Source organism: Zea mays, chromosome 1, assembly GCF_902167145.1.
Source record: "Zea mays cultivar B73 chromosome 1, Zm-B73-REFERENCE-NAM-5.0, whole genome shotgun sequence".
Taxonomy (NCBI): Eukaryota; Viridiplantae; Streptophyta; class Magnoliopsida; order Poales; family Poaceae; genus Zea; species Zea mays.
In genome coordinates, this window is record NC_050096.1 from 129640644 (window position 1) to 129712732 (window position 72089).

The 72089-nt window shown below is 44.6% G+C and overlaps 1 long non-coding RNA gene across 1 annotated transcript; it reads right to left on the bottom strand.

Moving 5' to 3' along the window:
* Positions 1–3305: 3305 nt before the first annotated feature.
* LOC118476046 (uncharacterized) lies at positions 3306–12115 on the bottom strand. The gene is made up of 3 exons (XR_004855319.1): positions 10958–12115; positions 4051–10418; positions 3306–3511 (listed from the first exon to the last, which is right to left on the bottom strand). It is a non-coding gene; the product is annotated as an uncharacterized lncRNA (long non-coding RNA).
* Positions 12116–72089: the final 59974 nt, after the last annotated feature.

A 72089-nucleotide genomic window follows, 5' to 3' on the forward strand; every position in this document is an offset into this window, starting at 1 on the left:
AGACTAGCTGCGCACTATGGAGCGAGAGTTGCATACCGCTCAGTGCGATGACAGGGAGAAAGTCCTGTATGGTCCCCGTCTGTTGAGAGTAGCAGCTCAGTCTTGGTGGGAGTCTTATCTCGCCACCCATGCCAACCCCGACACCATCACCTGGGAAGAGTTCAGAGATAGCTTTCGTCAGTACCATGTTCCTGCAGGTCTGATGACAGTGAAGAAGGAGTTCCTGGCCCTCAAGCAAGGGTCATCGTCTGTCAGTGAGTACCGAGACAGGTTTCTGCAGTTGTCTCGCTATGCTCCTGAAGATGTCAACACCGACGCCAAGAGACAGTATCGTTTCCTGAGAGGCTTGGTTGACCCTCTCCAATATCAGCTGATGAACCATACCTTCCCGACATTCCAGCACCTGATTGACAGAGCAATCATGACAGAGAGGAAGCACAAAGAGATGGAGGATCGCAAGCGCAAGATCAGTGGACCCCAGCCTGGAAGCAGCAATCGTCCTCGTTTCTCATGCAATCAACCTCAGCAGTTCAGGCAGAACCAGCGTCCACCTCAGCAGCAGCAGCAGTTTCAAAGGCAGTATCCTCAGCATCAGCATCAGAATCGCCAGAATAATCAGCCAGGAGGAGGTCAGTTCCAGAGGCAGAATCAGTAGGCACCTCGTCTTTCTGCCCCAGCAAACCAGCAGAACAGTCAGGCAGCACCAGCTCAAGTTGGAAACAGAGCATGTTTCCACTGTGGAGAGCAAGGCCATTGGGTGATGCAATGTCCGAAGAAGGAAGCCCAACAGCAGTCAGGCCCTAATGCCCCAGCAAAGCAGAATGTGTCTCAGCCAGGAGCAGGCAACCGCTCTATGCCACGTTATAACCATGGGAGACTGAACCACTTGGAGGCTGAAGCAGTTCAGGAGACCCCCGGCATGATAATAGGTATGTTTCCAGTCGACTCCCATATTGCAGAAGTGTTATTTGATACTGGAGCAACGCATTCTTCCATTCCTGCATCATGGATAAAAGCACATAATCTCCCAATAACTACCATGTCAACCCCCATTCAAATTTACTCAGCCGGTGGTAGAATTCGAGCCGATAGCAGTTGTTTGAATGTAAGTGTGGAAATAAGGGAGATAGCGTTTCCCGCTAATCTCATAGTAATGGGTACTCAGGGAATAGATGTCATCCTAGGGATGAATTGGCTAGATAAGTATCAGGCAGTTATCAGTTGTGATAAAACGACAATTAAGTTGGTGTCCCCACTAGGAAAGGAAGTGGTGACCGAGTTAGTCCCGCCTGAGCCAAAGAAAGGAAGTTGTTATCAGATGGCTGTCGATAGCAGTGAAGCAGACCCAATTGAGAGTATCAAGGTTGTGTCTGAGTTCCCAGATGTGTTTCCAAAAGACTTACCGGGTATGCCACCAGAGCGGAAAGTTGAGTTTGCTATAGAGCTTCTTCCTGGAACCGCCCCTATCTTTAAGAGAGCTTACAGAGTATCTGGACCAAAGTTGGTTGAGCTTAAGAAGCAGATCGATGAGTTGTCAGAGAAAGGTTACATCCGGCCAAGCACCTCGCCTTGGGCTGCCCCTGTCCTATTTGTGGAGAAGAAAGATGGCACCAGAAGGATGTGTATCAATTATCGAGCTCTGAATGAGGTCACCATCAAGAACAAGTACTCGTTGCCCAGAATAGAAGATCTATTCGACCAGTTAAGAGGAGCCAGCGTGTTCTCCAAGATAGATCTGAGGTCAGGTTATCACCAGCTCAGGATTCGACCTTCAGACATTCCGAAGACGGCATTCATTACCAAGTATGGGTTGTATGAGTTTACTGTAATGTCTTTCGGTCTAACCAATGCACTGGCCTTCTTCATGAACTTGATGAACAGTGTATTTGTGGCAGAACCTCCCAAGTTATTGGGCCCACATGCACCTGTCCTTGTCTCAAAGACCTCAGACGGCTATGCATGTGCACCAGATAACTTAACAGGATCTGTCCGAGTGCCCCAAGGACCCCGGATAAACCACTTACAACCAGAACCGCAAGATTAAGTAATACAAATCACACACATCAACATTTTTGCAGCGGAAATCTTATTATCAAATTTTATAGGTTACAAAAATTTTACATTATTTTATCGGAGTGATTACAAAAGTATAAGTTTGAAATATATGCTAGCTCAAGTGACCATCCTCAATAAGAAGTATAGAAGAAGTACTTAGACTTATAAGAAGGCCGAGCCCACCGGCACTTAACACCATCATCAGCAGCACAAAACTATGACCTGAAAAACAACAGGGGATAAAACCCTGAGTATGGAATTACTCAGCAAGACTTACCCGACTAAAGAAAAGACTCTCAAGGATATGCTGGATTTGGGAATCAAGGAGAGGTTTTAGCAAGAATCAACTTAGATACTTTTGCAGAATTAGCTTACTAAACTGAGTCCTTACTTTCAATATTTTAATGCCAGATTAAATATTAATAGACTTTGTTTGCATCTGGTCTAATTTCACCATCTCATCAATACAACATCATTTTTATTCATGAGGTTCACATCCTGACTTAGGTTGCAGGGCAGCGATCAAGTCTCCACTCTCCAGGGATATAACGGCGATCCGAATCGATTTACTCAGCTGAGGATCTCTAACCACACGACATATGTTTCTCGTAAACCTTGCATGTCTACCATTCCCACGGATCCTCCACTGCATGAACAGGTCCGTGCCACCCGAGAGCACACCACCCCTTTTAGGCGGTCCTTTGCTAGGAGGGTACGTGCCACTCTCGCCATCTCTCCACTCCCAATGCGCGATTGTCTTTTCATGTATGGAATAGTCGGGTTCAAGCTTACCCTGTCCCATTTCCAGGGCATGTGGCTAGTTAAGATAGTCCTTGATCAACAGGCCTACATACGCATCCAATCCTTAACTAACTTGGGCGGAGCATCACCTGTTCCTAGCCCAAGTCCCGATTTAAGTACTTCATCCTTAGGATTGTTTGTGTTACTTAGGATGAAAAGAGCATCAAAGGGAACTTTGCAGTAAGATCCCACCACGCTCTTAATGAAAATATTCTTGCAGGTAGAAGCCATCTTTCCTCAGGATAACCCCTGAGCTAGGCATTAATGCAAAAGACAACCTCTATCCACAAGATCTAAGCAGGGCTAAGCATTTTTGTAAACCATATTTTGATACTTCACCTGAAGTATCTATAAAGGTCTGGATATCAAGGAAGGCAATGCATCAAAGGGTTTCCAAGCAACTCCTATAAACCTAATACACATTTCACTAGACTTAAAGTGTGCAAAAATTATTTAAAAACACAAGGAAGGGGTTGCATGCACCGGGGCTTGCCTGGGATAAACACTACGTTAGTGTTTGTTAGGCGTCGATCACTTGACGACCATCCTTTGTCCCGATACTTGCTTCGTCTGTCCATCTCCAGTTCCATTCATCAGCACCATCTTATGGTCGACTCAGTTATGGTTCTCCGCATCGCGTGGTTAATTCACGTACCTGAATGAAATGCATTATGCACATGAATGCATATAGACCGGAATATTTCAAACCTAAATATTACTACGCGATAGCGAATTAAACACCTAGCGGCGAGGCGTTGTACAATTTTATACCAAAAACACTAGTTATTAATATACGACTACACGTAATAATTACGCTTCTCGAACCTAACGCAAACATCACGAACAACAAACTATACACATGAAATACAATTAGCCTAATCACAACTTATCAATTAATTAATTAAATTCTAAACTTATCCCTTATTTTATAAATTACACTACATCTTTATAAGTGATTAAAATATTTCATCAGCACACATGTCTACTAAAATTCTACTCGGGACACTAATTCAACTAATTGACCGGAATAGCGAAATAACTCGCTATAACTGAACCTGGCTCAATAATCACAAAAACTGCGAAGTCGACTAGAGGTTCGTGACTTACACAATTTATCGAGCACCCTAATGAGCCTCACACTAACACATTAACTTATTCAACGATCGGACTATACTGAATAATTTATCGGCTTACCGTTTCCACAGCTGACATGAATCCATGAGATCGGTAGCGATTTTTCCGATTCAGGCAATTTGTCGAGCGCTTGGGGAATACCGCGCTGCTAGTTTCGTCTTCATCCAATCCTTGGGATTCCTCGATGACGCACGGAATGACGACAATCTTCGATTGAAGTCTTGGACCGAGTACTTGATAAGCGATGCACAGGGACCTCGCTTATTTTTGTCTAAAGTCCGGGATTCGTGGTCAACGAGATCGAGCAGAGAAGAATGAGGTTCGCTGGGCTCGACGATGATACGAGAGAGTGACATATATGGAGCTGTAGGTCTGGCGAGGTGACGCAAGGCATCATAGCTGCTGCTTCGACATGAATTACTTGCTGCCGAGCATGACGGAAGCCGGGGAGCTGCCGACGGTCGGCCCGAGAACGACGACGGAGCAGCGGACGGACGAGCAGGAAAACATTAGAGAAAGGGATCACGCCGGTCAATAGAAAAGCGCGCGGCGAGCATCAGGGAAACGAACGAGCGGCTGCCATGGGAGGGACTCCGAGCGAGGGAAAAACTGCGCGCGGGTAAGGAGGCCTCGGCACAGCGGCCATGGCCGGACAGAGAGGGGATGGGACGGCGCGCAGACTAGGCGAGTAGAGAAGAGTGGCTGAGCTGGGTGAGCTCAGACCGGCGAGCAGAACAGAGGGCAGGGCGCGGCAGCCTGGAAGAAATAACACAGTCCGAGCGCCGGCCATGGAGAGACCTCGGCAGGACGCTCTCCCATGGGAGATACAGGGAGATGGGAACTCGAGTTGTAGGGAGCTCCGGTCGGGCTAGGGATTGGGCGAGCTGCACAGCCGGGAGCTCCATGGGTGGGAGAAGGAGCGCTCGGCTGGCCGGACTGGAAAAGAGAAGAACAGGGGCGCCATGGCTGGATGCGAGAAAGAGCAGAGAGAGTGCTCAGCTGGGAGAATGACGACGGTAAAAGTCCTAGCAGCAGATAAGAAGAGACGGCAGGAATTTCAACAGAAGAACAGCGGTGGAATTTTCTTTTGCTTTCCAGAATACAGCGACGCGGCATATCAGATGGAAGAGAGAAAGCGGTGGAGAGATAAGGCGAGGGAAGGGAGATGTACGCATGGGATTTTTGAAGAAGAGCCTGCACGCTAGATAAGGCTGAGCGGCCAGCAACTTCAACAAAAATCAGAGCGATGAAATATCAGAGTGGAGGATAGGAACGCAGAGAAGATTTTCCTTCCGTGCGTGGATGAGAACGAAGACTAGAAAAATCTGCGTAGCGTACGTGAGGAGATAAGGAGAGAGAGCACTGTGAGAAGATTTTTCTTCTCGGATTTTGAAACAGGAAACAGAAATGGCCAGCAATATTCCGAACATCACGAAAATTTCGGAAGAGCCCGGATAGATAAAAATAAAAACGATGTCGAACTCGCGATCGACGAAACCGACGCGATATTAAAATCGCGATCAGCGAAGATAATTAAAATTTAGCGTCTGTTCACCCACTGATATTACGTGCTTAAATCCATACTCGTTGTCGAGCGGAATATACACACCTGGGGTGTTACAGTCCTCCCCCCTTAAAAGAATCTCGTCCCGAGATTCGGAGCGAAAGACTTTTAAGGGTAGAGAAGCATGTACCCCATATCCATATCAGCGATAAGCATAAGACAGTCCTGAACGAAGACAAGTGTCTCAGAATGTTGTTTCTCTAGTGGACATAACATGTATTGACTTAAGCCAATTTAAAAATGTCCATTAGTAGAGACAGTATCTACCAGAAGAACACATAGGGTTCCAGGTGTGCAGTTTGCTTTTTCTGATGACATTGTACTATCTGAGTCTGTTGAGCAAGCGGTGGATATGCGACTTTACCTAAACAGAATCAGATGCAACCTCTTGAGTAAAACACATAGAAAGAGGTTTACCAACAAGTGGTCACGGTAAGCTCGTAGCACACAAGACGAGTGTGGATGTTGAATACTGTCGCGGTTAACATGTGGCTAACCTGAGAATTCAAGTCCACGAAAGAGGGTATAGATTCAAGAGAATCACCAGCGGAGGGGTTTGTAGATACAGACTTTACAGTCAGTCCATTTTATCCAGCACTAGGCATGGCTCGACATGATCACACACGCTGGAAAAGCATGCGTGAGGCGGCCGAGGCATGACTAGAGCGATGATTAGGTGGTTATTAGTCGATTTAACTTGATTTTTGTAAGAACTTTCTTAGGATGGGTTGAACCAAAGTGGGTTTAGACAACTCGATAAATCGATCCCTAAACTCAACCTTTGATCACATTTCAGTTACAAGTTAATAAAACCAACTCGTTGAACTACTTTTGACATTGAGCAACTACTCTCAGTACCATCGGTAAGACAACAGTCAAGAGTTTACATTTGCTAAAAAGAGGTCATGCACTTGGGTAGAAATCCATTTGGCCATGGGGTTCATCCGTTTCTTCATGCGAGATGAATTATCCACTTGGTCAGGGAATACGTGGATTAAATAAAAGAGCGAATGAACAAACTCCTGCATCTCAGCAGTAGGGAAAGCCAATCTCCATTTTGAGAGCTAATCAGTTGTCTTCTAACACTAAAAAGCTTCAAGGATTCGCCTTTACACAAAGGATGCAAAGGGAACTTGGATGTGTAGTCACTACCAAGATCAAAAGAAAAGAGACCACACCTGAAAGTGGTATGCCCTTTTGATCCAACAGAGATGATAGATGTTGCTTGATTATTTCGATAAACAACACAAAAATCGTTTCAAGGAAGGGATCTACGGAAGATAACATATTAGGGTAGTTCCATAATGGATCATGACCAGAGACCTTGATACCAGCATCCGATGAGTAGCACAATCCTGTGTGCGCATTCACAGGAGGCTCTCAGTTTTGCTGCGGCACCATAAGTCATTAATCATGACAGCATTACTGAACTGGTACCAACATAGAATCCCATGTAGCAAAAACAGATTGTGCCAAGATAACCCATTGATATAGTCTCATAATGGATCACAACTACTAACCATGATACCAGCGCGTGCCGAGCAGCACAACCGTGTGTCGATCGTCCACAGGAGGCCCTCGGTTTCGTCATGGCACCATCAGTTTTTAGCCATAACACCATTATCAGACATAACCAATAAGAAATCTCACGCGACACAAATGAATTGAGTAAGGGTGACAATATACACAAGAGACTCTACCTGTCAAAATGGTTACAAGTAGAGAGCCAAATAGATCATGGCCCGATGAAATGAACAAGGCATGGCCATAACCTAAACTTGTTGCTGAATGAGTACGATGGGAGACTGTTAATTCAGTCCCAAGTAGATTTCTATGCCCATCAGAGAGATTACAAGGTCAAGGATTAATATCTGACTAGATGCGAAGGGAAAACAATCATAAGATGAAGTTGGTATGCCTTCGATAGATTGAGGAAACCAAAGGCATCAAGTTCAAGAAAAAGATTGGGTATTCCTTTCCTAGGTTAGGTTGATAAAGCAACATGGCGATCCTTAAGAACAGGCAAACTAGATAAGGGACATCAGCTTGTGCCAATCGAACAAGGGCATGGTCTAAGATGGAATTATGACAACTAAAACATCACAAATTAAATAGCAAGAACATGGACTCGAGATCCTAGCTTTAAGCCCATGCACACCTTGCGTTGGATAAAGGAATTATCCAAACATCCATTTACATGAGTTTGGTCATGGGGAAATAACAGAAAATTCAACTTTGGGTCATGGTTCACCTACTAAGAACATGGCCTAGGTTTAGTTTTAGGCAAACAAGTGTCTAACCTTCTATCGACACATTAAGCACAAGAGCACACATATAGCATCTAAACATTATACCTAAGGAACGAAGAACAACTATTTTATTGAAGTTCATAATTCAACATTACACCAGATTATCTACAATCACTGGTTTCTGGAATAAGGATGAGAGAAGCATTTTGGATGTATAGGTAACAAACATGATGCAACAATTAGGATGCATGCTCGTCCTATACGTCCTCACGAATTTGTGCCAATCTAATGTGGCAGTAGCGTTCTATCTCGGTGGCATACTTACGACTCTCACGGTATTTTGCTAGTCGTCAGCTACACATACATTTTCGAGGTTAGTGTACCTGCAGAAAATTCCATCACAGCCCAATTTCCCAATGATGCAGTTCACACAAGGCAATTTATCACAGTTTATACTCCATATATTGCTATATGGAGGCCAGCTCATCATGAAGCACCGAGCCACGCATAGGCGTCGTTGCCACACTTTAACCATAGGGCAACTCATTATGGTAACTCACCTTCTTACCTGAGCGTAGGTGCGTCGTTGCAAGTACATTACATTTCTTAGTATTCCCATGTCTGTATACCCATACACCTCCATGGGGTACTGAATTCCCAAAAAAATAATTACTCCATATCGCAGCCTTCATATATACATATGTGGAACATGTATATAATCAAGCGCTTTTTACGCTCTTCCCTAGACCGACGTTTGTTCGGTCATGCTCTCACATCTCACCTTACCTTAAGCGTCGATCCATTCAAAACTGAATGGCCTCAAAAATAACAATACACATATATGCAGTACCCACCCGGTTGTGGGTTAGTGGTTTTGAACTAAGCCACATGATAGTCCTTAATTTAGGGCTTAATAGAGGATGTCGCTAGCATTATAGTTTTTCAAAACTATTTTTCAAAGCCAAACAATGTGTTTAGTTGAAAATAGGTTTTATAAAACCAAAACTTTGTTTTTTTAAAATACGTATGTGACCGTATTATACTTAATCCTGCTCTGATACCAGCTGTGGCAGAACCTCCCAAGTTATTGGGCCCACATGCACCTGTCCTTGTCTCAAAGACCTCAGACGGCTATGCATGTGCACCAGATAACTTAACAGGATCTGTCCGAGTGCCCCAAGGACCCCGGATAAACCACTTGCAACCAGAACCACAAGATTAAGTAATACAAATCACACACATCAACATTTTTGCAGCGGAAATCTTATTACCAAATTTTACAGGTTACAAAAAATTTACATTATTTTATCGGAGTGATTACAAAAGTATAAGCTTGAAATATATGCTAGCTCAAGTGACCATCCTCAATAAGAAGTATAGAAGAAGTACTTAGACTTATAGAAGGCCGAGCCCACCGGCACTTAACACCATCATCAGCAGCACAAAACTATGACCTGAAAAACAACAGGGGATAAAACCCTGAGTATGGAATAACTCAGCAAGACTTACCCGACTAAAGAAAAGACTCTCAAGGATATGCTGGATTTGGGAATCAAGGAGAGGTTTTAGCAAGAATCAACTTAGATACTTTTGCAGAATTAGCTAACTAAAGTGAGTCCTTACTTTCAATATTTTAATGCCAGATTAAATATTAATAGACTATGTTTGCATCTGGTCTAATTTCACCATCTCATCAATAAAACTTCATTTTTATTCATGAGGTTCACATCCTGACTTAGGTTGCAGGGCAGCGATCAAGTCTCCACTCTCCGGGGATATAACGGCGATCCGAATCGATTTACTCAGCTGAGGATCTCTAACCACACGACATATGTTTCTCGTAAACCTTGCATGTCTACCATTCCCACGGATCCTCCACTGCATGAACAGGTCCGCGCCACCCGAGAGCACACCACCCCTTTTAGGCGGTCCTTTGCTAGGAGGGTACGTGCCACTCTCGCCATCTCTCCACTCCCAGTGCACGATTGTCTTTTCATGTATGGAATAGCCGGGTTCAAGCTTACCCTGTCCCATTTCCAGGGCATGTGGCTAGTTAAGATAGTCCTTGATCAACAGGCCTTCCATCCTTAGGATTGTTTGTGTTCCTTAGGATGAAAAGAGCATCAAAGGGAACTTTGCAGTAAGATCCCACCACGCTCTTAATGAAAATATTCTTTCAGGTAGAAGCCATCTTTCCTCAAGATAACCCCTGAGCTAGGCATTAATGCAAAAGGCAACCTCTATCCACAAGATCTAAGCAGGGCTAAGCATTTTTGTAAATCATATTTTGATACTTCACCAGAAGTATCTATAAAGGTATGGATATCAAGGAAGGCAATGCATCAAAGGGTTTCCAAGCAACTCCTATAAACCTAATGCACATTTCACTAGACTTAAAGTGTGCAAAAATTATTTAAAAACACAAGGAAGGGGTTGCATGCACCGGGGCTTGCCTGGGATAAACACTACGTTAGTGTTTGTTAGGCGTCGATCACTTGACGACCATCCTTTGTCCCGATACTTGTTTCGTCTGTCCATCTCCAGTTCCGTTCATCAGCACCATCTTATGGTCGACTCAGTTATGGTTCTCCGCATCGTGTGGTTAATTCACGTACCTGAATGAAATGCATTATGCACATGAATGCATATAGACCGGAATATTTCAAACCTAAATATTACTACGCGATAGCGAATTAAACACCTAGCAGCGAGGCGTTGTACAATTTTATACCAAAAACACTAGTTATTAATATACGACTACGAGTAATAATTACGCTTCTCGAACCTAACGCAAACATCACGAACAACAAACTATACACATGAAATACAATTAGCCTAATCACAACTTATCAATTAATTAATTAAATTCTAAACTTATCCCTTATTTTATAAATTACACTACATCTTTATAAGTGATTAAAATATTTCATCAGCACACATGTCTATTAAAATTCTACTCGAGACACTAATTCAACTAATTGACCGGAATAGCGAAATAACTCGCTATAACTGAACCTGGCTCAATAATAACAAAAACTGCGAAGTCGACCAGAGGTTCGTGACTTACGCAATTTATCGAGCACCTTAATGAGCCTCACACTAACACATTAACTTATTCAACGATCGGATTATACTGAATAATTTATCGGCTTACCGTTTCCACAGCTGACATGAATCCATGAGATCAGTAGCGATTTTTCCGATTCAGGCAATTTGTCGAGCGCTTGGGGAATACCGCGCTGCTAGCTTCGTCTTCATCCGATCCTTGGGATTCCTCGATGACGCACGGAATGACGACGATCTTCGATTGAAGTCTTCGACCGAGTACTTGATAAGAGATGCACAGGGACCTCACTTATTTTTGTCTAAAGTCCGAGATTCGTGGTCGACGAGATCGAGCAGAGAAGAACGAGGTTCGCCGGGCTCGACAACGATACGGGAGAGTGACATATATGGAGCTGTAGGTCTGGCGAGCTGACGTAAGGGATCGTAGCTGCTGCTTCGACATGAATTACTTGCTGCCGAGCATGACGGAAGCCGGGGAGCTGCCGACGGTCGGCCCGAGAACGACGATGGAGCAGCGGACGGACGAGCAGGAAAACATTAGAGAAAGGGATCACGCCGGTCAACAGAGAAGCGCGCGGCGAGCATCAGGGAAACAGACAAGCGACTGCCATGGGAGGGACTCCGAGCGGGGGGAAAAACTGCGCGCGGGGAAGGAGGCCTCGGCACAGCGGCCATGGCCGGATAGAGAGGGGATGGGACGGCGCGCAGACTAGGCGAGTAGAGAAGAGTGGCTGAGCTAGGCGAGCTCGGACCGGCGAGGAGAACAGAGGGTAGGGCGCGGCAGCCTGGAAGAAATAACACAGTCCGAGCGCCGGCCATGGAGAGACCTCGGCAGGACGCTCTCCCATGGGAGATACAGGGAGATGGGAACTCGAGTTGTAGGGAGCTCCGGTCGGGCTAGGGATTGGGCGAGCTGCACGGCCGGGAGCTCCATGGGTGGGAGAAGGAGCGCTCAGCTGGCCGGACTGGAAAAGAGAAGAACAGGGGCGCCATGGCTGGATGCGAGAAAGAGCAGAGAGAGAGCTCAGCTGGGAGAATGACGACGGTAAAAATCCTAGCAGCAGATAAGAAGAGACGGCAGGAATTTCAACACAAGAACAGCGGTGGGATTTTCTTTTGCTTTCCAGAATACAGCGACGCGGCATATCAGATGGAAGAGAGAAAGCGGTGGAGAGATAAGGCGAGGGAAGGGAGATGTACGTATGGGATTTTTGAAGAAGAGCCTGCGCGCTAGATAAGGCTGAGCGGCCAGCAACTTCAACAAAAATCAGAGCGATGAAATATCAGAGTGGAGGATAGGAACGCAGAGAAGATTTTCCTTCCGTGTGTGGATGAGAACGAAGACTTTAAAAATCTGCGTAGCGTACGTGAGAAGATAAGGAGAGAGAGCACTGTGAGAAGATTTTTCTTCTCGGATTTTGAAACAGGAAACAGAAATGGCCAGCAATATTCTGAACATCACGAAAATTTCGGAAGAGTCCGGATAGATAAAAATAAAAACGATGTCGAACTCGCGATCGACGAAACCGACGCGATATTAAAATCGTGATCGGCGAAGATAATTAAAATTTAGCGTTTGTTCACCCACTGATATTACGTGCTTTAATCCATACTCGTTGTCGAGCGGAATATACACACCTGGGGTGTTACAGTATTCATGGACTATCTTGATAAGTTTGTGGTGGTATTTATTGATGATATTCTGATTTATTCTCAAAGCGAAGAAGAACATGCAGATCATTTGAGGATGGTATTGCCGAGATTGCGAGAGCACCAGTTGTATGCAAAGTTGAGCAAGTGCGAGTTCTGGATCAGTGAAGTTCTGTTCCTAGGTCATATAATCAACAAAGAAGTATTGGCTGTGGATCCGAAGAAAGTAGCAGACATTCTAAACTGGAAAGCGCCAACAGATGCTCGAGTAATCAAGAGCTTCATTGGAATGGCCGGATATTATCGGCGATTCATTGAAGGGTTCTCAAAGATTGTGAAACCAATGACAGCTTTGCTAGGCAACAAAGTTGAGTTCAAGTGGACACAGAAATGTCAAGAGGCCTTTGAAGCGCTGAAAGAGAAGTTGACTACAACGCCTGTCTTAGTCTTCCCTGATGTGCATAAACCCTTCTCGGTGTATTGCGATGCTTGTTACACTGGTTTGGGATGCGTGTTGATGCAAGAGGAAAGAGTTGTGGCTTACTCGTCCCGACAGTTGAAGGTTCATGAGCAGAATTACCCAATCCATGACCTAGAGTTGGCAGTAGTGGTTCACGCATTGAAGACATGGAGGCACTATTTGTATGGACAGAAATGTGATGTTTACACAGACCACAAGAGTCTGAAGTACATATTCACTCAGTCAGAGCTGAATATGAGGCAAAGAAGATGGTTAGAGTTGATCAAAGACTATGAGTTGGAGATTCATTAACATCCAGGCAAAGCGAACGTAGTGGCAGATGCTTTGAGCAGGAAGAGTCAAGTCAATCTGATGGTCGCTCGTCCGATGCCTTATGAGTTGGCCAAAGAGTTTGACAGGTTGAGTCTCGGATTTCTGAATAATTCGCGAGGAGTCACCATTGAGTTGGAACCTACCCTGGAGCGGGAAATCAAAGAAGCGCAGAAGAATGATGAGAAGATTAGTGAGATCCGGCGACTGATTCTGGAAGGCAAAGGCAAATATTTTTGGGAAGACGCGGAAGGTGTGATATGGTTCAAAGACCGCTTGTGTGTTCCCAATGTCCAGTCTATTCGAGAATTGATTCTCAAGGAAGCTCATGAGGTAGCCTATTCGATTCACCCTGGTAGTGAGAAGATGTATCAGGATCTGAAGAAGAAATTCTGGTGGTATGGAATGAAGAGAGAAATCGCAGAGCATGTGGCTATGTGTGATAGTTGTCGAAGGATCAAGGCAGAGCACCAGAGACCCGCTGGATTGTTGCAACCGTTGCAAATTCCTCAGTGGAAATGGGATGAAATCGGTATAGACTTCATAGTCGGATTGCCTCGCACTCGAGCCGGCTACGATTCCATTTGGGTAGTGGTGGACCGCTTGACCAAGTTAGCCCACTTCATACCTGTCAAGACCAACTACAACAGTGCAGTATTGGCAGAATTGTACATGTCTCGGATCGTTTGTCTTCATGGTGTGCCAAAGAAGATAGTGTCAGACAGAGGAACGCCGTTCACCTCTCATTTCTGGCAGCAGTTGCATGAAGCTTTTGGCACACATCTAAATTTCAGTTTAGCTTATCATCCGCAGATAGATGGTCAGACCGAAAGAACCAATCAAATTCTTGAAGATATGTTTAGAGCCTGTGCGTTGCAAGATAAGTCCCGATGGGACAAGAAGTTTCCTTATGCAGAGTTCTCCTATAACAACAGTTACCAGGCCAGCTTGAAGATGTCACCATTTCAGGCGCTCTATGGAAGGAGTTGTAGAACTCAGTTGCAATGGGATCAGCCTGGAGAAAGCAAGTGTTTGGGCCAGACGTTTTGCTTGAAGCTGAAGAGAACATCAAGATGGTCCGAGAGAATCTGAAGATAGCGCAATCAAGGCAGCGAAGCTATGCAGACACAAGAAGAAGAGAGCTGAGTTTCGAGGTTGGAGACTTTGTCTATCTGAAAGTGTCACCGATCAGAGGAGTCAGACGATTCGGAGTCAAAGGCAAGCTAGCACCCTGCTACATCGATCTGTATCAAATTCTCGCAAAGCGTGGAGAAGTGGCCTATCAGCTCAGTTTGCCAGAAGGCTTGTCCGCAATGCATGATGTCTTCCATGTGTCTCAGTTGAAGAAGTGTTTGCGTGTGCCACAAGAGCAGTTGCCAGTGGAAGGTCTGAAGGTCCAGGAGGACTTGACCTACACAGAGAAACCATCGCAGATCCTTGAGATGGCAGACAGAGTCACCCGAAGGAAGACTATCAGAATGTGCAAAGTCAGATGGAGTCATCACTCTAAGGAAGAAGCAACTTGGGAGCGCGAAGATGATCTGATGGCTAAATATCCTGAGCTCTTTGCTAGCCAACCCTGAATCTCGAGGGCGAGATTCTTTTAAGGGGGATAGGTTTGTAACACCCTGAATTTGAGGGTAGAATTTTTTCTTCTTTTCTCTCACCAAATTCGGGCGTTACTCTCTTTTCTCTTCCCGTTCCGCTCCCTCTTTCCAATTTCAAACCAGTATAGTGACAGGTGTCCGTGTCGTGTATGAACAAAACCTAAGTGTCATGGGTGTTGCATCATGCCGAAGCACATTTCTTTGTCTGATGTTGCGTGTTCGTCTCGTTCCGTCTCGGTTTTCGGTTCGCGATTGGAGTTTGTTTGATAGTCGTGCGTGTCGTGGGTTTCGATCCGCGAAGTGGCCCAGCCCAACCCAGCCCAACCCAGCCCGGCCCGCGCGCCCCCGGCGCCCCACACCCCCCATGCACCCCTCCTCCTCTCCCTCTCTCATTTGGAATTCCCGCGCAACAACCTCTCTCTCCCATCTCTCTCTCTACCTCCCGTGGTGCCCTAGGTTTTGGAGACGGTGATCGCCAGAGTTGGATCCCGAGGTGAGCTCCCCTCCCCTCCCTTCTCCTCTCTCTCTCTCCCTCTCCCTCCTCTTCTCTCCCCCTACGCGCGCCCTCTCTTCTTCCCCTGCGCCCCCCTCCCCTACGCGCGTGGCGCGGCGGCCCCGCTCTCCCCTGCTCGCGCGGCGGCGCGGCCCCCACCCTCCCCTGCCCGCGCGGCGCGGCCCCCGTCCTCCCATGCTCGTGCGGCGGTGCGGCCCCGCCCCCTCCCCTGTCCGCGCGGCGCGGCGGCCCTGCCCTCCCCTGCCGGCACGGCGGCGCGACCCCCGGCGTGGCCCTCGGCCCCTATGCGCGGCCCTCAGCCCCGGCGCGACTCGCGTAGCCTCGTTTACCCCCCCCCTAACGTGTTCCCGCGTGCGCAAACCCACGCGCACGGTGATTATTTTTGGTTGTAGCTAATTTCAAACTCCGTTAGTTAGCGTGCTGCGTCGCGCGCTTCGTCGCGCGACGAATTTGTTTAATTTCAGATCCTATTAATGTGCTGTGTCGCGCGCTTCGTCGCGCGACGATTCAATTCAAGTTCGTATTTATCAATGTGTTACGTCGCGCGCTTCGTCGCGCGACGATTCAATTTAAATTTGTGTTTATTAATGTGCTGCGTCGCGCGACGATTCTTTTAGTTTATATTCATTAAAGTGTTGTGTCGCGCGCTTCGTCGCGCGACGATCTATTTTAATTTTAGGTTGTTTAAGGTGCGATGTCGCACGTCCAGACGCGCGACGTTCCACTTTAAACTCAGCCATGTTGGCGTATGTCGTCGTGCGCTTCGTCGCGCGATGCTTAACGTCTCTTTAAAATTAGTGCAAGTGTCTCGTTGTGCGCTCTGTCGCGCGGCGAGTCATTCACTTCTCAATTCAATCTAAATGTCGTGTTGTACGTCTCGACGTGCGACCGCTCCCTTTCATTCACCTTCAATTGTTTACAATAATTAAATGTGGAGCTCGACTTTACTTTATGCTGAACGTAGTGTCCAAATTAACTCACTTCCATTGAGCGAGTAATTTAATTCATAATCTTGTAACGTGATCGTTTCTCGACTGTCTTTTTCTCTTTCTCTCTTAGCCTTAATTGCGAACCCGCGTGGAACGTCTGTTTATTTACTGCATTCTATTGTATGGTGTATTGTTCTTTTGTATTAAATGTGTGGATGTATGTATGTTTGCGCTCGCATAGAGAACGATCTGGTTGAGGAGCCCGAAGAACTCGCAGGAGAAGCCCCTGAGCAGCAGTCGGTTGGTGGAGGCAAGTGTCCCTTGACCTATCTTTGTCCTATACATACTTTAATTCACTCCCCGCATTTCACAGTTATACCTAAGGATTGACTAGCTTTTGTTATCCATGTCCTCGTTTACCTATCTGGGTTGGATTATTATTGCTTAGTTTTATGCTATTGCTCAACTCTAATCAATGAACATGATGAGATTTATTTATGATACACTATTTTCCCTCTTATTCATGAATATATACTTGTGGCATTCAAGGGGGCTCGAGCGGTTTCTCGAGTGCCTCTCCGTAAGGACCTGTTTGTTGGATAACCGCCCGGGAAAACAGTGCAACCATGAGGGTGGAATGGGGTGCCCTTAGCTGAATAATTAGAGGATCCGGGGTGTAGTTCGCTTAGCCGTTGTGCCGTCAATGGGGCTCAGTGTATGCGGCTCGCTCTGCCAAGCTTGGGTTCGCCCCTTGGGGAGGAGTGCAGTGCATTTAGGAAATCTAACGGGTGGCTACAGCCCCGGGGAATCTTTGTAAAGGCTACGTAGTGATGCCCTGCTGGACCACCTAGGTAGTGGTCAATGGGGAGTAGCTCTCTCCGGGCAGAAAGGGAATCACGGCTTGTGGGTAAAGTGCACAACCTCTACAGAGTGTTTGAAAACTGATATATCAGCCGTGCTTGCGGTTATGAGCGGCCATGGGAGCTCCAGTGATTAGTGGTACTTGATCAGATATGTTCGGTTTGCAGGTGGCAATGAGATTGATGGTTCTTGGTTTTAACTCTGGTAATGGTAAGTGGTACTCTTTCCGTTTGGAAAGGAGTACGTTTGGGTTAATAACGTGGGTTAATTCTAATACTTGGCTTTCTCTACTAGTAATAATAATCTGACCAACTAAAAGCAACTGCTTGACTTACCCCCACATAAAGCTAGTCCACTACAGCCAAACAAGATACTTGCTGAGTATGTTGATGTGTACTCACCCTTGCTCTACACACCAAACCCCCCCCATCCCTAGGTTGTCAGCATTGCAACCACTGCTCAGGAGAAGACGAAGCCGTGGAAGGAGACTTCTAGGAGTTCCAAGACTACGACGAGTTCTAGGCGTGGGTTAGCGGCAACCCCCAGTCGGCTGCCTGTGAAGGCCGCGTTTATCTACGTTTCTTTTCCGCACTTTGATTTATTGTAAAGACTATGTGGATGTCTCAGACATATGATGTAATCGACTATTTCCCTTTTTAATACTATTTGAGCACTGTGTGATGATGTCCATGTTATGTAACTGCTGTGTAAGTGAATTGCTGATCCTGGCACGTACATGGTTCACATTCGGTTTGCCTTCTAAAACCGGGTGTGACAGTCGTGCTCTGCATCCCCTTAGGGACGACTTTCGAGCTTCTCCCTGTTTTTTCCATTTTCCCTGCACTCGATGGTGCATGCTCAATTTTTACATTTACATATTTGGGGGATTTTGCTCTCGTAGAGCTGGATAAGAAAAAGAGAAATTACATGCTATGGCCCCATTAAAAACCTTTCTCCCCCTTTGGAAAGGAAAATGGTGCCATAGAATAAATAAAAAGATTACATCAAGCTAGACATAATTTCGCCAAAGCTCATCCACATTCCAAGATCTAGGAATGTCGTTGCCATCCATATCCTTCAATCTGTAAGAACCGGGTCTTGATGAAGATACTACCAGAAAACGTCCTTCCCATTTCAGCTGTAGCTTGCCTACTGTATCTGGATTGGCCACTCTCCGAAGTACCAAATGCCCTGGCTTAATGTTCTTTAGCCGAACTTTTCTGTCATGCCATTTTATTGTTTCGACTTGGTATTTATTGATATTCTCCACGGCCTGAAGCCTGATCCCTTCTATAGCATCTTTTGCCACAGAATAATCAGCTTCGTCCTCTGCCGAAGCCACTGTTCTTATTGATCCTGTCTTAGCTTCTTCTGGAGTTATTGCTTCGTCACCAAACAATAGTTTGAATGGTGTAAAACCTGTTGACCTTGATATTTTTGTGTTATGGCTCCACACCACTTTGATCAATTCATCTAGCCACTTTCCTCTGGGCTGATTGAAGATTAACTTCATTATTCCCGTCATTATAATGCCATTAGCTCTTTTAACAAGTCCATTTGACTCCGGATGTCTGACCGATGCAAAATGAATCTTCATGCCAATTTGTTCACAGAATTCCTTGAAAGCTTCAGCATCGAACTGTGTTCCGTTGTCTACAGTAATAGCCTTCGGCACTCCAAAGCGACAAACAATGTTTTGCCAGAAGAATTTCTGGACGGTGACCGAAGTTATTGTGGCTAAAGGCTTTGCCTCAATCCACTTGGAAAAATACTCTACCGCTACCACAACATATTTTAGATTTCCTTGTGCTGGTGGAAGTGGGCCTAGCAAATCGAGGCCCCACCTTTGCAACGGTCAAGTGAGCTGTATTAACTGAGTGAGAGATGAAGGTTGCTTCTGGTCTCTTGCACATTTTTGACAACCTTCACATTTTTGGACTAATTCTGCTGCATCCGAAGCTGCCTTCAGCCAATAAAATCCTTGTCGAAAAACTTTTCCCATCAAGGGCCTAGATCCAATGTGAGATCCACACAGACCTGCATGTATTTCTTTCATTAATTCCATACCTTCGGTTCTTGATAAACACTTGAGGAGTGGTGAACAAACTCCATGTTTATACAATTCCCCTTCTATTATCACATATGGTCTTGTTCTTGCCTCCATTCTCTTGTTATAAGCTTCGTCACTTGAAAGACAATTGCCTTGGAGGAAAGATATTATTTCAGTTCTCCAGTCTTCACTGTATACCGGAGAAATAGTAAGCACTGCTCTTTCCATGAGCTCAACTGAAGGTGATTTTATTGTTTCAAAAAATACTTCCGAAGGTAGGGGGAGCCCCTGAGCCACCGATTTAGCTAGCAAGTCTGCATGCTCATTTTCACCTCTTGGAATATTCTTGACGGAAAAACCTTCGAAGGAAGCTTCCAACTTTCGAACTGCATCCAAATATTTTTCAAGCTTCGGATCTCGTGCCTTGCTACTTTTATCCACGTGGCCAGCAATAACTTGAGAATCAGTCTTTAGGATGGACCTTCTTATTCCCATTGCCCTTAGTTTCCAAAGCCCGAATAGAAGTGCTTCGTACTCAGCAATATTATTTGTGCAACTGAAATCCAGTTTGACTGCATAACATGTTTTGACTTTTGAAGGTGCCACTAGGACCGCAGCTGCTCCTGCACCAAAGGCTCCCCAAGAACCATCACAAAAAACTGTCCAAGCTTCGACATCTTTGCTTATCCCTTCTTCGTGAGCCCCTGGCGTCCAATCAGCGATGAAATCTGCTAGCACTTGGGATTGAATTGAAGACCTGTGCACGTAGTCAATAGTGAATTCATTAAGCTCCGTGGCCCATTTTCCAATCCTTCCAGTAGCTTCTCTATTCCTCATGATATCCTTCAGGGGCTGTGATGAAGGAACAATTATGTGATATGCTTGAAAATAATGCCGAAGCTTCCTGGATGCCATTAACACAACATACAACACCTTCTCCAATTCTGTATAGTTTTTCCTTGATAAACTCAAAACTTCAGAGACAAAGTATACTGGGACTTGCTTTTTAGCTTGTCCTTTAAGCTTCTCTTGTACAAGTGCCGCACTCACTGCAGAGTGCGAAGCTGCCACATACAATAGCAATGGAGCCCCTAGCACGGGTGGAGTTAATGTTGTTAAATCGATCAGGTATTGCTTCAGCTCTTCGAAAGCTTTCTGTTGAGTTGGGCCCCATTGAAAAACTTCAGCTGACTTTAGTACTTCAAAGAATGGTAAATTTCTTTCTGCTGATGTAGATATAAATTGATTCAAAGATGCCAGTCTTCCTGTTAGCCATTGGGCCCCCTTCTTTGTGCTTGGCGGCTCCATTCGAAGGATAGCTTCGATCTTGCTTGGGTTGGCTTCGATCCCCTTCGTTGAAACTAGACAGCCAAGGAACTTGCCCTAATTCACTTCGAAGACACATTTTTCTGGATTTAATTTCAGGCTAGCTTGCCTAAAATTAGCAAATGTTTCCTGCAAATCAGTAATGTGGTTTTCTTGCTTCATGCTTTTCAGTATGATGTCATCAACATATGTTAGTACATTTCTGCCTATCTGAGAATGAAGAACCTTGGCTGTCATCCTGCTGAAGCTTCCTCCATCATTCTTGAGCCCCTCAGGCATCCGAAGATAACAATATGTACCACTGGGGGTTATGAAGCTGGTCTTTGGCTCATCTTCCTTGTTCATCTAGATTTGGTGGTAGCCTGAATAACAATCTAGTAGACTCATGAGCTCTGACGAAGCTGCTGCATCTACTAGAGAATCTATTCTTGGTAATGGGAACTCATCCTTTGGACAAGCCTTGTTCAGGTCAGTAAAATCAATGCACATTCTCCATTTACCATTGGCCTTCTTCACCATAACAGTGTTGGCTAGCCATTCTCGGTATTTTACTTCTCTGATGACACCAACACTGAGAAGTCTTTTTACTTCATTCCGAGCACCTTCGGCTTTATCGTCAGACATTTTCCGAAGCTTTTGTTTCCTAGGTCTGAAGGATGGATCGACATTGAGTGAATGTTCAATGACGTCCCTGTTGACACCACAGAGATCGTTGGCTGACCATGCAAAAACATCTTTGTTGTTGAATAAAAACCTTATCAAGGTTTTCTCCTGCTCTTCAGATAATTGGGACCCCAGCAATACCTTCTGCTCTGCTATGTCTTCACATAGAAGCATGGGCTTCGGCTGATCAGCCGAAGCAGCCTTCTCTCTTCTGTACTTATACTGTTCACAAGCTTCGGCTCCATCTATATTGTGGATTGCTTTTGAGTCTATCCAATTTCCTTCAGCCTTTCTCGCAGCTTCCTGACTTCCATGAATAGCAATAGACCCTTGATCCGAAGGTATCTGCATGCATAGATATGCTGGATGAAGAATTGCTTCGAATGCGTTGAGTGTTCCTCGACCAATGATTGCATTGTAGGGGTATTCCATGTCAACAATATCAAACACAACCTGTTCAGTTCCTGTATTGTGGACAAATCCGAAGGTCACTAGCATTGTGATCTTGCCAAGTGCTACAATCTGCCTTCCTCCGAAACCACAAAGAGGGTGTGTAGCATCATGGATTTTATCCTCTGGCTCTTGCATCTGTTTGAAGGCCTTAGCAAATATGATATCCACTGCACTGCTTATATCAACCAGAACATTGTGGACTAGAAATCCCTTGATGACACAAGATATGACCATAGCATCATTGTGAGGATAATCCTTGAGCCGAAGGTCCTCTTGGGAGAAGGTAATTGGGATGTGAGACCATTTTGATTTGATGAAGGGTCCCTGCACCCCAACATGTTGTACCCTTCTCTGGGCCTCCTTCTTCTGCTTCTTGTTGGCCGGCTCTGAGCATGAACCGCCTGTTATTGGGAGCACCAGCTTCATAGTCGAAGCAGCTTCAGCTTGATTGTTTAACGAAGCCATCAGCTCAAAAAGTGGAAGTGAGTTCACCGGAGGTGGGCGCCAATGTTGGGGACTTGTTCTCAAATGCTAAAAGTCAAGAACAAGGCAACACAAAATATTAAATGTTAATGCCCTTCGTCCTTCGAAGGATTATTCCCCTCAGGATATAACGATCTTCGGACGAAGGTCATGAATGAAGGTCATGAAGGGCATGCGTTCATGATGAGGGTTATAAGATAATGAAAGATAAACTATATGAAATATGAAGATTGAAAGATAATATAATCAAGCACATAAAATTATTTATATATTTCATCATATAAACTTGAATATTAAGATATAATATTTAATTACATTTATACCTTCGGCTTGACAGAAGGTAAGAATCCAAGCGTCGCGTGCAAGCGATTACAAGATGGCCTGAACAGTACGGGTGTACTGTTCATCTATTTATAGGCACAAGACGCAGCCTGTGAGAAATTACATTCATGCCCTTTACAAATGCTTACAATCATAATACAAGCTATCACGGGTCGATTGGTCATTTCATCTTTAAGTCGGTGCACTCCTTCGTCTTGAGACATGTCACTATGCCGAAGCTTTATGGATGACAGCTTCGGCACTACTTTTGAGAGGATCTGCCGAAGGTGTTTCTTCTTACAGGATCTTCGGCGATGAAGCATACCCCCAACATAAAGCCTTACTCAAAATCAAGCCCTGAAAAACGACAAATGAGCATGAAATGAGGGTAAGAAAAACCATTAGAAATGTTACATTATAGAACGACAAACCAAAACATACACCCCTTCAGGCTGTTGTATGCAAGACTGTCCGCAAGCTGATCCTTCAACATCGCAGATAAGCCGAGTTCAAGCTTCGGATAGCCTATATTGTCCGCCATTTCCCAGCAGACATTTATCTCTTTATTGTCTGGCAGGTAATAAAGGAAATCATCTTCGTCATTGCCACCATACACCAAAGACCCTTGGGGGTACTTCAGATCCTTGGCATAATGTTGCGCTTCGGCAACTTGCTCTCTAATAGTTGCTTTCCTGAAGTATGCCGAATAATAAAATTCAAATCATCCCTGGAAGGTGCTTCGAGAGTAGGTGCCGAGGGTTTCTCAGGAAGGCTATCCTTTAAAAAACCTTCCGCTGTCGTTTCCGAAGTTCCAGCTTCGGCAGGAGCTTCTGCAGGTCCAGTTTCAGTAGTAGTCTGAGCCATGCTGGCGGCGTCATTTTTTCTAGAACTTTAGCCTCCGTTCTAAGTGCTTTGGCAGAAGAAGGAGTTGATGTTTTCATAGACTCCATAACAACATCTAGCACACTGGCCATTCTCCTTTTCCTCGGAGTAGCTGCGGGGATGTTTGATGGCTTTGGCAGTTCCATTGCACATGGTGGACTCGGTGCCTTCAACTGTTCTGTCGTTTTCTCTAGTTCTGGCTCTTCAGTCACATTTCTCCTAGCTTCGACTGGCACAAAGCTACTTGGCTCTATGATAGGAGCGGTCCCCTCAATTAATTTTGGCACGATGGCTGTTTCAATACGCCTTGGTCGGCGCGTTAAAACTTTAACCTTTTTTGACCTCGATGCACTATAAGTCGCCGAGGTAGCAGCTTTCCTCTTCTTCCCTTGCTTTCGTGAAGGATAACAGTAGTCCGGGTACACAAACCCGATAACATCAAACACCCTATTTAATCTCTTTTTGCCCTGAGCTCCTAAGGCAATTGTCATGGCTTCATCTTTGGCCTTTGAATATGCCCCAACCAGCTTGCCACTAGTCGCCTCTATGGCATCTAGCCAGTCATCATTTGGTTCATCAAACTGGCTCCTGTATTGAAAGGTATACTTCAGATACACAAAACCATTTTGGTTGGAGCCAGCGGCAGTCTCCTTTAGCATTTCCCATCCATGAGCAAGTGGCCACACTCTGTAAGCAATATGCTCTTGCACCAAGTCTCTTGTGCCAATGTATGTACACAGTGTATTAAAAGTTGTCTGGCATGTTTGCACGTCGTTTCCAACTGCAATGGTCGACCTCCTGATGCTAAAACGAGACCATATAGGCCGCAGAATGACCCCTTTTATATCTTCCCTCTCACTCAGATCAACCTTCACATAAAACCATTCTTGCATCCAGGAGCCTAGCCACTTTTTCCGAAATGTCGGCACAGGATAGCTGGCCTCGGTGTGGTGCACGAAGTTGTAGCAGCCAAAATTGTTGTGATATTGCTCTTTCCCAGTTGCCTTCGTCTATGTTGGGGACTTGTTCTCAAATGCTAAGAGTTAAGAACAAGGCAACATAAAAAGTGTTAAATATTAAAGTCCTTCGTCCTTCAAGACATTATGTCCCTTCGGATATAATGAGTTCTGGACGAAGGTTATGAAGGAAAAAACCTTCGTAAGCTCGATAGATAATAAAGAAGAATTCACATACGAAATACGAAGAATAATTTTAATACTATTGTCAATTTATTTTTTATTTGCATTATCATGTTCAAAATAATAAATTATAAATGTACCTTCGAATTGACAGAAAGTAAAGGTACAGGCGTGATGCGAAAAGCGAATGCCAAGTCAGCGTGAACAGTACGGGAGTACTGTTCATCTATTTATAGGCAAGGGACGCAGCCCGTGTAGAATTACATTAATGCCCTTTACATTTATCAATAACTCTATAGTAATTCTTTGGGGTCTAATTTGCCTTTTCATCTTTAAGTCGGTTCCCCTTTTCTGCTGTCATGCCGAAGCTTTTCTGCGCATAGCTTCGTGATCATTTTATCCTTCGTCATAATCGCCTTCCGTCTCACTCAAGCTTCGTCCTGACCGTACTCTTGTATACTCATAACCCGATTCTGAAGATACATGTTCACATATTTCACTTGGAAAACATTGTCAAATCATGTTTTTGAGGACCTTCGGAAGTCGAAGGCCCCCAACAGTAGCCTCTCGCAATATTAATTTGCTAGAATGATAAATTCGTATTGTGACATGGACAAAGGCCTTATGCCGAAGGTCCGAAAAAACACCTTCCCTTTGCTAGAATAGCAACAGTCATTGACAAGCGGGACCCCCCAGTTTTCAACGCACTAGGTGTATAAATAAGAGCTTACCACGAGTTTATTTGGCACGCTTTCTTGCCAACTGCTCTTGCTCACTCGACTTTTAGCCTGTGCGCAACAACACTTGCTTGGCTTTTTAAATTTTTAAGCTTCAGATTTGAGAGCACTTTCTCAGCGTTTGCGAAGATGTCTGAAGATAAGAAAGCTATTGCTGAATCGAAGCTGAGCCTTTCTGAGGAGATGCATCTCGGGTTTCTTCAATCAATATCTAAGACCAATACAGAGAAGATCACTAGGGAGATTTTAGAGGGTTTATCTGAAGACACTAGTGACAGTGACAGCTATGATGTAGAAAGTGGGGGTGAAGACTCCGAAGATCGATCGTGGCGATCAAGTCACACAGTCTTCGGAAAGTCGAGCATTAAACAAAGTCATGTTGATAACATGGGGGGAAGGTATTTTCGAGACATGTCTACAGTGAGGGCAGATGACGGGGAGAAGACTGTGCCTACTCCCGAAGAGAATGAAGTCATAATCTTCCGAAGCTTCTTAAAGGCTGGACTGATGTTTCCCTTGAGCAGTTTTGTCGTGGAAGTATTGAAGATATTTGAAATCTACCTTCATCAACTTACTCCCGAAGCAATCATAAGAATGGCATCTTTGCCTGGGCCGTGAGGAGCCAAGGTTTAGAACCAAATGCAAAAAGTTTCTACAACATACATGAGCTATTGTATGAGACAAAACCCTGGGGTAAAGAGCAGTATCACAACAACTTTGGCTGCTACAGCTTCGGCGCCCGATCTGGGTCAAGTTGTCCCGTGCCAACCTTTCGGAAGAGATGGCCCGACGACTAGATGACGGAATGGTTTTATGTGAAGAATGACCTGAAAACACGGGAAGATATTAGAGATATCATTATGCGCCCTATCTGGCAATGCTTCGGCCTTCGGAGGCCGAAGGTGGAAATGAATGAAGCAGCCGAAGAATGCCAGAGAGCCTTCGTTGTGGTTTGCTCTTTTATTGGGACAAGGGATTTGGTCCAAGAACACATTGCTTTCAGAGTATGGCCACTTGTAGAAAAGTGGGAAATGCCGAAGGAGACCGTTAGAGAAACTAACGAAGGTGGATTAGTTAGGCTAAAATACACATTCCAATGTGGAGATAAATTCGTTGAGCCAGATGACGACTGGCTAAAAAGCATTGAGGCCATAAGTGATGAATTGCTTGGATTATACTCGAAGGCCGAAGATACTACATTATCAGCGGCCTTCGGAGGCCGAAACAAATAGAGACTCGACCGAGTATTTGATGCAATTGGGTTTGTCTACCCCGACTACCGTTATCCAACGCGGGGTCAAAAAAGAAAGAATACATCTTCTGCGAAGGAAGTTGCTTCAGCCGCTCCTAGCGAGACGACGCCGAAGAGGAAAAGGGTAAAGGTTCTCACACACTGGCCACATTATATTGAACCGGCCACAGTGCCTGAGTTTGCCGGTGAGACCTCTTCGGCCACCGAAGCTAAAGAACCAACTTCCCTGCCGAATATTGAAGGGCCGGCCGAAGTGCCGGTGACAGAAAAAATAGAAGAACTGAGGGCTGAAGAACCAAAGACATCGGAAGTTCTAAGTCCTTCAGCAAAAATTGAGGCAGCTACAAGCCAAAAGGGTCCAGCAGTGACCCCCAAAAGAAAAAGGATGGTTAATGTGCTGGATGTTTTGGAGACAATAAAGTCTTCAAGCACAACTCCGAAGAAAATTGTTGAATCTTCTGAAGTGCATATTGAAGCATTTGATGCCGAAGTCTCAAAACATCAATCTGAGTCTGAAGCTGGGCCTTCAGAGCCCACCAAGGTGAAATCCTTGGAAGCCGAAGAAACAGAAACATCAGAACAAATTTTGGCTGAAGAAACTGGTACTGCCGCCCCCGAAGCATCTTCCGAAGCCTTCGATTATATTTTACGTCATGCTTCGGGGAAAAATTTGATTGAAAAAGAAAAGCAAGAGGCCTAGTTTTACGCTAAAAAGCTAAAATATCCAAAGGGGGCGTTGATATTCAACGGCAGTGGAGAAGAAGACTTTTTGTATTGTCTCCCTGACAGCAAGGAGATTTCTGTCTGCCGGGAGATGAGCAAGAGCTTCGGATTCCCAATACTAGAAAACGGGCTCTCGGTGTTATCAAAAGACGATCTAGCCGATAGCTTGGCGTATAATAGCTTAAAGGTGCGAAAATAAGGTTTTTTGTTATTATTTCTTGGAATCAAATTTTTTCATTTGTTTAAACTTATTGAAACCAAACTTTTTTGCAGGGTCTTATACTTAGCAATGCCCTCAGGGCCCAAAAAGATGCCGAAGACGAAGGGTGCGTTATGGCCCTGAGCAACCTTCGTTCCGAAGTAATTGAACTAAGGAACGAAGGTCTCGAAAAAGATAAAATATTGCATTCATTGATAAATAGAATAAAAGAAGACGAAGCTACTTTTAAAGTTCAAGCTGAGGCTCAGAGGCGTGAAATTGAAGATCTCCGAAAACAACTAGCCAGAGCTAAAGAGGAACGCACACTTGAAGAAACAAAACGAGAAATCAGTGAACAATGGGCCAACCATTTGGAAAAAAAGCGTTGAAGAGCTTCGTGCATCTAAGAAAAGATGCTATGAAAAATCTATAGAATGTGTTAAAAAGTAAAAACCAGCTTCGCCAGCGTTGGCGCATTTTCAAGTGAAGAGAACTTCACAAGGGGTGACCCCGAAGGCCCAATCGAATGGATCAGCCACAAAGCTGAGGCCTTTGAAGAAATTTTGAATAGCCGCGGAGACATATGTGCCTTTTTTGGGTGCCAGGGGGATTGCTACCATTTTGGAGAGGAAAGACTGTGAGCATGTGAAATTCTTGGCACAATCCGAAGCCGCCTTATCCTCCGAAGATATAAAAGACCCCTTGGCCGAAGCAAGCCTGGTCGGTGGAAAATTTTTCACCGACATCTGGGACAATGGTGGTCGGGAAATGGCCCAAGAAATTATTAGAAAAAGTGAGAAAGGCATTCATGACGCTAGGAAAGTAGCAGAGGCTACTGAAAAAAGTGCGGATCCCGAAGAGCAATTAGGTACTGACTAGTGGTTTTCGGCTCTTTGTTGTATTTCTTAATTTCAGACTTGCTTATGTTTTGTAATAAAGCCGTACTTTCTCCTCCCTCAGAGCCTACCGAGCCATCGGCGGACCCCCCCGCGAAGGGGGACGACGAAATTAGAAAAATGGCCGAAGCCATCATGGATAAAGTTGTTGATCAGCTACTAAATGAAGCTGCAGAAATAGTTCTAAGGGAAGATTAAATGTTATTGTAAAAACATTTAGAATGTAACATTTGTTGAGAAACATGTGTAATATTTTGTAACTTTGAATGTAATATATTAGCTGTTTATGGTTTTATTTTTTACGATGCATGAAACTTCTTATACATACCATTTTTGAGCCTTCGGCGAAAAAACACCTTCCCTTCTTTTCATGCTTCGTAAACAATATCCGTGTTCTCATAAGATCAGTAACCAATCCTCGTAAAATCAATAACCAATAGATCTTTCCATTTCAGAATTTAACGAAGGTATAACTCTTCAATAGCTATTTTTTGTGCCTTGTCACTATTTCTTCGAAACAATCTTCGAATATCAATACTAAAACCCCCTTCTTGCGTTGTTGATGCAATATGATGTATGATGTTATGCTATGCAAATGATGTAATGATTTGATGTTATGCAATATGATATTTGCCGAAGGTCGACATTTTTTCATTGCAAGCCTCCCTTAGGAGCTTGTTCGCCTTTTACTTCATTGGAATCAGCGTTTATTTTTCGCTGTAAGCCTCCCTTAGGAGCTTCTTCGCCTTTTACTTTCAGCGGAATCAGCGTTTATTTTTTGCTGTAAGCTCTGCATTCCCTTCGGAACGACTTTTGAGCAAAAAACTTACACTACGCTCCCTTAGGAATGACTTTTTGCTGCTTCGACGAAATTACGCTGCGTTCCTTAGAATAAAATTTTCGATAATTCGAAGGTCCTCCTTGCCACCATAAATTCTTATGCTTCGGCAACTTAAGCCTATGGAGAAGATATATTTTCATTATGGTAAAAAGCTAAACTGTTACAAGAGATTAAAAACAACGGAAAAGTACTTAAGCCTCCTATAAGTGTTCCTTATTAAAAATAAAATAATACTAAATGCGAAAAACTGCTGTCGGGGTAGGATATTTGTCAGTAAATATGCTTCGACTCTGGCACAGTGCTATTGACTGTGCGAGCTTCGGACTCTTCTCTGAAGTCCCGTTGGAGGTGAGTGTGCTGACTCCCTTCTGGCTGCTGGCCGCGTTGCGTTGGTGGTGGAGGTGGAGGCTGTTGCCAAGATGCTTGGGGTTGGCTTGCCGAAGCAACAGAAGCTACAGGGTGGTTGCCTACATATTCTGGAATGTAAGGCGAATGGTATGAAGCAGTATGCATGACTCGCTTCGGCTGACTCTGTTGTGCTGCAGCCTCTGCTATCTCCTTTTGCTTCTGGATGCTAACATGGCACATCCTGGTGGTATGGCCCTTGTCCTCACCATAGAATAGACAATAAATTTTCCTTGGCTGATCCCCAAATCTTCCTCCGAAGCCCCTGGCGCCTCTGCCCCTTGGAGCTGGCGGCCGGAAAGAGCTTTGTTGCTGCCCCGAAGCTTGCGAGGAGTATTGTGGCCTTTGCTGTTGACTCCCTCTATCATCACTCTGAGTAGAATTGTGAATTGACCTAACGTGCCTCGGATGAAATCTTCCTCCGAAGCCCCTAGTCATTTCAGAGAACCTGTATGCTTCCTCCCTTCTTTGGCGGAAGTCATTGTCAGCTCTAATATACTCGTTCATCTTCTGGAGCAGCTTCTCCAAAGTTTGAGGAGGTTTCCTGGCAAAGTATTGAGCTGAAGGTCCCGGCCGAAGCCCCTTAATCATGGCCTCAATGACAATTTCATTGGGCACTTTTGGTGCCTGTGCCCTTAGACGCAGGAACCTTCGGACATACGCCTGAAGGTATTCTTCGTGGTCCTGGGTGCACTGAAATAAAGCTTGAGCAGTGACCGGCTTTGTTTGAAACCCTTGGAAGCTGGTTATCAGCATGTCCTTCAGCTTTTGCCATGAGGTGATTGTTCCTGGCCGAAGAGAGGAGTACCAGGTTTGCGCAACACTCTTGACAGCCATGACGAAAGACTTTGCCATGACTGCAGTATTGCCACAATACGAAGATATGGTTGCTTCATAACTCATCAAGAATTGCTTCGGGTCTGAATGACCGTCATACATGGGGAGCTAAGGTGGCTTGTAAGACAGGGGCCAAGGTGTAGCCTGCAGTTCTGTTGACAGAGGAGAAATATCATCAAAAGCAAAATTTCCATGATGGAAATCTTCATACCAGTCTTCCTCGTTGTAGAAGCCCTCCTGATGAAGCTCTCTATGCGGAGGCCTTCGATTCTGGTCATCTTGAGCGTGATGACGAACTTCTTCAGAGGCCTCGTCTATCTGCCTTTGCAGGTCAGCTAGACGAGCCATCTTTTCCTTCTTCCGTTGGACCTGTTGATGGAGCATCTCCAAGTTTTGGATTTCTTGATCCAAGTCGTCTTCCGGAGGCGTTGGACAGGTGGCCTTCCTCTTCTGGCTTCGGGCCTCCCTAAGAGAAAGGACATCCTGATTGGGGTCCAGCGGCTGCAGAGTGGCAGCCCCTGTTGCTAAAGCTTTCTTCGGCGGCATGACGAAGGTGATGCTTGCCAAAGGTGTTCAAAACTCAAAAAATGGAAGTGAGTTCACCGGAGGTGGGCGTCAATGTTGGGACTTGTTCTCAAATGCTAAGAGTTAAGAACAAGGCAACATAAAAAGTGTTAAATATTAAAGTCCTTCGTCCTTCAAGACATTATGTCCCTTCGGATATAATGAGTTCCGGACGAAGGTTATGAAGAAAAAACCTTCGTAAGCTCGATAGATAATAAATAAGAATTCACATACGAAATACGAATAATAATTTTAATATTATTGTCAATTTATTTTTTATTTGCATTATCATGTTCAAAATAACAAATTATAAATGTACCTTCGAATTGACGGAAAGTAAAGGTACAGGCGTGATGCGAAAAGCGAATGCCAAGTCAGCGTGAACAGTACGGGAGTACTGTTCATCTATTTATAGGCAAGGGACGCAGCCCATGTAGAATTACATTAATGCCCTTTACATTTATCAATAACTCTATAGTAATTCTTCGCGGTCTAATTTGCCTTTTCATCTTTAAGTCGGTTCCCCTTTTCTGCTGTCATGCCGAAGCTTTTCTGCGCATAGCTTCGTGATCATCTTATCCTTCGTCATAATCGCCTTCCGTCTCACTCAAGCTTCGTCCTGACCGTACTCTTGTATACTCATAACCCGATTCTGAAGATACCTGTTCACATATTTCACATGGAAAACATTGTCAAATCATGTTTTTGAGGACCTTCGGAAGCCGAAGGCCCCCAACAGTCTGATATAATAGCTCGTGCATATTGCAGAAGCACCTGGCATCTGGCTATAATCCTTGACTCCTCATGGCTCATATGAAAACCCCTACTTTGACAATAGCTTCGGGGGTAAGTTGGTCAAGATAAATTTCAAAAGTTTTCAGAACTTTGACCAACATTTTGTCCCACTACAGGAATCCAGTTAATCCCCGTCGGCTGCAAATCGACGGGAATAACCTCTAAACCGACGGGAATTACTAATTCCCGTCGGTTTATGGCTAATTCGCATCGGTCTTAAGCCGATGGCCATCACATGTCGGGGATACCATAATTCCCATCGGCGGCTGACGGGAATAAGTAATCCCCGTCGGCCGCGTATAGACCGGCGAGAGTTATTACTAATTGCCGTCGGCTAGGCCACCGACGGGAGTTATTATTAAGTGTCGTCGGCCAGGCCAACCGACCGGAGTTATTGTTAATCCCCGTCGGCCCTACATAGCCGACGGTAGTTACTAATTAATCCCCGTCGTCCCTACCTAGCCGACGGGAGTTACTGGGCCGACGGGAATTAATTGTTAATTCTCGTCGGTTCGACCATAGGCGACGGGAATTAACTGGGCCGACGAGAATTACCCTATACTGCTACAAAACCAGCACTAAATTAGCTCACTATTTCTCCACAATTGCACACATAACATATATATCACACAGAACAGACACATTACAAACACATGCATTCATAATCAATTCACGCATTAAAAACATAAAATCCTCCAACATAGTTTACACAAACATTTCAAATAGAAAGTACAACATAAGTTCAAGTGTTTAGTTCGTGAAAAGCATAGAGTCAACAAGTTAAGAAACATAGCGTGCACAAGTTCAAGTGTTTAGAGATAACCACCACTTGGGTGGTTAGAGCTTTGACCGCTGCCGCCACCACCACCAGGAGGAGGGAACGCGAAGAGGGAGTTAACAAATCCAGTCCCTGCTGTGGGATTAGACCCACTACCACCCGCTTCGGGCATAACCTATGCAAGTTAACAAATATCAACACGTTAAATGCAAATATCAAAAAGTATACAAGTGTATAAATTCATCGAGAGTTATCAAACGTACCCTATCTCTAGGTGCAGGTATATGTGTCGGAGGGGTGTTGAACTGTGGTGGCGGAGCTGTTGTGGATGCAAACTGGCTCCATTGTGGTGGCGGTGGAATATTTGGTGTCATGCCCTGTTGTTGCATTAACTGTTAAACATATGTGTTACTATTGAAGATGTTGTATTGAAATATAATAATTTAGAGTTTGGATTATGTGTACTCACTTGATACATCGCTTGGTTATGTGCATTGAAAGCCTCCATAAATTCGCGTTGTTGTTTCATCTCTTCACGCATCCTCATAATCTCCAACTCCTGCTCGTTCGATCGACGAGAGCATGAGCTACGGGAAGACGAACCCGTCCTCTGTGTTCTCACCGACGACGAGTCAATGAATCCATCGAAGAGTGCGTATCTATAAGTGATTCAAAAATTGTGATTACTGCATAATCAATTTAGTGTCAACCATATAATTTCACAAGTTAGAGCTTACCGTCCATGCGCTTTGCCACCACCACTTGCGTACACCACCGAGGGATCCACCGGTTCATGGCGCCAGCCAAAGTCAATGCCATGGCGACGAACCATCTCCTCCCCATATGCCGCCTATACATCATTCAAAACCTTACAAATGCAGGAATTTGTATACTTTGAACGTTTGTACTTTTGGGCCAAAACTCACCAGCCGATCTGTGGATGTCTGGCTGCCGAAGTCCGGCTTTCATGAAGCTTCTGAAAATCACCACTTCGTCAGCTTCGAGAAGAGGAACATTATTCTCCCCTCCGGCTCTCATGATTGAAATATCACGAAAGTATCTCCCTCTCATTGCTTCGATCTGCCCTTGTTTAATAGTTGATTTTCCGAAGACAACATGGCTCGGTCTCCATGGCCGATCTTCGGCATCTTCATTTCCACTTTCTATATCGAAGCTCTCACTATCGCTAGAGTTTTCAGATATTCTAGCTAACATCTCATTGGCGATCTTCTCCATGTTGGTTTTTCCATAGTTTCGTAAAATCCGGCCAGTGCCGGGTCAATGATCTTCTTCTCATCAGCCATTTGAACAATGGTTGCTAGAATGCCGAAGCTCAAAATCCAATCAAACTCGACGAAGCAAGGAAGGTTAAAATGGAAAACACAATGCAAGCAACTCAAATAGCACGAAAAATACTCACAACAAAGGCTTCTATTTATATGCTCAGAGCCCCATAGATTGGTGGGTACCGCAAGTCAGTGTGATTCGCTATTCTAGCGAAGGGAAGGTGTTTTTTCGGACCTTCGGCTAAAGGCCTTCGTTCACGTCGCATTCTAAATTTGTTACAAAGAAATAAATTAATACTGCGAGGGGCTACTGTTGGGGGCCTTCTTCCACCGAAGGTCCTCAAAAACGTGACTGACCATATGTTTTCAGTATGATATGGATTATTACAGGGGGGCTTTGGCTTCGGGATGAAGGGTTTCTCTTATAACATGGTAAAGATGTAGCCCAAAGGTGATAAGAATGGACGACGAAGCTATAGCTGAAGAGTGTCGGTTTTGATGTGATGACGTAGATCAAGTATGATGATGACTGAAAAGGGACAATGACTATTAGTCCTTAATATTCTGTGTTATGATAATAGATGAATGTAAGGGACATGGATGTAATTTTACCCGGGCTACGTCCCGTGCTTATAAATAGATGAACATGAATACCATACTATTCACGGTGGATGGTGTGGCAGAACCTCCCATGTTATTGGGCCCACATGCACCTGCCCTTGTCTCATAGACCTGAGACGGTTATGCATGTGCACCAGATAACTTAACAGGATACGTCCGAGTGCCCCAACGACCCCGGATAAACCACTTACAACTAGGACCGCAGGATTAAGTAAACACAAATCACACACCAACAATTTGCAGCGGAAATCTTATTACCAAATTTTACAAGTTACATCAAGTTTACATTGTACATGATCGGAGTAATTGCATTATGTTTTGAATGTATAAACATTTATATGTTTAAAATATATGCTAGCTTAAGTGAACATCCTCAACAAGAAGTATAGAAGAAGTACTTAGACTTATAAGAAGGTCGTGCCCACTGACGCTTAACACCAATCACAATCAAAGTGATTCGTAACCTGTAGCAACAATGGGAATAAAACCCTAAGTACGCAAGTACTCAGCAAGACTTACCCGACTAAAGAAAAGACTCTCAAGGGTATGCTGGTTTTAAAAGGATCCAAGGTAAGGCTTATCAAGAATCAAGGAATCTGTTTGCAGAAAAGCTTACTATGAGTGGATCCTTAAAAATCCATTTTTATTTGTCAGGTTAAGTAAAGTTACCTGCATCTAGATTTCTTTCTATCCTAGTTCAAGCCCTTGGCCTACACTAGCCTTCTTTTTATCAACCCTTCAGTTCACTGGATAGCTACGTGTAAGTCAGTGACCAAGTCTTCATGTCCGAGAAGTAACGGCGATCTGAATCGATTAATACCCAGCTGGGGATCTCCAATCACACGACATATGTAGCACTTAACCCTTGCATATGTCAACTCGCCACTAGGTTTCTTAAGACCAGACTGGGTTCACACCAACCGAGAGCACAGATACACCACCGTCCAGCCTCTTGCCACAGAGGGTACATGCTACTCTCGCCATCTCTCCACTCCCATTGTGTGTTGGCCTTTCTGGTATTAGTCTACCCGAGGCAAAGCTTACCCATGATGAGGCATGTGACTAGTTAAAAGGTCCTCGATCATCAGGCCTACATCGACACGGTCCTTAATCGACTCAGACGGAGGCACTACACTAAGACTTCCTTCTCGTGCAAGCCACCCGCCCGGTCTCAACTTTATTATTTAAAATCCAAAGTTTGGTACCTGGCAGAGGTACATCTTTTCAGATGTTGAACCCATCAAGGCCTTTGACGGATTCACCATCTGTAACACCCCAGGTGTTACCAAGGCCCTGACTCCCTACTTGCACTCATGACATGTTATCTCATGTGGTTAAGTGGAGGAGAAGGAGCACTTAAAACTTTGGGAATAATGTGTTAGCTAAGGAATGTCCATGACCAAAAGCATTACCCAAGCATTTATGCAATTATCACCTTGGGCAAGAGAAGATTAAACCCTAGACACTTCTTGAGCCCTTAACTCCCAAAACCCTGGTTTAAGGGAAAAGTTAAGCAAATGTGCAAATCATGAGTTAACCCTTAACCAAAGTAAGTACACATTAAAAATCTATAAAATGCAGAGGGGAAACATCACAAAAAGGCCCCTTAAAGACCCCAAATCCATTCTTTGAGTAGAGAGCACACTAGAGCTCTCTAATCTTCTCTAAGTCAAAAATAAACCCTAATCTAAAGATCAGGCGTGTTCACTTAGTAAATGGCGCCAAAACCACTTGGTCTGAATATAAAAAAGGAGCCAAACTACCTAAGGAACCCAAGGGAAAAATTTGAACCCGAGCCAAATTCGTTTGACATGATTTGACACCACTTTTGTCTCGGGGTGAACAGTGAGACAACCTAGATTTGGCGTCCGCATATCTCCCTAGCCAGGGCATATCTACCATTGGAACTCACATACAAGAGATAGCCATAGGTGTCAGGAAGAGGTCTGCACAGGATTTTTGCCAAGATTCGCATGTTTGCGATGTCAGCAAGCGTTTGAACAAGGGCAGAAACACACCTCCACGTGTTCGACGCGCCCTGACCTCGACAGAGCACGCCCGGCGCCCGACCCCTCGCGCCCCGTGCCGCGCCAAGCCAAGCCTATGCCACTGCCCGCGCCCGCGCCTATAAAGCCAGCCAAGGCTTCAACCGTACGCCCCCTCTCGCTCTCGACCTCGCCGGAGCGCAAGATCACCGGCGTTTGCCCGGCACACAGCTTGCCAGCGGTAGCCCGAGCACCCACCACCGTAGACCGGCCAACCGAGCCATTCCCAGCCTCGTCCGACCCTCGAGAGAGACTCTACGTGCCTCGGTGAAGCTCCCAGAGCGAGGAATCGAGCTCTGCCTCGCCGGAGACACCGGATCAAGGTCACCGGACTTCACCCGACCACCAGCAAGCGTAGAACGAGCTCCATGGTGAGTTTTTCTTCGATTCATTGCATGGGTAGACTCCTTAGCGCCCCGTGAAGCTCCTCGTGCCCTTGGATTGAACTATATCGCCGTGGATAGGCTGGAGCACACGCCGCAGACGAGCTCGCCCGCCTGCGCACGTGGACCGGTGAGAGCACCTAGAGGGGGCGTGAATAGCTGATCCTGTAAACTTTAAAACTTAACACCACAAACTTGATTAAGAGTTAGAATAATGAAATCAAGTGAATAAAGAGGAGAGCTCTTGTGAAGCACAATAGACACAATAAGGACAAGCACAAGAGACACGAGGATTTATCCCGTGGTTCGGCCAAGTACAAAACTTGCCTACTCCACGTTGTGGCGTCCCAACGGACGAGAGTTGCACTCAACTCCTCTCAAGTGATCCAATGATCAACTTGAATACCATGGTGTTCTTCTTTTCTTTACTCTTTCCCGTTTGCGAGGAATCTCCACAACTTGGAGTCTCTCGCCCTTACAATAAGAATCACAATGAAGCACTAGAGTAAGGGAGGAAAGCAACACACTCAAATCCACAGCAAATACGCACACACAAGATCAAGACTTGAGCTCAAAAGAGTATCACAAGGTTCTCACTAGAACGTAGCTCAAATCACTAAGAATGTCGAACAAGTGCGCAAGAATGAAGTGTGAGTGATCAACAATGCTCAAGGAATGCTTGGTGTCCTCCTCCATGCGCCTAGGGGTCCCTTTTATAGCCCCAAGGCAGCTAGGAGCCGTTAAGAGCATTTCAAGAAGGCAATTCTTGCCTTCTGTCGCCTGACGCACCGGATAGTCCGGTGCACCACCGGACACTGTCTGGTGCGGATCTCTTTCCTTATTTGGCGAAGCCAACCGTTGCAGATTCCTAGCCGTTGGCGCACCGGACACTGTCCGGTGCACACCGGACAGTCTGGTGCCCCTTCTGACCGTTGGCTCTTGCCACACGTCGCGTGCGGATTATGCGGCCGATCGTTGGCCCGGCCGACTGTTGGCTTACCGGACCGTCCGGTGCACACCGGACAGTCCGGTGAATTTTAGCCGTACGCCGCCGACGAATTCCCGAGAGCGGCCTTTTCACCAGAGCCAGCCTGGCGCACCGGACACTATCCGGTGCACCCAGACCGAGCTGTCTTAGGCTTAACAAAGCCATCCCTTTTCCAACTTGATTTTTCCTGTTTCCAGCACTTAGACACAATACATTAGTTCTTAAAACAATGTACCAAGTCTAGAAACATACCTTTAGACTTGATTTGCACTTTATCCATCATTTGGCATAGTTTATCACTTAGGCACTTGTGTTGGACACTTAATCACCAAAATACTTAGAAATGGCCCAAGGGCACATTTCCCTTTCAATCTCCCCCTTTTTGGTGATTTATGCCAACACAATAAAAAGTAACTAAATAAAGTGCAACATCAATGCAAATGAAAACTCAAATTTGTTTTGATTCAAATTTGGCATATTTGGATCATTCTTTGCCACCACTTGGTTTTGTTTTTTGCAAATTAACCTCAATTCCCTATCTCTAAGTCAAACACACTTGTTGAGACATAAAGAGAGTTGTTCCAAGAAGAATTGATCAAAGATTTCAAAAACTCCCCCTATTTCCCATAATCAACCATTCTCCCCACAAGAGACGAATGTTTTGACAATAAGAGACAAACAAGAGTATTTAGACAAACAAAAACTCTAACTCTACTTTTTCAAAATTCTCAAGTGGTAGCTGATCCATTTCTTGCTTTGGCCTTATTTTCTCCCTCTTTGGCATCAAGCACCAGAACGGGATCAATTTTGGCCCTTTAACCCCATTGCCTCACCAAAATCTTCAACTAAGAGTAAAAAGGCAATAGGAGTACAAAGATGAACTTAGAGTTAGTTACTCTTTCATCGGAGTGCAGTGGAAGTCTTGCATGGTCCAAGTCCACCTTTTCCCTTTCAAACCTCCTTTGAGACTAAATTAAGCAAACTCAAGCACACAGTTAGTCTCAAAGGGTCAAGTTGTAGCACATCTCCCCCTAAATATGTGCATCACTTGCAAATGGACTTGTGAGGTCCGGGGAGTGCTTGTACAACTTGAGCACCATAAATAAACAACGAAATGCATTAAGGAACATGATCAAGGCATAAAACACATGTATGCTATAAATCAATCCAGGTTCCGCGAATCTAAGACATTTAGCTCACTACGCAGCTTGCAAAAGGTCGACTCATCTAGAGGCTAGGTAAAGATATCGGCTAGCTGGTTCTCGGTGCTAACATGAAATACTTCGATATCTCCCTTTTGCTGGTGATCTCTCAAAAAGTGATGCCGGATGTCAATGTGCTTTGTGCGGCTGTGTTCAACAGGATTATCTGCCATGCGGATAGCACTCTCATTATCACATAGGAGTGGGACTTTGCTCAGATTGTAGCCAAAGTCCCTGAGGGTTTGCCTCATCCAAAGTAGTTGCGCGCAACACTGTCCTGCGGCAACATACTCGACCTCAGCGGTGGATAGGGCAACGAAAGTTTGTTTCTTAGAGCTCCACGACACCAGGGACCTTCCTAAGAATTGGCACATCCCCGATGTACTCTTCCTATCGACCTTACATCCAGCATAGTCGGAGTCTGAATATCCAATCAAGTCAAAGGTAGACCCCTTTGGATACCAGATCCCGAAGCAAGGCGTAGCGACTAAATATCTAAGAATTCGCTTCACATCCACTAAGTGACACTCCCTTGGATCAGATTGAAATCTAGCACACATGCATACGCTAAGCATAATATCCGGTCTACTAGCACATAAATAAAGTAAGGACCCTATCATAGACCGGTATGCCTTTTGATCAACGGACTTACCTCCTTTGTTGAGGTCGGTGTGTCCGTCGGTTCCCATTGGAGTCTTTGCGGGCTTGGCGTCCTTGATCCCAAACCGCTTGATCAAGTCTTGCGTGTACTTCGTTTGGGAGATGAAGGTCCCATCCTTGAGTTGTTTCACTTGGAACCCAAGGAAGTAGCTTAACTCGCCCATCATCGACATCTCAAACTTTTGAGTCATCACCCTGCTAAACTCTTCACAAGACTTTTGGTTAGTAGAACCAAATATTATGTCATCGACATAAATTTGGCACACAAAAAGATCACCATCACAAGTCTTAGTAAAAAGAGTTGGATCGGCTTTCCCAACCTTGAAAGCATTAGCAATTAAAAAGTCTCTAAGGCATTCATACCATGCTCTTGGGGCTTGCTTAAGTCCATAGAGCGCCTTAGAGAGCTTACACACGTCGTCGGGGTGCCGTTCATCCTCGAAGCCAGGGGGTTGCTCCACGTACACCTCCTCCTTGATTGGCCCGTTGAGGAAAGCTCTCTTCACATCCATTTGGAACAACCTGAAAGAATGGTGAGTAGCATAGGCTAACAATATGCGAATTGACTCTAGCCTAGCCACAGGAGCAAAAGTCTCCTCAAAGTCCAAACATGCGACTTGGGCATAACCTTTTGCCACAAGTCGTGCCTTGTTCCTTGTCACCACCCCGTGCTCGTCTTGTTTGTTGCGGAACACCCACTTGGTTCCCACAACATTTTGCTTGGGACGAGGCACCAGTGTCCAAACTTCATTTCTCTTGAAGTTGTTGAGCTCCTCTTGCATGGCTAACACCCAGTCCGGATCTAGCAAGGCCTCTTCTACCCTGAAAGGCTCAATAGAAGAGACAAAGGAGTAATGCTCACAAAAATTAACTAATCTAGAACGAGTAGTTACTCCCTTGCTTATGTCACCCAATATTTGGTCGACGGGATGATTCCTTTGAACCGTCGCTCGAACTTGGGTTGGAGGTGCCGATTGTGCTTCTTCCTCTATCACATGAACATCTTGTGCTCCCCCTTGATCACACTCCTCTTGCTGAACCTGTTCATCTTCTTGAGTTGGGGGATGCACCGTTGTTGAGGAAGAAGGTTGATCTTGCTCCTTTTGTTTCAGTGGCCTCACATCTCCAATCGCCATGGTGCGCATTGCGGCCGTTGGAACGTCTTCTTCATCTACATCATCAAGATCAACAACTTTCTCTCTTGGAGAGCCATTAGTCTCATCAAATACAACGTCGCTAGAGACTTCAACCAAACCCGATGATTTGTTGAAGACCCTATACGCCTTTTTATTTGAGTCATAACCTAACAAAAACCCTTCTACGGCTTTGGGAGCAAACCTAGAATTTCTACCTTTCTTCACTAGAATGTAGCATTTACTCCCAAATACACGAAAGTACGATACATTGGGTTTGTTACCGGTTAGAAGCTCATACGAAGTCTTCTTGAGGAGGCGATGAAGGTAGACTCGGTTTATGGCATGGCAAGCCGTGCTCACGGCTTTCGTCCAAAACTGTTCGGGCGTCTTGAATTCACCAAGCATCGTCCTCGCCATGTCTAGTAGCATCCTGTTCTTCCTCTCTACCACGCCATTTTGATGTGGTGTGTAGGGAGCGAAGAACTCGTGCTTGATTCCTTCCTCCTCAAGATACTCCTCCACTTGAAGGTTCTTGAACTCGAACCCATTGTCGCTCCTTATCTTCTTCACCTTGAGCTCAAACTCGTTTTGGGCTCTCCTTAGGAAGCGCTTGAGGGTCCCTTGGGTTTCAGATTTATCCTGCAAAAAGAATACCCAAGTGAAGCGGGAAAAATCATCAACTATAACAAGACCATACTTACTTCCTCCTATGCTTAGATAGGCGACGGGTCTGAAGAGATCCATATGAAGTAACTCCAGGGGTCTTGATGTTGTCATCACATTTTTGGCATGATGAGAGCTTCCCACCTGTTTACCTGCTTGACAAGCTGCACAAGGTCTATCTTTTTCGAAAGTTACATTAGTTAGACCTATCACGTGTTCTCCCTTTAGAAGCTTGTGAAGGTTCTTCATCCCCACATGTGCTAAACGGCGATGCCACAGCCAGCCCATGCTAGTCTTAGCAATTAAGCATGCGTCTAGACCGGCCTCCTCTTTTGCAAAATCAACTAAATAAAGTTTGCCGTCTAGTACACCCTTAAAAGCTAATGAACCATCACTTCTTCTAAAGACAGACACATCTACATTTGTGAATAAACAGTTATATCCCATATTACAAAGTTGACTCACATACAACAAGTTATATCCAAGCGACTCAACTAAGAACACATTAGAAATAGAGTGCTCGGATGAAATAGCAATTTTTCCTAACCCTTTCACCTTGCCTTGGTTCCCATCACCGAATATGATTGAATCTTGGGGATCCTTGTTCTTGACGTAGAAAGAGAACATCCTCTTTTCCCCCGTCATGTGGTTTGTGCATCCGCTGTCGATAATCCAGCTTGAGCCCCCGGATGCATAAACCTGCAAGGCAAATTTAGGCTTGGGTCTTAGGTACCCAACTCATGTTGGGTCCTACAAGGTTAGTACAAATAGCCTTAGGGACCCAAATGCAAGTTTTATCTCCCTTGCATTTTGCCCCTAATTTTCTAGCAACCACCTTCTTATCCTTTCTACAAATAGCAAAGGAAGCATTTAAAGCATGATAAATTGTAGAAGGTTCATTACTTATTTTCCTAGGTACATGAGCATTTCTCTTAGGCACATGATGAATGACATTTTTCCTAGCCAAACTTCTATCATTCATCATAGAAGAACTTGAAGCAAACATTGCATTTGAATCATAAGCATGTGAAACAATATCATTGCAACTTCTATCATGATGAACATTCCTAGAATATCTCCTATCATGGTATAAGAAAGCATGGTTCTTTTGCACACTATTTGCCATAGGGGCCTTCCCTTTCTCCTTGATGGAGATGGGAGCCTTATGACTTGTCAAATTCTTGGCTTCCCTTTTGAAGCCAAGCCCATCCTTAATTGAGGGGTGTCTACCAACCGTGTAGGCATCCCTTGCAAATTTTAGTTTGCCAAATTCACTCTTGCTGTCTTAAGTTGGGCATTAAGACTAGCCACTTCGTCATTCAATTTAGAAATTGAAACTAGGTGTTCCCTACAAGCATTAACATTAAAATCTTTACACCTAGTGCAAACTACAACATGTTCTACACAAGATGTTGATTTATTTGCTATTTCTAACTTAGCACTCAAATCATCTTTTATGCTCTTTAAGCTAGAAATAGAGTCATGACATGTAGACAATTCACAAGAAAGCATTTCATTCCTTTAAATTTCTAAAGCAAGGGATTTTTGTGCCTCTACAAACTTATCATGTTCTTCATATAAAAGATCCTCTTGCTTTTCTAATAACCTATTCTTATCATTCAATGCATCAATTAATTCATTTATCTTATCAACCTTAGTTTTATCTAGGCCCTTGAATAAACATGAATAGTCTATTTCATCATCACTAGATTCCTCATCACTTGAGGAAGCGTAAGTACTAGTATCACGAGTGCTTACCTTCTTTTCCCTTGCCATGAGGCAGGTGTGATGCTCATTGGGGAAGAGGGTCGACTTGTTGAAGGCGGTGGCGGCGAGTCCTTCGTTGTCGGAGTCAGACGACGAACAATCCGAGTCCCACTCCTTTCCAAGGTGTGCCTCGCCCTTAGCCTTCTTGTAAGCCTTCTTCTTTTCCCTCTTGTTCCCTTGTTCCTGGTCACTATCATTATCGGGACAATTAGCGATAAAGTGACCAATCTTACCACATTTGAAGCATGAGCGCTTCCCCTTCGTTTTGGTCTTGTTGGGATGCTCCTTGCGACCCCTTAGCGCCGTCTTGAAACGCTTGATGATGAGGGCCATCTCTTCCTCATTGAGCCCTGCCGCCTCAACTTGTGCCACCTTGCTAGGTAGCGCCTCCTTGCTCCTCGTTGCTTTGAGAGCCACGGTTTGAGGCTTATGGATTGGGCCATTCAACGCATCATCAACGTATCTAGCCTCCTTGATCATCATCCGCCCGCTTACGAACTTTCCAAGTATCTCCTCGGGCGTCATCTTGGTGTACCTAGGATTCTCACGAATGTTGTTCAAAAGATGTGGATCAAGGACAGTAAAAGACCTTAGCATTAGGCGGACGACGTCGTGGTCCGTCCATCGCGTGCTTCCATAGCTCCTTATTTTGTTGACGAGGGTCTTGAGCCGGTTGTACGTTTGGGTTGGCTCCTCGCCCCTTATCATTGCGAATCTCCCAAGTTCGCCCTCCACCAACTCCATCTTGGTGAGCATGGTGACGTCGTTCCCCTCATGCGAGATCTTGAGGGTGTCCCAGATCTGCTTGGCGTTGTCCAAGCCGCTCACCTTATGGTATTCATCCCTGCACAATGATGCTAGAAGAACAGTAGTAGCTTGTGCATTTTTGTGAATTTGCTCATTGATAAACATAGGACTATCAGTACTATCAAATTGCATTCCACTCTCTACTATCTCCCATATGCTTGGATGGAGAGAGAACAAGTGACTACGCATTTTGTGACTCCAAAATCCGTAGTCCTCTCCATCAAAGTGAGGAGGTTTACCAAGTGTAATGGAGAGTAAATGAGCATTTGTACTTTGCGGAATACGAGAATAATCAAAGGAAAAGTTTGAATTAACCGTCTTCTTTTTCTCGTAGTCGTTGTCGTCATCCTTTTGGGAAGAGGAAGATTCGTCGCTATCGTAGTAGACTATCTCCTTGATGCGCCTTGTTTTCTTCTTCCTCCCGTCTTTTCTTTTGTGGCCGGAGCCTGAGTCGGTAGGCTTGTCATCCTTTGGATCATTGACGAAGGACTCCTTCTCCTTATCATTGACCACCATCCCCTTGCCCCTAGGATCCATCTCTTCGGGCGATTAGTCCCTTTCTTGAAGAGAACCTGGCTCTGATACCAATTGAGAGCACCTAGAGGGGGGTGAATAGGTGATCCTGTAAACTTTAAAACATAACACCACAAACTTGATTAAGAGTTAGAATAATGAAATCAAGTGAGTAGAGAGGAGAGCTCTTGTGAAGCACAATAGACACAATAAGGACAAGCACAAGAGACACGAGGATTTAGCCCGTGGTTCGGCCAAGTACAAAACTTGCCTACTCCACGTTGTGGCGTCCCAACGGACGAGAGTTGCACTCAACTCCTCTCAAGTGATCAAATGATCAACTTGAATACCACAATGTTCTTCTTTTCTTTACTCTTTCCAGTTTGTGAGGAATCTCCACAACTTGGAGTCTCTCGCCCTTACAATAAGAATCACAATGAAGCACTAGAGTAAGGGAGGAAAGCAACACACTCAAATCCACAGCAAATACGCACACACAAGATCAAGACTTGAGCTCAAAAGAGTATCACAAGGTTCTCACTAGAACAGAGCTCAAATCACTAAGAATGTTGAACAAGTGCGCAAGAATGAAGTGTGAGTGATCAACAATGCTCAAGGAATGCTTGGTGTCCTCCTCCATGCGCCTAGGGGTCCCTTTTATAGCCCCAAGGCAGCTAGGAGCCGTTAAGAGCATTTCAAGAAGGCAATTCTTGCCTTCTGTCGCCTGGCGCACCGGATAGTCCGGTGCACCACCGGACACTGTCCGGTGCGGATCTCTTTCCTTATTTGGCGAAGCCGACCGTTGCAGATTCCTAGCCGTTGGCGCACCGGACACTGTCCGGTGCACACCGGACAGTCCGGTGCCCCTTCTGACCGTTGGCTCTTGCCACGCGTCGCGCGCGGATTATGCGGCCGACCGTTGACCCGGCCGACTGTTGGCTCACCGGACAGTCCGGTGCACACCAAACAGTCCGATGAATTTTAGCCGTACGCCGCAGACGAATTCCCGAGAGTGGCCTTTTCACCAGAGCCAGCCTGGCGCACCGGACACTGTCCGGTGCACCACCGGACAGTCCGGTGCACCCAGACCGAGCTGTCTTAGGCTTAACAAAGCCATCTCTTTTCCAACTTGATTTTTCCTGTTTCCAGCACTTAGACACAATACATTAGTTCTTAAAACAATGTACCAAGTCTAGAAACATACCTTTAGACTTGATTTGCACTTTATCCATCATTTGGCATAGTTTATCACTTAGGCACTTATGTTGGACACTTAATCACCAAAATACTTAGAAATGGCCCAAGGGCACATTTCCCTTTCAACCGGCTGATTCCAGCCATCACCGTCGTCGAGCCGTACCTCGTCGTGACCGCAAGGACTTCCCGAAGCCAATCCCGCCCTTCGCCGGACCTCCCTCGCTGCTGATAAGCCGCGCCGCTCTATTTACTTCCGCGGGTACTGTTCAAAAGGGGGGAGGGACCTCGGGGAAGAAGGAAAGGAAGTCAGGGGGGTTTTGAATGGTCAGAGACTCAGATGAATAGTTGCGCAGGGGTATAAGTTAAAGGATTGTTTTAGGAAAAGCCCAGGGTCCTCGGTGTAAACTGGTTTTCTAGAAAACCTTTTAAACATTTCCCATTTAAATACAAACAGAGCTTGTAAAATTCATAACTTCAGTTTTATTCAACCAAATTTAGTCAAACCAATTTTGCCAGGTTCTAAATAATGTGAACTACTTAGGAAAAATACAAAACCCCCTAAGTGTTGCAGAAGAATTTAAAGTTTTGAATTAAATAGTGTTCGGGCCAAAAGCTAATTAAAAGAGGAAAAAATAGTTACACTGTTAGATTGGGGTTAAAAAAAATCAGAGAAGTACTTGACCACTCCCTAATCTGTTTAAAAATAGTACACCCCTCAGTATACCAAATTAAGGAAGGGTTTACCATTTAAAATCATTTTAGCCCAAGGTTAAAGAAAATCGAAAAGGTAGTTTAAAATAAGAACCAGGGGGCAACCACATTTTTGCTAGCTCACTTGTTTAGGATAGTTCACTGGAAAATTTTGTTAAGACCCTTGGTTAGTACAAAAGAAATGCATTACCTTTTATTTCATGAAAACAGTGAAAACTTAGAAAAACCTTAGAAAAATAATCCTGAGGAGAAACCACCCCGAACCTTAGGATAACTAATAATATGTGATTATGAATCTAGGAAAAATATAACTTTTGTTGTTTGACATTTTTCAAATGACAAGTTAGTTATAAGTACCTTTTTGGCATTAAACTTTAGAAAATCACAACTAAATATCCAGTAAGCCTTTTTCTGTGATTTTTAACACAAAGACCTATTATTCCCTAAAAATCTTGGTAAAAATAAATGTTGAACCAGAAACCCAACAAAAACTAGAGCTATGGTGTAAAGTGTCCTTTTACCCTTACTTTGGTAAATTTTGCACAAGTAGTATCTGAATTAATTTCAACGTCAAACTTCTAGAATAACTCACAATGGTAAATGTTTACCCACTGTAATCTTTATAACATTTTTGGAAAATGTTAACTGACCATGATAGTTCAAAAATGCTTAAATAGAAGCACAATGGAAAGAAAGAGGGAATTTTGGGAGAAATAGATAATGTACAACCAAACCTTCCAAGAGGCTCATGGAGCATAAGAATATAATTAAAAAAGTGTAACTTCATTCAAAATCTCAAAGATGAAAGTACAAAACCCTTAAGTATACCCAAAAGAAACCCTAGAGTACCACTAAACTTGGTACTATTTTACTATGCATAGCCTTTACAAATTATCATGTCATTAATATGCATGTATCTTATTCATTGCATTCGATAGACTGTAATCTCGCTGACGGGGAGTACATCCTCGTTCCGGAGCAAGGAGTTGCTCAGGAGGTAGTCCAGGAACCAGCACCAGAGCCTGCCATCGAGGATCTGCCTGCCCCAGCTTTGGAAGGCAAGCCCCGGTTTTATGCATAACTGAAAGGGAATTAGGCTTACACCTATTGCCTAATTGATTTTGGTGGTTGAATTGCCCATCACAAATAATTAGACTAACTAGTTTGCTCTAGTCTATAAGTTCTACAGGTGCCAAAGGGCGCTCCGCTATAATTCACCGGACTGTCCGGTGTGCCAGCGGAGCAACGGCTACTTTGCGCGCAACGGTCGACTGCAACGCATTTAATGCGCGCCTGCGCGCGCAGAGGTCAGAGGACGTGCGGTTGGTGCACCGGACAGTCTACAGGACCTGTCCGGTGCACCACCGGACAGCCCAGAGGCCCCACAAGTCAGAGCTCCAACGGTCGAACCCCAACGGTCTGCTGACGTGGCTGGCGCACTGGACAGTGTCCGGTGGCGCACCTGACTATCCGGTGCGCCATGCGACAGCACACTTCCAACGGCCATTTTTGGTGGTTGGGGCTATAAATACCCCAACCACCCCACATTCAATGGCATCCAAGTTTCCACACTTCTACACCTTACAAGAGCTATAGCATTCAATACAAGACACACCAAAGAGATCAAATCCTCTCCCAACTCCACACAAAAGCTTTAGTTATTAGAGAGAGTGATTTGTTGTGTTCATTTGAGCTCTTGCGCTTGGATTGCTTCTTTTCTTTCTCATTCTTCTTGTGACCAACTCAATTGTAACCAAGGCAAGAGACACCAAGTGTGTGGTGGTCCTTGCGGGAACTTTGTGTTCCGTTTGATTGAGAAGAGAAGCTCACTCGGTCTAGGTGACCGCTTGAGAGAGGGAAAGGGTTGAAAGAGACCCGATCTTTGTGACCACCTCAACAGGGAGTAGGTTTGCAAGAACCGAACCTCGGTAAAACAAATCATCGTGTCTCGCTCTTTATTTGCTCACGATTTGTTTTGCGCCCTCTCTCTCGGACTCGTTTATATTTCTAACGCTAACCCGGCTTGTAGTTGTGCTTAAGTTTATAAATTTCAGATTCGCCCTATTCACCCCCCCTCTAGGCGACTTTCAATTGGTATCAGAGCCCGGTGCTTCATTAGAGCTTAACCGCTCGAAGTGATGTCGGGAGCATCCGCCAAGAGGGATCTTGGGACCAGCGACAAGTCCGCAAGCTCGGGAAGAACACACTCAAGGGAGTCCGCCCACAAGCACAAGGAGGAATCCTCTTCCTCTATCAATTCCCATCGGATGGGTGACAAGAAGAAGAAGATGAGAAAGGTGGTCAACTACGAGACCGACTCTTCGTCACCCTCCACCTCCGGCTCGGAATCGGCCTCCACTACTTCAAAGCGCCATGAGCGCAAGAAGTATAGTAAGATCCCCCTTCGCTATCCTCGCATTTCTAGACGCACTCCATTACTCTCTGTTCCATTAGGCAAACCACCTATGTTTGAAGGTGAAGATTATTCAATGTGGAGTGATAAAATGAGGCATCACCTAACCTCACTCCACAAAAGCATATGGGATATTGTTGAGTATGGAGTGCAGGTACCTAAGAAGGGAGATAAGGATTACGATGAGGAGGAGGTCGAACAAATCCAACACTTCAACTCCCAAGCCACAACTATACTCCTCGCCTCTCTAAGTCGAGAGGAGTATAATAAGGTGCAAGGGTTGAAGAGCGCAAAGGAGATTTGGGACGTGCTAAAGACCGCGCACGAAGGAGACGAGGTGACCAAAATCACCAAGCGGGAAACGATCGAGGGGGAGCTCGGTCGCTTCCGACTTCGCCAAGGGGAGGAGCCACAAGACATGTACAACCGGCTCAAAACCTTGGTGAACCAAGTGCGCAACCTCGGAAGCAAAAAATGGGATGACCACGAGATGGTTAAGGTTATTCTTAGATCACTTGTTTTCCTTAACCCTACTCAAGTTCAATTAATTCGTGGTAATCCTAGATATACACTAACTGGTCGCATTCAAGGTGACGGAAGAGAAGAAGGAGGAATCTACATCAAGTAGAACACCCATCGACGCCTCCAAGCTCGACAATGAGGAAATGGTGCTCATGATCAAGAGTTTTCGCCAAATCCTCAAGCAAAGGCGGGGGAAGGATTACAAATCCTGCTCCAAGAAACTGTGCTACAAATGTGGTAAGCCCGGTCATTTTATTGCAAAATGTCCATTATCTAGTGATAGTGACAGGGGCGACGACAAGAAGGGGAGAAGAAAGGAGAAGAAGAGGTACTATAAGAAGAAGGGCGGCAATGCCCATGTTTGCCGGGAATGGGACTCCGACGAGAGCTCCACCGACTCCTCCTCCGACGAGGACGCCGCAAACATCGTCGTCACCAAGGGTCTTATCTTCCCCAATGTTGGCCACAAGTGCCTCATGGCAAAGGACGGAAAAAAGAAGAAGATGAAATCTAAATCCTCCACTAAATATGCATTCTCTAGTGATGAAGATAATGCTAGTGATGAGGAGGATAACTTGCGCATCCTTTTGCCAACCTAAACATGCAACAAAAGGAAAAACTAAATGAATTAATTAGTGCTATTCATGAGAAGGATGAACTCTTGGACACCCAAGAGGACTTTGTAATTAAGGAAAATAAGAAGCATGTTAAGGTTAAAAATGCTTACGCTCTAGAAGTAGAGAAAAGTGAAAAACTATCTAATGAGCTAAGCACTTGCCATGATGTCATTACCAACCTTAGAAATGAGAATGCTAATTTAATTGCTAAGGTTGATTCAAATGTTTGTGATGTTTCAATTCCCAATCTTAGAAATGATAATGTTAATTTGCTTGCTAAGATTGAAGAATTGAATATCTCTCTTACTAACCTTAGGATTGAAAATGAAAAACTGCTTGCTAAGGCCAAAGAATTAGATGTTTGCAATGTTACTATTTCTAACCTTAGAAGTGAAAATGGTATATTACATGCTAAGGTTGTAGAACTAAAATCTTGCAAACCCTCTACATCTACCGTTGAGCATACTTCCATTTGTACTAGATGTAGAGACATTAATGTTGATGCTATCCATGATCATCTAGCTTTAATTAAGAAACAAAATGATCACATAGCTCAACTTAATGCTAAGATTAATAAGCATGACTTAGAAAATGAAAAATTTAAATTTGCTAGAAGCATGCTCTATAGTGGGAGACGCCCTGGCATCAAGGATGACATTGGCTTCCAAAAGGGGGACAATGTCAAACTTAATGCCCCTCCTAAAAGATTGTCTAACTTTGTAAAGGGCAAGGCTCCCATGCCTCAGGATAACGAGGGTTACATTTTGTACCCTGTCGGTTATCCCGAGAGCAAAATTAGGAGAATTCACTCTAGGAAGTCTCACTCTGGCCCTAATCATGCTTTTATGTATAAGAGTGAGACATCTAGTTCTAGGCAATCAACCCATGCAAAATTGCCTAAAAAGAAAACTCCTATTGCATCAAATGATTCTAACATTTCATTTAAGACTTTTGATGCATCATATGTTTTAACTAACAAATCCGGCAAGGTAGTTGCCAAGTGTGTTGGGGGCAAACACAAGGGATCAAAGACTTGTGTTTGGGTACCCAAAGTTCTTGTATCTAATGTCAAAGGACCCAAAACCATTTGGGTACCTAAAATCAAGAACTAAACTTGTTTTGTAGGTTTATGCATCCGGGGGCTCAAGTTGGATCATCGATAGCGGGTACACAAACCACATGACAGGGGAGAAGAAGATGTTCTCCTCCTATGAGAAAAACCAAGATCCCCAACGACCTATCACATTCGGGGATGGAAACCAAGGTTTGGTCAAAGGATTGGGTAAAATTGCTATATCTCCTGACCATTTCATTTCCAATGTTTTTCTTGTAGATTCTTTAGATTACAATTTGCTTTCCGTTTCTCAATTATGCAAAATGGGCTACAACTGTCTTTTCACGGATATAGGTGTTACTGTCTTAGAAGAAGTGATGATTCAGTAGCATTTAAGGGAGTGTTAGAGGGTCAGCTATACTTAGTAGATTTTGATAGAGCTGAACTCGACACTTACTTAATTGCTAAGACTAACATGGGCTGGCTCTGGCATCGCCAACTAGCACATGTTGGAATGAAGAATCTTCACAAGCTTCTAAAGGGAGAACACATTTTGGGACTAACAAATGTTCATTTTGAGAAAGACAGGATTTGTAGCGCATGTCAGGCAGGGAAGCAAGTTGGTGTTCATCATCCACACAAGAACATCATGACGACTGACAGGCCACTCGAGCTCCTACACATGGACCTATTCGGCCCGATAGCTTACATAAGCATCGGCGGGAGCAAGTACTGTCTAGTTATTGTGGATGATTATTCTCGCTTCACTTGGGTGTTCTTTTTGCAGGAAAAATCTCATACCCAAGAAACCTTAAAAGGATTCTTGAGACGGGCTCAAAATGAGTTCGGCTTGAGGATCAAGAAAATTAGAAGCGACAACGGGACGGAGTTCAAGAACTCACAAATTGAAGGCTTCCTTGAGGAGGAGGGCATCAAGCATGAGTTCTCTTCTCCCTACACGCCACAACAAAATGGTGTAGTGGAGAGGAAGAATCGAACTCTATTGGACATGGCAAGAACCATGCTTGATGAGTACAAGACTTCGGATCGGTTTTGGGCTGAGGCGGTCAACACCGCCTACTACACCATCAACCGGTTGTATGTACATCGAATCCTCAAGAAGACATCGTATGAATTCCTAACCGGTAAAAAGCCCAATATTTCATATTTTAGAGTCTTTGGTAGCAAATGCTTTATACTTATTAAAAGAGGTAGAAAATCTAAATTTGCTCCTAAGACTGTAGAAGGGTTTTTACTAGGATATGATTCAAACACAAGGGCATATAGAGTCTTTAACAAGTCCTCATGGCTAGTTGAAGTTTCTTGTGACGTTGTGTTTGATGAGACTAACGGCTCTCAAGTAGAGCAAGTTGATCTTGATGAGATAGGTGATGAAGAGGCTCTGTGCATCGCACTAAGGAACATGTCCATTGGGGATGTGTGTCCTAAGGAATCCGAAGAGCCACCACATGCACAAGATCAACCATCCTCCTCCACGCAAGCATCTCCACCAACTCAAAATGAGGATGAGGCTCAAGTTGATGAAGAAGAAGATCAAAAAGATAAGCCACCTCAAGATGACGGCAATGATCAAGGGGGAGATGCAAATGATCAAGAAAAGGAGGATGAAGAACCAAGACCGCCACACCCAAGAGTCCACCAAGCAATCCAACGAGATCACCCCGTCGACACCATCCTCGGCGACATTCATAAGGGGGTAACCACTAGATCTCGTGTTGCACATTTTTGTGAGCATTACTCTTTTGTTTCCTCTATTGATCCACACAAGGTAGAGGAAGCACTACAAGATTCAGATTGGGTGGTGGCGATGCAAGAGGAGCTCAACAACTTCACTAGGAATGAGGTATGGCATTTAGTTCCACGTCCTAATCAAAATGTTGTAGGAACCAAGTGGGTCTTCCGCAACAAGCAAGATGACCATGGTGTGGTGACAAGGAACAAAGCCCGACTTGTGGCCAAGGGGTATTCACAAGTCGAAGGTTTGGATTTCGGTGAAACCTATGCACCCGTAGCTAGGCTTGAGTCAATTCGTATATTACTTGCCTATGCTACTTACCATGGCTTTAAGCTTTACCAAATGGACGTGAAAAGTGCCTTCCTCAATGGACCAATCAAGGAAGAGGTCTATGTTGAGCAACCTCCCGGCTTTGAAGATAGTGAGTACCCTAACCATGTTTATAAACTCTCTAAGGCGCTTTATGGGCTCAAGCAAGATCTAAGAGCATGGTATGAATGCCTTAGAGATTTCCTTATCACTAATGGTTTCAAAGTCGGAAAAGCCGATCCTACTTTATTTACTAAAACTCTTGACAATGATTTGTTTGTATGCCAAATCTATGTTGATGATATTATATTTGGCTCTACTAACGAATCTACATGTGAAGAATTTAGTAGGATCATGACACAGAAATTCGAGATGTCGATGATGGGGGAGTTGAAGTACTTCTTGGGATTTCAAGTGAAGCAACTCCAAGAGGGCACCTTCATTAGCCAAACGAAGTACATTCAAGACATTCTAAACAAGTTTGGGATGAAGGATGCCAAACCCATCAAGACACCCATGGGAACCAATGGGCATCTCGACCTCGACACGGAAGGTAAATCCGTCGATCAAAAGGTATACCAGTCCATGATAGGTTCTTTACTCTATTTATGTGCATCTCGACCGGATATTATGCTTTCCGTATGCATGTGTGCAAGATTCCAAGCCGACCCTAAGGAAGCTCACCTTACGGCCGTAAAACGAATCTTGAGATATTTAGTTCATACTCCTATGTTTGGGCTTTGGTACCCTCGGGGATCCACATTTGATTTAATTGGTTATTTGGATGCCGATTGGGCAGGGTGTAAGATTAATAGAAAGAGCACATCGGGGACTTACCAGTTCTTGGGAAGATCCTTGGTGTCTTGGGCTTCAAAGAAGCAAAATTTCGTAGCTCTTTCTACCGCCGAAGCCGAGTATATTGCCGCAGGTCACTGTTGCGTGCAACTACTTTGGATGAGGCAAACCCTTAGGGACTATGGTTACAAATTAACCAAAGTTCCTCTTCTATGTGATAATGAGAGTGCAATCCGCATGGCGGATAATCCCATTGAGCATAGCCGCACTAAACACATAGCCATTCGGTATCATTTCTTAAGGGATCACCAACAAAAGGGAGATATCGAGATTGCATATATTAACACTAAGGAACAATTAGCCGATATCTTTACCAAGCCACTTGATGAACAAACTTTTAACAAACTCAGGCATGAGCTAAATATTCTTGATTCTAGGAATTTCTTTTGATATCTTGCATACGTAGCTCATTACTATACCTTTAATCATATCTCTTTTATATGCTATGACTAATGCGTTTTCAAGTATTTTTCAAACCAAGTCATAGGTGTATTGAAAGGGAATTGGAGTCTTCGGCGAAGACAAAGGCTTCCACTCCACTACATAACTCATCCTTCGCCGTCGCTCCGAGCAACTCTCCGTCTTTGGTATAATCTTCACTCATGTTTTATTTGCCAAAGGGGAGAAAGTAGTTAGGCAAGGGCTTATATTTCACTCAAAGTATCTGTTTTGGCGATTCATGCCAAAGGGGGAGAAAGTATTAGCCCAAAGCAAAAGGACCGCACCACCACCTTATTTTAAAAAAGAGAGTTTTTCAAATTGGTATCTTATTATATCTAAAAAGGGGGGAGAAAGTAGCACCTTCAAAAATTTGGTATCTTAAAACCCTCTTGAACACTAAGAGGAGGAATTTATTGAGGGGGAGTTTTGTACTAGTCAAAGAAAAAGCATTTGAAACAGGGGAGAAAATTTCAAATCATCAAAATGCTTCTCAAAATCTTATTCATTTACCTTTGACTATTTGCAAAAGGACTTTGAAAAGAATTTTCAAAAGAATTTGCAAAAACAAAACATGTGGTGCAAGTGTGGTCCAAAATGATGAAAATATAAAGAAACAATCCATGCATATCTTATGAATTTATATTGGCTCAATTCAAAGTAACCTTTGCACTTACATTATGCAAATTAGTTCATTTATGCACTTCTATACTTGCTTTGGTTTGTGTTGGCATCAATCACCAAAAAGGGGGAGATTGAAAGGGAATTAGGCTTACACCTATTTCCTAATTGATTTTGGTGGTTGAATTGCCCAACACAAATAATTGGACTAACTAGTTTGCTCTAGTCTATAAGTTCTACAGGTGCCAAAGGTTCACAATAAGCCAATAAAAAGACCAAGAAAGGGTTCAAACAAAGAGAGCAAAAAGACAACCCAAATGCACCCTGGTCTGGCGCACCGGACTGTCCAGTGTGCCACCGAACAATGTCCGGTGCACCACCGGACAGTGTCCGGTGCACCAAGGCACTCGACGCTGAACTCTTCACCTTCGGAAAATTCCAAGGGCGCTCCGCTATAATTCACCGGACTGTCTAGTGCACACCGGACTATCCGGTGTGCCAGCGAAGCAACGACTACTACGCGCGCAACGGTCGACTGCAACGCATTTAATGCGCGCCTGCGCGCGCAGAGGTCGAAGGACGCGCGGTTGGCGCACCGGACAGCCCAGAGGCCCCACAAGTCAGAGCTCCAACGGTCGAACCCCAATGGTCTGCTGACGTGGCTGGCGCGCCATGCGACAGCACACTTCCAACGGCCATTTTTGGTGGTTGGGGCTATAAATACCCCAACCACCCCACATTCAATGGCATCCAAGTTTCCACACTTCTACACCTTACAAGAGCTATAGCATTCAATACAAGACACACCAAAGAGATCAAATCCTCTCCCAACTCCACATAAAAGCTTTAGTGATTAGAGAGAGTGATTTGTTGTGTTCATTTGAGCTCTTGCGCTTGGATCGCTTCTTTTCTTTCTCATTCTTCTTGTGACCAACTCAATTGTAACCAAGGCAAGAGACACCAAGTGTGTGGTGGTCCTTGCGGGAACTTTGTGTTCCGTTTGATTGAGAAGAGAAGCTCACTCGGTCTAGGTGACCGTTTGAGAGAGGGAAAGAGTTGAAAGAGACCCGGTCTTTGTGACCACCTCAACGGGGAGTAGGTTTGCAAGAACCGAACCTCGGTAAAACAAATCATCGTGTCTCGCTCTTTATTTGCTCACGATTTGTTTTGCGCCCTCTCTCTCGGACTCGTTTATATTTCTAACGCTAACCCGGCTTGTAGTTATGCTTAAGTTTATAAATTTCAGATTCACCCTATTCACCCCCCTATAGGCGACTTTCAATAACCAATTATATTATGCTATTTTACTGCACTTATTGGTTGTAGGCTTGTAATGTGCACTTAAGTGTAAGAGTTGACTGAAACCTTAGTTGCATGAACTCAGGTTTTCCCTTGTGATGGATACTAGTATACTAGGTCGAGTAGCTGCTTTGCTAATTAAGGATCTCGGTAGAAGTCGAGTGATTTTTCTAGCACTCAAGCGAGGTCAGTAATTGATTGTATCCATTTTTATATCAGAATGATGATGGTTTGTGGACTCGGGTCCACGGGGACGCGTGGTCTACAAGACGGAAATTGGAATAAGGATTAACGTGCGGATACCTGTGTCAAGCGTTTCAACGTATTAAACACATACCGAGAAATATGGTAAATCGGTAAGCCTAGTACCTGAGAGAACCTGCCCGCAGACTTTGCCCCTCACGCGACCTGAGACGTGGTCTCCCATTCCGGTTATGGTGGGTACAAGTGCGGTCATTGCACGACGGCAGTCGGGGTCAGTGAGGCATTGTACGCCAAGGCGGTGAGCCCTAATCTGTTGCCGGGGAATCTATGGGCACAGTTGATGTGTGTGGGGACGGAGTGCCTCGCCATGTCGTGTGTTTAGGTTTACCTTGCAAGGATAAAAACTCGATTCGAATCGTCTGCTTCTCGCAGCTAATGAGACTGCTTGATCCATTGTACTGCATTGAGTAATAAGTGGAAAAGTGTGTGATGGAAAAAGATGTGGAATGCTAAATGCTTGATACCATGTATCATTAGATAGGTACACATTTAGTCTTAAGAGAGTCACACTAAAACTTGAAAAAGCTAAAACTTGATTTTTAGACTCAGCTAGTGCTTTTGGCAAACCGAACCCCTCAGCCAAACAGCTGCATGTCTAGAGGTAGAGGAGTAGACCCCTCACACTGGGTAAGTCTAGCTGAGTATTAGTATACTCAGCATTGCTTGTGGCATAATTTTACAGGTTCTCTGGAGGACATGGTTGCTGGAGTGACTTGGCCGTCCATCTTGCCACCGGGCTGGACAGTCGAGTGGGACCCTACCTCGGCAGAGGAGGAGCATGAGGAGTGATGGGACATGCTTCCCCATCCCATCCGTTTATCTATCGTTAGTTTTATTCTGCTGCATTCCGAACAATGAGCACTACTTTTGATAAACTCCGATGATGTTGTAATAAAATTTGGTACTCCTTAATGTATGGTTTTATGTTTTATTGTATTTGCTCTGTGCCTCACCATCGAGTGAGTACGTGGTACTTGATCCTGTTAGTGGCCTCGTCGGACTAGATCCGAGGGACTGACGTTTTATTCCCATTTAAGTGTGGTCTAGCCTTTAAGGTGGGACTTAGACACTTAAGTTGGAATAATTCGGGCGGTTCCGCCACACCATCATAAGTATTTTCTTTTGTAAAAATTCCCATCCACTGAAGCATTACTTTTGTTTTAAAACAAAATATTTTTGTTTTTCTAGAGCAACGCTAAGCATCATAAAATTCTTTTCATAAAAGGGTATCAAGGAAGAGTAATCAATTTTCCAAGGAAGGAAATGCATCAACGGTTTAGCACACAACTCCTATCACCTAATGCATCAAACAAGGTGATAAAGATTTTAAAACAACAAGGAGGTGGCAAATGCACCGGGGCTTGCCTAGAAGAACACTAGTGTTTGTTACGTGGCGACCACTTGGTGACCATCCTTTGTCTTGGCATTTGTTCAGATTATCTATCTTCAGGTTGGTTCATCAGCATCATCTTTTGGAGAAGCTCACGCTTTCCATCATCTTGTGGTTGACTCAGTTTTAGTTCTCCGCATCACATGATTAATTAACGTACTTAATGGTTTGCATAATGCACATGAATGCATATAAACAAGAATGCTACACTGAAGAGAATTAAATATTTAGTGACGAGGCATTACTACACTCAAACAACACTAGATATAATAATCATGTTCCTCTAGCTTAAACCGATCTAACTCAATCATTAAGAAATGATAACTAGTTGTAAGCTCTACGTGTCTTAGTTAAAGTTCAACGTTTAAAAACATAATAATTCTAAACTCAGTGGTCTAAGAAATTTAAATCTAGAACAAGAACAAAAGCACATCACTTTTTAGACCACGCGACAGGATTAAATTACATACCACTCTAAGCCATCATATATAGCCTACCATTAATTTTATCAAACAATTATAATTTTTCATAAGTAATACTAATAATATTATTGTTTAGACATTTTAAATATGCTAAATTTAAACTTCATTTACTAATTTACCATACGTCACATACTTAACATCTCAAACCTAACAATAGTACTCAACGCGACTACTCTAAAATCATGAAAATAATCACATTGCATTCATCGAACTAATTCATTAATTAAGCTAACGGAAATATCAATCGGCTTACCATACTAAATCAAACTTGCAACCATGAAATCGACGACGCCTTTCAGCTGTAGCATTTCACCGAACACATGGTGAGTACTGCATCAAATCACACTTCTTCTCCATCCACATCGAGAATCCTCCGATCGTGAACTGATTTATTTCCTTCTACGCCTAATCTTCTCGGATTTTTGGCATAGACGAGGATGACGATCGACGATAAAGGAAACAAGGGCACGCTTGTCCGGCAGCTACAACCCATGCCAGACCAAGCAGGGAGAGTCCCGGTGCCCAACACGCGAGGGACAGGGATGACACGGGGAAGAAATTCAGTGCCATGGCAAACTAGAAACCGACGATGGGGTTGAAGCCGGATAGAGGTCTGATGGCGCTGGGGCAAGCACTGCGGCAGATGACGCGGACGAGCTGGAGTCGGGCACTGGGGATGGGCACCGAGCTAGAACAGGGAGGAGGGAGAAACGCCGGCGAGCCGCAGCAGGGACCAAGCAGAGGGAGCCGCTCGGTTGGTGTCCACGCCATGGCCAAGGGAGAAGCAGATCACGACAAGCTGGAGCCAGGTCCAGGGCGCGGAAGCCATGGCAAGCAGACAGAGAGTGTCGCGAGTTGGAGCTGGGGGATGGAGAGGACGCAGGGAATCCGTCGTCGGGAGCACGACTAGGAGCGTCGGTCAGCAGGGCGCCGAGAGGGAGAATTCACGGCAAGAGAGCTCCACGCGCGTAGGGAAACTTCACGGCGGGGTCATGACAGGGGATGACGGAACACGCGCTGGAGAGCTGAACAGGGAGGAGCGCCGACGAGGAAGCTCCACGACGAGCAGAGAGGGAAAGAGAGCAGCGTAGCAGGGACAGGGAGCCAAAGCGAGGTCGACGGTGGAGCAGAGCAGAGGCCGTAGAAAAATCCGGCGCCAGAGAAACGTCGAGCAGAGGGCAAGGAGATGGAAACTCGGCGTAGGGAGGGAGAGAAGCTCGACCAGCTTGGAGGAGTAGGGGGCCGAGTAGGGAGGTGGCGTGCGCTGGAACTTGAGACCGAGCAGAGGGAACTGGGGCAGGAAGCCACGGCGCTGGGGCGAAGGCCGAGCCAGGTCCGAGCCAGGGGCGCGGCATGCGCAGGGAGATGAACACCGAGAGAGGAGAGGTCCGCAGAAAATCCGGCCAGGAACACGCGAGCAGGATCCCAAGCCGGCCATGGGAGATGGACGCCGGCAGAGGAGCGCGGCTGGGGGAAAGAGAGAGGAGTGTGCAGGGGCGAGCTCGGCTGGGCGAGGCAAAGAGGAAGACACGCTGGAAGAGAGGAGGAGCGGTCGAGCTGGGAGCAGGGAGGAGCAGAGGCGCTCGCAGGAAGATGGGCACGGCTGGAGAGGAGAGCGCAGGGAGAGAGAGCGGCGTTGGGATATTTGAAGAAGGAAGCGGTGACGGCTGAAAAAAATCTGAAGATGGAAGCGGCGTGGAGGAGATTTTTCAGATTTTTCTTCTTTTTAAAGAGAACTGCAGATATTTAGAATTGGGATTATTAGCGCTGGCTAAAGGGTCGACAGTACTTGCGACATGGTTTGATTTGATTCGAAACCCGATAAATTTTATCTGCGGTCTGAACACCCGATTCTATGGTCACGAGTAATTTGCATGGTAAATTGAATCTCAATTATAATTCCTTGATTATCAACCTCGTGCATGATTTCTCTCAGACAATGCGCGATTCAGATTATTTTTCCCCGAACATTTTAGTCGTCGAGTTCAAATTAATTTGCACGGGATAAAAATCGAAGAGTAGGTCGAGCTTCCAAATTCGTATTCGCTTACTCGATGGATTTTAATTGGGCACAGGACTAGCAAACTTTCAGAACAACTACGTTCCGAAATTCGCGAAAATTTTAGGAAGAGTCTAAATAGACAGAAACAGATGCGGTATTAAAATCGCGATAGACGAAGATGATTAGGATATGAATATTGTTATCCTCACTGACATACCATACTTAAGTCCGTAATCATTGTTTAACGGGAGATAACACCTAGGGTGTTACAGCCCTCCCCCTTAAAAGAATCTTGTCCCGAGATTCGGAGCGAAAGACTTTTAAGAGTAGAGAAGCATGTAACCCTTGTCCATATCAGCGGTAGCATAAGACGGTTCCAAGCAAAGGCGAGTGTCTCAGGATGGGGTTTCTCTAGTGGACATAACATGTATCACCTTAAGCTAATTTAGAGATGTCCATCAATATAGATGATATCTGCCAGAAGAACACATAAGGTTCCATGTGTGCAGTTTGCTTTTTCTGATGACACTGTACTATCTGAGTCTGTTGGGCAAGCGGTGGATATGCGACTTTACCCATTAGATGCAACCTCTTGGGTAAAACATACAGAAAGAGGTTTACCAACAAGTGGTCACGGTAAGTTCATAGCACACGAGATGGGTGTGAATGTTGAATAATATCACAGTTAACTCATGTTAGCTAGAAAATCCAAGTCCACGAAAAATGATAGAGATTCGAAAAGTCACCAGCGAAGGGATCTGCAGATGAGGTCTTCGTGTCTAATCCATTTTATCAAGCACTAGACATGGCTCGACTTGATCACACATGCTGGAAAAGCAAACGTGAGGCGATCGAGGAACGACTAGAGCGATAATTAGGTGGTTACTGGCCGACTTAATCTCGATTCTTATACACACTCCCTTAAGAGGGGTTGTACAAAAGTGAGTTTAGACAACTCGATAAAACGATCTCTAAACTCAACCTTTATTCACAATGTAGCTACAAGTTAGTAAAACCAACTTGTTGAACTACCTTTGACATTGAGCAAGTCCTCTTATTATCCATCGGAAATCTAAGGGTTGAGAGTTCACTCTTGTTAATAGTTGATCATGTATTTGGGTAGAAATCCATTTGGTCATGTTTTTCATCTGTTTCTTCATGCGAGATGAACTGACTTGGTTCGGGAATACATGGATTAAATAAAAGAACGAATGAACAAACTCCTGCATTTTAGCAGTAGGGAAAGCCAATCTCCATTTTGAGAGCTAATCAACTGTCTCTCAACACTAAAAAGCTTCAAGGATTCACCTTTACACGAAGGATGTAAAGGGAACTTGTATGAGTAGTCACCATCATAAGAAAAGAGACCACACATGAAAGTGGTATGCCCTTTTGATCCAACAGTCATGATAGATGTTGCTTGGTCACTTCGATAAACAACACCAAAATCGTTTCAAAGAAGAGATCTACGGAAGATAACATATTAGGGTAGTTCCATAATGGATCATGACCAGAGACCTTGATACCAGCATCCGATGAGTAGCACAATCCTGTGTGCGCATTCACAGGAGGCTCTCAGTTTTGCTGCGGCACCATAAGTCCTTAATCATGACACCATCACCAAACTGGCACCAATAATGAATCTCACGTAGCAAAAATAGATTGTGCCAAGATAACACATTGATATAGTCTCATAATGGATTACAACTACTAACCATGATACCAGCGCATGCCAAGCAGCACAACCATGTGTGTACATTCACAGGAGGCCCTCGGTTTCGTCGCGGCACCATCGGTTTTAGTCATAACACCATTACCAGACGTAACCAATAAGAAATCTCACACAACACCAATGGATTAGGCAAGGATGACAATATACAAAGAGATACTCCACCTGTAGGATTGGTTACAAGTAGAGAGTCAAGTAGATCATGGCCCGATGGAGTGAACACGATATGGTCAAAACCAAAAATTGGTTGATGAAGGAGTACAATGGGAGACCGTTATTTCAGCCCAAGAATATTTCTATGCCCATCGCAGAGGTTACAAGGTCAAGGATTAGTATCTGATAAGATACAGAGGGAAAACAATCATAAGATTGTTGGTATGCCTTCGATAAATATGGGGAAACCAAAGGCATCAAACTCAAGAGAATGATCGGACACATCTTTCCTAGGTTAGGTTGATAAAGCAACATGGCGATCCTTAAAAACAGGCAAACTAGATAAGGGACATCAGCTTGCGCCAATCGATTAAGGGCACGATCTAGGATGGAAATATGACAACTAAAATGTCACAGAGTAAATAGCAAGAACACAGACTCAAAATTCTAGCTTTAAGCCCATGCACATCTTGTGTTGGATAAAGAAATTACCCAAACATCTATTTGCATAAGTTTGTTCATGGAGGGATAACGGAAAATTTAATTTTGGGTCATGGTTATCTAAATAAAAACATGGCCTAGTTTTGGTTTTAGGCAAGCAAGTCAACAACCTTCTATTGGCACATCAAGTACAAGAGAAAACACATATAACACCTAATGGCCAAATTATGAAAAGCTGGAAGACATCTAAACATGTATCTCTAAGACATCACATTATTTACAATCACTCGTTACTGGAATAAGGATGAGAGAAGCATTTTGGATGTATAGGTGACAAACATGATGCAACAATCAGGATGCATGCTCGTCTTATTCGTCCTCACAAATTTTGCCAACATAATGTGGCAATAGCGTTCTATATCGGTGGCATACTTGCGACTCTCGATATTTTGCTAATCGTCAGCTACACATACGTTTTCGAGGTTAGTGTACCTGCAGAAAATTCCATCACAACCCAATTTCCCATGATGCAGTTCACACATGACAGTTTATACTCCATATATTGCTATATGGAGGCCAACTCATCATTAAGCGCCGAGCCACGCATAGGTGTCGTTGCCACACTTTAACCATAGGGCAACTCATTATGGTAACTCACCTTCTTACCTGAGCGTAGGTGCATCGTTACAAGTACATTACACTTCTCAGTATTCCCATGCATGTATACCCATACACACACTTGGGGCACCGAATTCCCAGAAAAGTAATTACTCTGCATCACAGTCTTCATATATACATATGTAACATGTATATAATCAAGCTCTTTTTATACTCTCCCCTAGACAGACGTTTGTTTGGTCATGCTCTCACATCTCACCTTTCCTTGAGCGTCAATCCATTCAAAACTGAATGGGCACAAAAACAACATTATACATGTATGCAATATCCACCTAGTTGTGGGTTAGTGTTTTAAACTAAGCCACCTGATAGTCCTTAATTTAGGGCTTAACAGAGGATGTCGCTAGCATTATAGTTTTTTTTTAAATCCGTTTTTCTAAACCAAACAATGTGTTTAGTTGAAAATAGGTTTTCCAAAACCAAAATTTTGTTTTGAAAATCCGTATGTGACCGTATTATACTTAATCTTGCTCCGATACCAGCTGTGGCAGAACCTCCCAAGTTATTGGGCCCACATGCACCTTCCCTTGTCTCACAGACCTCAGACGGCTATGCATGTGCACCAGATAACTTAATACGATCCGTCCGAGTGCCCCAAGGACCCCGGATAAACCACTTACAACCAGGACCACAGGATTAAGTAAACACAAATCACACACCAACAATTTGCAGCGGAAATCTTATTACCAAATTTTACAAGTTACATCAAGTTTACATTGTACATGATCGGAGTAATTGCATTATGTTTTGAATGTATAAACATTTATATGTTTATAATATATGCTAGCTTAAGTGAACATCCTCATTAAGAAGTATAGAAGAAGTACTTAGACTTATAAGAAGGCCATGCCCACCGACGCTTAACACCAATCACAATCAAAGTGATTTGTAACCTGCAGCAACAATGGGAATAAAACCCTAAGTACGCAAGTACTCAGCATGATTTACCCGACTAAAGAAAAGACTCTCAAGGGTATGCTGGTTTTAAAAGGATCCAATGTAAGGCTTATCAAGAATCAAGGACTCTGTTTGCAGAAAAGCTTACTATGAGTGGATCCTTAAAAACCTATTTTTATTTGTCAGGTTAAGTAAAGTTACCTGCATCTAGAGTTCTTTCTATCCTAGTTCAAGCACTTGGCCTACACTTGCCGTCTTTTTATCAACCCTTAAGTTCACTGGATTGCTACATGTAAGTCAGTGAGACAGTGACCAAGTCTTCATGTCCGAGAAGTAACGACAATCTGAATCGATTAATACCCAGCTAGGGATCTCCAATCACACAACATATGTAACACTTAACCCTTGCATATGTCAACTCGCCACCGGGTTTCTATGACCAAACCGGGTTCACGCCAACCGAGAGCACAGATACACCACCGTCCAGCCTCTTGCCATAGAGGGTACACGCTACTCTCGCCATCTCTCCACTCCCATTGTGTGTTGGCCTTTCTAGTATTAGTCTGCCCGAGGCAAAGCTTACCCATGATGAGGCATGTGACCAGTTAAAAGGTCCTCGATCATCAGGCCTACATCGACACGGTTCTTAATCGACTCAGACGGAGGCACTACACCGAGACTTCCATCTCGAGCAAGCCACCCGCCCGGTCTCAGCTTTATTATTTAAAACCCAAAGTTTGGTACCTGGCAGAGGTACATCTTTTCAGATGTTGAACCCATCAAGGCCTTTGACGGATTCACCATCATAAGTATTTTCTTTTGTAAAAATTCCCATCCACTGAAGCATCACTTTTGTTTTAAAACAAAACATTTTTGTTTTTCTACAGCAAGGCTAAGCATCATAAAATTCTTTTCATAAAAGGGTATCAAGGAAGGGTACTCAATTTTCCAAGAAAGGAAATGCATCAATGGTTTAGCACAAAACTCCTATCACCTAATGCATCAAACAAGGTGATAAAGATTTTAAAACAGCAAGGAGGTGGCAAATGCACCGGGGCTTGCCTGGAAGAACACTAGGTTAGTGTTTGTTAGTTGGCGACTACTTGGCGACCATCCTTTGTCTTGGCATTTGTTCAGATTATCCATCTTCAGGTTGGTTCATCAGCATCATCTTTCGGAGAAGCTCACACTTTCCAGCATCTTGTGCTCGACTCAGTTTTAGTTCTCCGCATCACATGGTTAATTAACGTACCTAAATGATTTGCATAATGCACATTAATGCATATAAACAAGAATGCTACACTAAAGATGATTAAATATTTAGTGGCGAGGCATTACTACACTCAAACAACACCAGATATAATAATCATGTTCCTCTAGCTTAACCCGATCTTACTCAATCATTAAGAAATGATAACTAGGTGTAAGCTCTACGTGTCTTAGTTAAAGTTCAACGTTTAAAAACATAAACTCAGTGGTCTAAGAAATTTAAATCTAGAACAAGAACAAAAGCACATCACTTTTTAGACCACGAGACCAGATTAAATTACATACCACTCTAAGCCATCATATATAGCCTACCATTAATTTTATCAAACAATTATAATTTGTCATAAGTAATACTAATAATATTATTATTTAGACATTTTAAAAATGCTAAATATAAACTTCATTTACTAATTTACCATACATCACATACTTAACATCTCAAACCTAACAATAGTACTCAACACGACTACTCTAAAATCATGAAAATAATCACATCGCATTCATCGAACTAATTCAATAATTAAGCTAACGGAAATATGAATCGGCTTACTATACTAAATTAAACTTGCAACCACGAAATCGATGACGCCTTTCAGCTCTAGCATTTCACCGAACACATGGTGAGTGCCACATCGAGAATCCTCTGGCCGTGAACTGATTTATTTCCTTCTGCGCCTAATCTTCTTGAATTTTTGGCATAGACGAGGATGACGATCGATGACAAAGGAAATAGGGGCGTGCTTGTCCGGCAGCTACAGCCCATGCCAGACCAAGCAGGGAGAGTCTCCCGGTGCCCAAAGCGCGAGGATCAGGGATGACACGGGGAAGAAATTCAGCGCCATGGCAAACTAGAGACCGACGGTGGGGTTGAAGCCGGATAGAGGACTGATGGTGCTGGGCAAGCACTGCGGCAGACGACCGCGGACGAGCTGGAGTCGGTTGCTGGGGATGGGCACCGAGCTGGAACAGGGAGCAGGGAGAAACACCGGCGAGCCGTAGCAGGGATCAAGCAGAGGAAGCCGCTTGGCTGGTGTCCACACCATGGCCGAGGGAGCAGTAGACCACGGTGAGCTGGAGCCAGGTCCAGGGCGCGGCAGCCATGGCGAGCAGACAGAGAGCGTCACGAGCTGGAGCTAGGGGATGGAGAGGACGCAGGGAATCCGGCGTCGAGAGCACGGCTAGGAGCGTCGGTCAGTAGGGCGCCGAGAGGGAGAATCCACGGCGAGGGTGTCACACCCGTGGCCGCGGCGATCGCCAGCGACGTGAGGAACAACTGGATCGGCAGGGAGGTAGAGTTTGGCTTGCGGGAGAAGTTCCTCCCGTAGGCTGTTTCTTCTTTTTCTATTTCTTATCCGCACAGGTACCAACCCAGGGTTTAAGTACACACGGTTCGCTTACAATACTGGCCCACCAATGGTGCCATTAAGTTCTTTGATTAACGACAGTAAAGTAATTAAGCAGTAGATAACTTCCGCTTCATCCGACGCCATGCAGCTTCTGTTACCCTTTACTGTAGTGCGTCTCACATGTGAGGCACTACAGTTCCCCCCCCTTTGAGACGGTGCTTGCCCACAAGTGTCGAATGCTGGAAACCTGTGCTGCAAGACATTCCAGTCTTCCCAAGTTGCTGAAGTAGCTGGTAGAGCATGCCACTGGACCAAGACTTGAGGAACCGCTTTGTTGCCTTTCTTCACCAACCGGCAATCCAAAATCTGTTGGGGCAGCAGGTCCTGTGCACTAAGATCTGTGAAGACCTTGAAATCAGCATAAACAGGAGAGTAATTTGGAGTAAATGGTTTAAGCTGCGAAATATGAAACACAGGGTGAATCATGGTGCCCTCTGGTAGCTTGAGTTTGTATGCTGCTGGTCCAATACGTGCCAACACCTCAAAGGGGCCAAAATACTTATAAGCAAGTTTAGGAAATGGCCTGTTGACTACGGATCGTTGGGCATAGGGCTGCAATTTTAGTAAGACTTGCTCACCCACTTGAAAACTCCTGTCGATGCGTTTCTTATCAGCATACATCTTCATACGGTTTTGGGATTTTGCCAGACTATCTTTGAGGTGTTCAAAATGAGCCATTCTGTCCTGGAGCCACTCTCCCAGTTCTGGTGAAGATTCTGGTAGAGCAGATAGGAGAAGACCTGTATCCGCGGTATACCCATACAGTGCTTTAAACGGGGAGCAGCCCAAGGCAGTGTGGAAGTTGGTATTATACCACATCTCAACAAGAGGCAACCAGTGTTTCCAGTTCTTTGGAGAATAATGGACAGCACAACGAAGGTACATTTCCAAACATTGGTTGACCCATTCTGACTGGCCATCAGTCTGTGGGTGGTAAGCGGTGCTATGCATTAGACTAGTACCGAATAAGTGAAAGAGAGCTTTCCAGAAATGGCTTGTGAAAACTCTATCCCGATCGGAGATAATCGACTTGAGAAAGCCATGCAATTTGATAATGTTGTCCAACACTGCCTTTGCTACGACTGGAGCTGTGAAAGGGTGCTTCAATGCAATAAAGTGGGCGTATTTGGTATATCGGTCCACCACCACTAGGATACAATTGCTCCCCTCGGACACAGGAAGGCCCTCAATGAAGTCCATTGTGATATCTTGCCAGGCCCCTGCAGGAATTGGCAGTGGATTGAGTAAGCCAGTTGGATGAGATGTTTCATGTTTTGCTTGTTGGCAGACTGAACATTGCTTAACAAAGCTCTCTACATCTGTTTTGAGACCCTTCCAATAGAATAGTTGTTTCATTCTGTTGTATGTAGCCTTAGAGCCTGAATGACCCCCAATTGCTGTAGAGTGTAGAGCATGGATCAATTTGGTTTGCAAGGCAGAGTTCTGAGCAATCCAGATTTTGTCATGATATCTGATGATGCCCTGGGACAGTGAGAACCCTTGCTTATCTGGAGAATGTATAGACAACTTGGCTAACAATTCCTCAGCAGTGGGGTCTGTGGTGTAGCTGTTCAAAACTTCCTGAATCCAGATGGGTGTAACAGTAGAGACAGCTGGAATAGTCATGAGATGGCTAACTCGAGAGAGTGCATCAGCCACAGTGTTCTCAGTACCCTTTTTGTACAATACTTTGAACTGTAGTCCCATAAGGCGTGTCATGGCTTTCTTCTGCATGTCCGAATGCAAAGTTTGTTCAGTGAGATAGACTAAACTTTGGTGATATGTCTTGATAATAAACTCTTGGCACTGCAGATAGGACCTCCATTTCTCGACAGCCATTATGAGGGCAAGGAATTCCTTTTCGTAGATAGATAACTTTTGGTGATGAGGGCCCAATGCTTTACTGAGAAAAGCTATTGGTTTCTGATTTTGCATCAGTACCGCGCCAATGCCAAAGTCACAAGCATCGGTTTCAACGACAAACTGCTCCTGGAAATCAGGCAGGGCCAACACCGGGGCACTCATCATAGCCTGTTTAAGCTGGAGAAAAGCATGTGTAGCCTCTGGGACCAGACAAACTGTTTCTTGCGAAGGAGACTGGTCAAGGGACGAGCAATGATCCCATAGTGTTTGATAAACTTCCTGTAATAACCAGTTAGTCCCAAAAACCCTCGCAGTGTCGTGACATTAGTTGGAATGGGCCATTGATGCATCGCCAACGTTTTGGATGGGTCGGTGGACACCCCCTCGGCTGAAATGATATGACCCAGGTAATCCAAAGATGTTTGGACAAAAGAGCACTTGGTGAGTTTCATATAGAGTTGTTGGTCCCTAAGTTGGGTCAAGACTTGTCTCAGGTGACTCAGATGGAGCTCCAAATTAGGACTGTATATCAATATATCGTCCAGAAAGACTAAGACAAACTTTCGGAGGAAAGAGGCCAAAATGTCATTCATGAGGCATTGAAAAGTGGCAGGTGCGTTTGTCAAGCCAAATGGCATAACCCTGAATTGAAAATGCCCATTGTGAGTCTTGAATGCAGTTTTATATTCATCAGCTGGGTTCATCCTCACTTGATGTTATCCAGCCCTCATGTCCAGCTTAGTGAAAAATTTAGTGCCTGCCAACTCATCGAGTATCTCGTCAATGACAGGGATAGGAAAGCGGTTCTTAATGGTGAGGGAGTTTAGCTTTCTGTAATCCACACAGAAGCTCCATGTGCCATCTTTCTTCTGTACCAGCAATACAGGGGATGCAAAAGGGCTGTTGCTAGGCACGATCATACCCGAGGCTAATAACTCCTTGACTTGCTTCTTGATTTCGTCCTTATGAAGAGGAGAATATTGATAGGGTCGACTGTTCACAGGTATGGCATTTGGTAACAGGGGAATATGGTGGTCATGGAATCTGCTTGGTGGTAAGGAGTGGGGTGTGGAGAAAACATCAGCAAACTCTGTGAGTAATTCCTACACAGGTTCTGGAGGAGGAGGAGGAGAAGATGTATCCTCTACCAAAGCCACCACAGCAAGGGCACCCACATCATTACCAGTAGCCCACTTCACTAATTGTGTGGATGTAATAGTCTGAAGTGTATTGCTTGGGGGTAACAGTCCTTGGAGTTGGATCATTTGACCTTTGTGAGGAAACTTCATGGTGCACTGTTCCCAATGGAAAGTCATGGGACTACGAGGAGATAACCAATCAAAACCCAGAATTGCATCAAAAGCCCCTAGATCCAGCACCATCATGTTTGTAGAGAATGTATGACCCTGCAGCCACCATTGTAACTGAAGCACTTGTTTGTCAGTGATCAAGGTATCTCCATTCGCTACCCTCACCTGTTTAGGTTCCATAGGAACTGGTAGAATGCCACACTTGTCCAGAAAAGCAGAGCTGACAAAGCTGTGGGAGCTACCACTGTCAACTAAAATAAGCATGACTTTATTCCGCACTTTACGCCCGCAATTTCAGGGCCTCCCCTTTTTCAGTACCCGCTATAGCATTCAAAGAGAGCTGGCAGAATTCGGCTGTTAAAGAATCCTCCAAATCCAACTGATGGAGTATCTCCTCAGTCAATGGCACATCTAAATCATTGACCACCATGGCGTGTACAGTGGGTTTAGGTCTTTTGGTGCACTTGGCAAGATGGTTGGCATCAAAAGGTTCAGAACAATAGAAACATAAATTGTGTGCTCTACAGTAATCTCGCTTCTGCCTTTCCTTACTGAGAGATGAGCCTGGGGGTGAGAAACTCTTGGTGTCCCACTTGGTCTGAGTCTGAGCCATTGTCTTGAATGTGGTTTGTTTGGGAAATCTGAATTTGGACTTTTCCAACAATGTTTCCTGAATATTGGCGATTCGAACAGCATGTTCCATGGTTTGGTGAATGTGGGACTGAACAGCCGCAACAATCTCAGGTTTCAAACCCCGAGTGAAGTGAGTTATGAAGAAAAATTTATCAAATCCAGCATTATGCATTTCTAACAAGAATTGTATAGACTCAAATTCAGATGCAAACTCGTCAACTGACCCTGTTTGTTTCAAATCCAGCAGAGTAGTTAAAGCTTGAACATAATCATACGCCCCGAATTTAGCCTCCACATCATTCATGAACTGATGCCAACTTGTGAGCAGACCCTTGAGACGCTGAACTTCCATCCATAGGCCTGCATTGCCCCTCATGCGCATAGTGGCGGTAGTGAACCGCAAATGTTCAGGAACATTATAGAAATGAAAGAAATCCTCACAGTGACGTCTCCAAACTCTAGGGTCGCGGCCTAAAAATTCTGGGAAATCCAACTTGGGAATTGGAGGCCGAAATCCCATGTTGCCTTCAGTTTGATCACGCGGAAAAACAGGCGAAGTGCGGCGGGGGTAATGCTCACAGTGGTGTTGCTGGGAGGGCCGCTGTTGATGAGGGTGGTGCTCATGAGGTGTTCTGCAGAGAGTGTCGTAGCCATCCTCCACCTCACGATCCAGCGTAAGGTGTGCGACGGCTTTCCCAGTGGCTTCCATCTGCTTGGCGAGAACAGACTGAACCCGCAACACTTGCTCCATAGCCTTGGCTCCCATGTCCTGATTCACTTGTAACTTGTCTTGGGCGCGCTGAATGTCACCCATCCGTGTGAAGAGAAGATCGATGCTCTCCGTAACGTGGTTCCAGCGATCCTGGTCCGTTTGCTGCGCCGCCTCCATCGCCTCCAACACAAATCAGGTCTGGACGGAGGGTTTTGGGGGCGCTGTGGTGTTCTGCCTGTGAATCGCGCCGAGTGATGTGGGATTTATGGGAAATCAACCTCTGTCGCCGGTGCTTCGCGGCAGACCGCGCGATCTCACCAACCCAGATCGAGTACTGCAGCGATCACAACGACTTGCAGTGGAACAATGGCGTGTGCCAAGGAAGGTGGTCTTTGATACCAATTGTCACACTCGTGGCCGCGGCGATCGCCAG